Here is a 72,089-nt window from a genome sequence, read left to right as displayed (position 1 = left end):
TGCATATGGTAATACATATGTTCCAGTGCCACTCCCCCCAAGTCTTGCCACCTGTCTTTCTCCTTCACTGTGTCCAAATTTATGTTCTGTAGATCTGCATCTCCATTGCTGCTCCAGATAGGTTTATCAATAGTATCATCTTTCTAGATTCCATATGCATGCATTCATATTCCATGTATGTCTTTCTCTTTCTGACTTACTCCACTTTGTATAATAAGCTCTAGGTTTATCCACCTCATTAGAACTGACTCAAATACAGTAGTTTTTATAGCTGAGTAATATTTGACTGTGTATCTATTCATCTTTCGATGGACATCTAGGTTGCTTGCATGTCCTAGCTATTGTAAATATTGCTGCAATGAACTTGAGGTACTTGTGTCCTTTCCAATTATGATTTCCTCAGGATAGTGGGATTCCTGGGTCATATGGTAGTTTTATTCCTAGTTTTTTAAGGAATCTCCATACTTTTTTCCATAGTGGTTGTATCAATTTACATTCCTACCAACAGTGCAAGAGGATTCCCTTTTCTCCACATCCTCTCCAGTATTCATTGTTTATAGACATTTTAATAATGATCATTCTGACTGGTGTGAGATGAAAGCTTATTGCAGTTTTGATTTGCATCACTCTAATAATGAGCAATGTTCAGCATCTTTTCAGGTGCTTATTAGCCATCTGCATGTCTTCTTTGGAGAGATGTCTGTTTAGGTCTTCTGCCCACCTTTTGATTGGGTTGTGGTCCCAAAATCATTTTATGAGGCCACCATTACCCTGATACCAAAACCTGGCAAGGATACCACAAAAAAGAAAATTGCATGGTAATGTCACTGATGAATATAGATGCAAAAATCCTCAATAAAATTGTAGCAAGCAGAATCCAGCAACACATTAAAAAGACCATATGTCATGACCAAGTGGTCTTTATCCCAGGGATGCAAATATTCTTTAATACAGGAAATTTAAAAGAGAAATAAAAATAATCCTAGTTAGAAAGAAGACTTAAACCTATCACTGTTTTCAGATGACTTGAATCTTATTTAGAAAACCCTAAAGTAGCCATCAGAATATTACTGTGGCTAATCAATGATTTTAGTAAATTTTCAGGTTATAAAATTAAGTCACAGAAGTCCTTCACACTTCTGTAAATTAACAATGAGAAATCATAAAGAGAAATTAAATAAACAATCAAATTCACCAATGCAACAAAATCAATAATATACCAATGAATAAAATCACCTAAAGAGACAAAAGAGCTGTATGTAGAAAACTGCAAGATGCTGATGAAAGATGTCAAAGATGACACAAACAGATGGAGAGATAAACCATTTTTTTGGATTGAAGAATCAATATTGTAAAAATGACTATACTCACCAAAGTAATCTATAGATACAGTACAATCCTTGTCAAATTACCAATTGTATTATTCACAGAACTACAACAAGTAATTTCATGATTTGTACAAAAACATGAAAGAACCTGAATAGCTGAAGCAATCTTGAGAACAAAAAAAGGAGTTGGAAGAATCCACCTTCCTGACTTCAGACTTTACTACAAAGTTACATTCATCAAGACAGTATTGTACTGGCACAAAAACAGAAATATATACCAATGGAACAAGATAGAAAGCCCAGAGATAAACCCATGCACCTATAGCACCTTATCTTTGGTAAAGGAGGTGAGAATATACAGTACAGAAAAGACAGTCTCTTCAACAAGTGGTGCTGGGTAAACTGGACAGCTATGGGTAAAAGAACGAGATTGGAACACTTCCTAACACAATACAGAAAGATAAATTCAAAACGGATTAATGACTTAAATGTAAGATAAGAAAGTATAAAATTCTTAAAGGAAAAGTTAGGCTGAACACTGACATTAAAGATCCTCTGTGATCTAGAGTAATGGAAATAAAACAAAAAAAATAAAAATAAAACAAACAAAAAAAAGGAATGGGACCCAATTAAACTAAAAAAGCTTTGGCACAGCAAAGGAAACCATTACAGGATGAAAGGACAACGCTGAGAATGAAAGAAACTAATTGCAAATGAAGCAACTGACAAAGAATCATACTCCAAAATATACAAGCATCTCATACAGCTCAATATTAGAAAAACAAACAACCCAATAAAAAAGTGGACAGAAGACTGAAATACATTTTTCCAAAGAAGACATACAGATGATTAGCACATGAAAAAATGTTCAACATCGCTTATCATTAGACAAATGCAAATCAAAACCACAATGAGATATCACCTCACACTGGTAAGAATGACCACTATCAAAATATCTACAAACAATAAATAATGGAGAGGATGTGGAGAGAGGGAAGCCTCTTGGATTGTTGGTGGGGATGTAAATTCATACAGCCACTATGGGGAACTATATGGAGATTTCTTAAAACAAACAAACTAGGATTAAAACTATCATATGACCCAGGAATTCCACTACACGGCATATCCCCTGAAGAAACCATAATTGAAAAAAACATATGTACCCAAATGTTCATTGCAGCAATACTGAATATAGCCAGGACATGGAAGCAAGCTAGATGTCAATTTACAGATAAATGGGTGAATAAGTTGTGGTACATATACACAATGAAATGTTATTCAGACAAAAAAAGGAATAAATGTGAGTTAGTTCTGGTGAGTTGGATGAACCTACAGTCTGTTGTACAGAGTGAAGTAAGTCAGAAAGAGAGAAACAAATAGCATATTAATGCATATATAGGGTGTCTAGAAAAATGGCACTGATGAACCTATTTGCATGGCAAAAACTGAGATGCAGACATAGAGGACAGATTTGTGGACAGTGCAAGAAGGAGAGGGCAGGACGGATTGAGAAAGTAACACAGAAACATACACATCACCATATGTAAAACAGAAAGGCAGTTGGACTTCACTGCTTGATGGCAGGGAGCTCAATCCAATGCTCTGTGACCATCTAGTGGGTGAGATGGGGTGGAGATTGGGAGAGAGGCTCAAGAGGGAGGGAACATATGTATGCCTACATCTGATTCATGTTGATATATGGCAGAAAACAACACAACAATGTTAAGCAATTATCCTTCAATTAAAAATAAGAAAAATATTTAAAAGTGAAAGTGAAAGTTGCTCAGTTGTGTCTGACTCTTTGTGATCCCCATGAACTAACTACATAGTCCATGGAATTCTCTAGGCCAGAATACTGGAGTGGGTAGCTGTCCCTTCTCCAGGGGATCTTCCCAACCCAGGAATCTAACACAGGTTTCCCACATTGCAGGTGGATTATTTACCAGCTGACCCATAAGGGAAGCCTAAGAATACTGGAGTGGGTAGCCTATCCCTTCTCCAGGGGATCTTCCTGACTCAGGAATTGAACTGGGGTCTTCGGCTTTGCGGGCAGATTCTTTACCAACTGAACTATCAGTTCAGTTCAGTTCAGTCACTCAGTCTGTCTGACTCTTTGCGACCCCATGATTCGCAGCACGCCAGGCCTCCCTGTCCATCACCAACTCCCGGAGTTCACTCAGACTCACGTCCATTGAGTCGGTGATGCCATCCAGCCATCTCATCCTCTGTCGTCCCCTTCTCCTCCTGCCCCTAATCCCTCCCAGCATCAGAGTCTTTTCCAATGAGTCAACTCTTCGCATGAGGTGGCCAAAGAACTGGAGTTTCAGCTTCAGCATCATTCCCTCCAAAGAAAACTATCAGGGAAGCCCAAACAGGTGTCACCCTAGGGCTCTCATTCTCTTAATTACTCTCAATTATTTCTGTAATTTTTTGCTTTTTGGGTCTTTCTCATTTTGAGTTTTTACCTTTGTTTTGTGGTAGCAAAACCTCAGGAAGCTACATCAGAAAGATAAACTTAGAATTTTGATTTTGTGGGAATTATTCATATTTGATGAATAGTTTGTCTCCATGTAAAATTGTAGATTCAAAAAAATTTCACTTGGAATTTTAAAGGCATTGTACTTTACTCTTCAAGCATGTATATTTGCTGGTGATTTCTCCTTTGCCTACTGGCTTACTTAGTCTCTCTCCTACTCATCCCCCAGACAAGTCAGTTTCTCTCCTAGTTAACCACTATTTCCAGTTTCTAATAAAATCTAGAAAATTCTCAAGTAGATATTACATGTTTATCATGGATTCAATTTGCTACAATGCTTCAGTTATCCATTATTTGAAAAATGTGAGGACCACCTATCCTTTAATCATTTTCCCTGTTTTTCAGGAAGTAATTATCCCTCTTTCTATGTCAACAACCTCATTAGAACTCTCTTCTTAAGAAAGCCTGGAGAGGGTGTGGAGAAAAGGGAACCCTCTTACACTGTTGGTGGGAATGCAAACTAGTACAGCCACTATGGAGAACAGTGTGGAGATTCCTTAAAAAAACTGGAAATAGAACTGCCTTATGATCCAGCAATCCCACTGCTGGGCATACACACTGAGGAAACCAGAAGGGAAAGAGACACGAGTACCCCAATGTTCATCACAGCACTGTTTATAATAGCCAGGACATGGAAGCAACCTAGATGTCCATCAGCAGATGAATGGATAAGAAAGCTGTGGTACATATACACAATGGAGTATTACTCAGCCATTAAAAAGAATACATTTGAATCAGTTCTAATGAGGTGGATGAAACTGGAGCCTATTATACAGAGTGAAGTAAGCCAGAAAGAAAAACACCAATACAGTATACTAACGCATATATATGGAATTTAGAAAGATGGTAACAATAACCCTGTGTACGAGACAGCAAAAGAGACACTGATGTATAGAACAGTCTTATGGACTCTGTGGGAGAGGGAGAGGGTGGGAAGATTTGGGAGAATGGCATTGAAACATGTAAAATATCATGTATGAAATGAGCTGCCAGTCCAGGTTCGATGCACGATACTTGATGCTTGGGGCTGGTGCACTGGGATGACCCAGAGGGATGGAATGGGGAGGGAGGAGGGAGGAGGGTTCAGGATGGGGAACACATGTATACCTGTGGCGGATTCATTTTGATATTTGGCAAAACTAATACAGTTATGTAAATTCTAAAAATAAAGTAAAATTAAAAAAAAAAAAAAGAAAGCCCGATCCTCCTTTAATTTGTCAAATGTAAGTGACAACCCACAGCTGCCCTCATTTTGGTTCTCTGAGATACTGAGAAAGAGATCAGGACCAGGGCTCAATCTACAGAATTTCCAACCACTTTACACCCCCAGGTTATGCCTCTGATTCTTTTCTGTACCTTAACAAACCAATGAAGATAAAAAGACTAAAGACGCTACACAGCTTTCTTCCAAGAAAGAGCACAAGTCGTGAACTCCTCCCTCAGGCAGTGTGGAGGGCCTTTCTTACTGGTAAAATGATGTGAACTCTGATGCCTTCAGATGACACATTCTAATTAACAGTGACGCCAGCTAGAAGAAAGTGGAGCAGGGCAAGGATCTTAGCGAAGGAGTCCTTACTCCACATAATGATATTCTTTATCACATTTTGGGGCACATTTCACAGTATTGACTAGCAATTGTGAGTACTTATTCATAATTCTTATTTCTTCACCTTTTAGAGCTCACATTTCTTTACTTTTTAAAGAATTTATTTATAATTGGAGGATAATTGCTTCACAACATTCTGTTGGTCTCTGCCCTACAACAACATGGATCAGCCTTAAGTGTACATTTGAGCCTTCTTCCTAGAGGCCCCCCCCTTGCCACTCCCATCTTCCACTGCACCACCCTAGGTCATCACAGAGCACCAGCCTGAGCTCCCTGTGCTATACAGGAGCTCCCAATCAGCCTTCCATACAGGGCAAGGCATATATGTTAACATGCCACTCTCAATTCATCCCAGCGTCTCCTTCCCCTTCTCGTTCACATAATTTTTCTATGTCTTAGTTTCTATTCTTGCCATGCAAATACTGTTCACTGGTACTACTTTTTCTAGATTCCATATATATGTGTTAATACGTGGTACTTGTTTTTTTCTGTCTTACTTCACTCTGTGTAATAAGCTCTAGGGTTGTCCATTTCAGTTCCAGTGACTCAGATTTGCTTCTTTTACGGCTGAGTAATATTCCACTACATACATGTACCACTAGTTTTTATTCCTTCCTCTGTCAATGGACATTTAGGTAGCTTCCATGTCTTGGCTATTGTAAGTAGTGCTGCAATGAACACTGGAGTACATGTGTTTTTTGAATTATGGTTTTCTCAGGGCATATGCCCGGTAGTGGGATTGCTGTGTCATATGGTAGTTTTATTCTTAGTTTTTTAAGGAACCTCCATACTGTTCTCCATAGTGGCTATATCAGTTTCTCTTTTAAAAATTTTTATTGTATTAAGAACACTTAACATGAGGTGTATTTTCGTAACAGTATTTTAAGTATATAATGCAGTGTTGTTATATACAGGCATGACTTTGGAAGCAGATCTGTAGGATTGATCAAAATACAGGGAGGAGATCTTATACCTATTGATTAGCAACATCCTGTTTTCCTTTCCTCCTAGTTACTGGCAACTACTATTCTATTCTTTACTTCCATGAGCTTGTTTTTGACACCTCATATAAGGGGATTCTTGCAGTATTTATCAGTCTGTGTGGCTTATTTCTCTTGGCATAACATCTTTCAGATTGTCCCATGTTTTCTCATATGGCAGAATTTCCTTCTTTTTAATGTGGAATAATTATCCAGTGATCATATATACTGCATTTATTTATCTGTTCATCTCTAATGAACATTGAGGTTGTTTCCATATTTTTGAATACTGAGTACTGCTGAAGTGAACTTGAAAATGCTAATATCTCTTTCAGATCTTAAGTTTTCTTAGGAAACTGTGTTGCAAATGTGGAATGGTTGAAATATATGCGAGTTCTACTATTTAATTTTTGAGTAACTTTCACATTTTTATGATTCATGCAATTTTAAAGATAGTGAAAAGAGAAGAATTTGAGTTTCTAGTAGACCACTGTGACTCATGGTCATAGGGCTATAGAGACTAGATCAGTGTGTAAATCTGAAAACTTAGAGCTTCACGAAGGGGCCAGAGCCTGTGATTTATGACCTAGAAAACTGAAGGAGCATGTTGTCTGGCTCAAGTCCATGTATGGATCTATGTCGAAACACACTCAGCATGGGTTTGGTTGCACTGGAAAATCAAGATAGACTTTATGGCCATGTTTGAGTCATTTAATTTTCAAGAAAAGCCAGACACAAGTAGGACTTGTGAAACTGTATTAAGAAACTATGTTAAGATATGTGTGGTTAGTAAATCCTAGTCTATCATCAGCGGAAAGAAGCTGGGTCCTGGCAGGTGAAACAGAATGGTGCAGTATAACTTACATACCAGATGCTCCGGGAGCTGGGCAGTGAGGGAAGCACTGCCTCTCATTATAGAGGAGCAACACCATTGTCAAAGAACTCCTCAATTTCCTAACTGGTGCATGACACTGGCAGGGGAGTATGAGACAAAGTATTGTGTGAAAAACTATACTTCCTCAGTGAAGGGTGAGGAAGGTTGTGGACAAGGGAGCTATGTGATACCAGCATGAGTGCGGCCAGTTACTTTTGAGTTGGAAGCACATATTTGGGGCGGGGGAAAAGTGCACCATGCCTGTCCTGGGCTGTTCCCCTAGGTGGAGCTGCTTGGTCCTTCTAAAAGGAATCTCCATCACAGTGCTGTCGGCTTCGTGACACTCAGTCACAGGTCTTCTTTGGAGCCTCTGGTGAGTACAACACTTAGAGGTCTTTTAGGCACTTGGCTGGCAGAGTTTCATCTGAGGGTAGAAGTGGCTGTATTTTAACCAATTAGTGCTCTCTATGGGGAAGAGAAGGCAATGAGATTTAGGGGTAAATTTGGACACTTGGTCTTGAAGTCCTGATTGTGACTTTAATGTGATGAGAGGATTCAGGGAGAGTAAGGGAGAGGAGGCGCTGCGCATGCCCCACAGTGGTTGCCGACGCGCCCTCCTCCGCAGTCAGCCCTGCTGAGTGCTGAGTGTGCACCTTTGCGTTTCTCCTCACCAGCCAGCAGTTATTAGTTAGGCCAGAAACTAGGAACCCACGGGAGAAACAAGTAGAGATTTGTTTTGGGATTTTCTATAATCTTATTATCTAGATTCTTCTTCTTCAGAGTATGTTTGCATTCACACAACAACTGTGTAAGTAATTTTGTCTTTAGAAAGTGGTAGCATGAGAGATTAACAAGAAAAGCTTGAAGGTCTGAGAGTAAGAGATGCTAAAGAAAAAGGTGAAGTACCTACAAAAATCATAAAGACTGTATTAGGGATCAATAAGAGTCCTTAGAGATGGGACAATTGTTGGCACGACTATTTATTCTAACAATAGGAGTCTCTGTTATGAAGAATGTTGTCTGTTTGTATTTCAGATTCCTTGAGACTCAGGAAGGATGTCTTACCATCTGCATCCTCATCCCCCATCAGCATCCTCATCCACATTATATCAACATAACCATAAGTGAAAGCCCTGCCATCCACCTGCAATAGTGTGCCCACCGAAGTGCCATGAGCCTTGCCCACCTCCAAAATGTGTGGAGCCATGTCCACCTCATCCATGCCCACCTGTGTATGCCCCACCTCCAGTGAGCCAGCAGAAATGCCCCCCGGGCCACCATGCCCACCCAGCGATCATAAGAGTCCACCCAAGTGCAAGTAACAGACCAGATTTCATCTGGACTTTGGAATAAGAAGATCCAGCTCTTCCATTGTCCTCGCTTCAAACCATGTGATGGATTGCATCCTCCTTAACCTCCCTCCTGGACTGATAGCTGACAGAAAAAAGGCTTGGTTGCTGAACCTGACACCATGCTGTTGGAAGAAGGGCAGCAGGATCATCACCTGATCACTCTACATGTGCCTGTCTGTAATCCGCGTTGCTGTCTCCACCCTGTGAGCAATTAGTGTGTCTGTTCCTTTGCTTCACCAATAAAGCACGTTCATACTTGAACCCATACTTCTTTCTTTTTGCATATAGTGTTTTTAATCTCTTCTGTCAACTACAAGTGTTCTTCTGAGTGTTCCTTTTTATTCACATCGGATTATCAGAGTTAGACTTTTCCATCACTGAGTTCAGTTTTGCCTGAAATATGTATTTGGGATTGGGTTCATCAAAGAATTCTTTTATTTATTTCAAACTCATTTCTATCTTTGTTTACCTTGAAGACTCTGAAAAGAATTGAATTGGCTCAGCCTCAGTTTCCTTATCTGTAAAAGTTAGAACGAATATATTCAACTCAGTTTATTCATAGAAATTAATTTATTCATGAATGTTTCCTAATTATGAACATGTACCAGGCAGTCTCTTGTGTGCTAGGGGCATGAGAGGGGTGACCAAATCCTTTTTCATCTAAATACTTCAGGGGATTTTTCACACACAGACTTACACATAAGACAAATAATAGTCAAGCATGGCTATATGTTAGAGACAACTGTGTAGAAAAGCTCTTTTGAAGTGGCTTTTGAGGCAAAGATCTCGGTGAAGAGAAGAGTGAGCTTTGAGTGTGTCTGTGGTGCATTGATGATGAGAGGGGATGGCGAGTTCTAAGGCAGAGGAAAGAAACCACAGAGAGAACAGTGATCAAGGAGACACTGTCTCCAATGGGGTCAGAGAAGTTAGATCTCAAAGGTTTGGTAAAAATTTTGATAATTTATACAGTTTGACAGTCATACTGTGCTGGAGATCAAAGGCTTCAAATTTTATATCTATGTAATTCTCAACTATCGCATATAATTTCTTTTAACTTGGAGTACATATGTCTTCTATAAAGATATTCAAAAAAGTTGAAAAGAACTGAGGAATAAATTAAAACTCCTTTGCATAATGAAAATTTATTTTGTGGGAGTGACTATATGAAAATCGGGCCTATTACTAACAGTTTCCCACCTTCAGGGAAGTCATCTACATTAATTTCCATCACCTGTTGTTACTGTTGTTTTGTCGTTCAGTCATGTCTGACTCTTTGACCCCATGACCTGTAGCACGCCAGGCTTCCCTGTCCTTTACCATCTACCTAAGTTTGTTCAAATTCACGTCCATTGAGCCAGTGATGTCATCCATCTATCTCATCCTCTATTGCCACTTCTCCTGCCTTCAATCTTTCCCAACATCAGGATATTTTCCAATGAGTCGACAATTCACATTAGGCAGCCAAAGGATTGGAGCTTCAACCTTAGCATCAGTCCTTCCAATGAATATTCAGGGTTGATTTCCTTTAGGATTGATTGGTTTGATCTCCTTGTTGTCCAAGGGATTCTCAAGAGTCTTCTCCCAACACCACAATTCTTTGATTGAAAGCTTCTTTTCATCAGCACTCAGCCTTCTTTATGGTCCAACTCTCACATCTATACATAACTATTGGAAAAACTATAGCTTTGACTAGATGGCCCATTGTTGGCAAAGTGATGTCTCTGCTTTTCAATATACTCTCTGGGTTTGTCGTAGCTTTTCTTCCAAGAAGTAAGGGTCTTTTAATTTTGTGGCTGCAGTTACTGTCTGCAGTGATTTTGGAGCTCAAAAAAATGAAATCTGACACTGTTTTCATTTTTTTCTCTATCTATATGCCATGAAGTGATGGGGCCATATGCCATGATTTTTCCTTTTTGAATGTTGAGTTTCAAGCCAGCTTTTCCACTCTCCTCTTTCACCTTCATCAAGAGGCTCTTTAGTTCCTCCTCACTTTCTGCCTTTAAAGTGGTAATATTTGTATATCTGCGGTTGTTGATATTCTCCCGGCCATCTTGATTCCAGCGTGCAAGTCATCCAGGCCAGCATTTCACATGATGTATTCTGCATATACGTTAAATAAGCAGAGTGACAATATACAGCCTTTGCCGGGGACCAGCCCCGGCTGATCCAGGGTATTCGAAGCGGGGACGGCGTCGGCGACCTATTTATATTTATTTATTCATCAAAGATTCAAAGAGTAATAGAATGAGGATAGCTCAGTGAGGAAATTCAGTGGAGAAAAGCGGCTGAAATAAGGATAGCTCAGTAAGAAAATTCAGTGGAGAAAAGAAGCTGAGTGGCTTGGTTTACGCGGAAAATCAATATAACCCGTGACACCAGGTTAGCTCTGACCACGGAGGCCGCAGGCGCCCTCTCGAATAGCGGAAGGTGCCCCACCTTAGACACCTTCTCGAGTGGGTCTTAGAAGCCCAGGCAAATAAATGGTCGCAGAGGACATCCACGCTCCAGATGGACGCTCAGCCGGAAGTTAAAGGGAAGAATGACATGGGGAGACCAAGTTTCAGTGAACAAGGCCCGCACTTTATTTTCCAAAGTAGTTTTTATACCTTAAGGTATGCATAGAGGATAATGGGGGAAGGGGTAGAGTCATGCAGCAAGCCAGGCTTTCTTCCTGCAAACTTATCATATGCAAAAGTTCAGGTGATTGACATCATCTTCTGGCCCGGAGGCCTGTTAACATTTTAAGAAACTTATCTTTCTCTAAAGGTGATTATTCCAAAGTCAGGCGCCAGCCTTCCAAAAAGCATTGGACAAAGCTGCATTTTACATTTCTATACACCCATTATATCAATCAATACACTGCCAAGAACACAGTAGGTAAGGAGTATGGAGACTTAGCAGCAAACATTGGCCCAACAAGTGAAAAACCCTTCACCAATACAATTTCTAATCAATCTCTTAACTACTCAAAGGAATCTGTGTTTAGGCAGTTTAGAACATCTCCTGCCTCTCACAGTTGGGAGGCTCTGAACAATCACATGTGGCCGGAAAAACCCATTCAGGCAGGCTAGAGGATTTCCAAAGGAGTTTGTAGGTTGAAACACTGTCACATCCAAGAATTATTAACTGGAGCCGTAAGCTAACTCTTTTTTCAGAGAGAGGTAGTGGGAGACAGCCCCCCGTAAAGTCAGAGGTGTAGGTGAAAGCACAAAGCAGAAAGTAGGCAGACTCTGGTTTTGGGGGTAGATGCTCGAGAATTTCCAGGGGGACTCCTGAGGCTCGATCCCGCCTTTGCGTATGCCGAGCCTCCTTCCTCATGACCTTTGTCATGGGCGGAGTTCCTCACGCTGGCTCCAGGCAGTGATAGAATTCCAGTTGAGCTATTACAGATCCTCACTCAATATGCAATATGCCGGCTCCCGGCAGCCTTGATGCACAATTTTGAACAAATCTGTTGTTCCATATGCTGTTCTAACTGTTGCTTCTTGTCCTGCACACAGGTTTCTCAGGAGGCAGGTAAGGTGCTCTGGTATTTCCATCTCTTCAAGAATAGTCCACAGTTTGTTGTGATCCACACAGTCTAAGCCTTTAGCATAGTCAATGAAGCAGAAATAGATGTTTTTCTGGAATTCTCTTGCTTTTTGATGATCCACTGGATGTTGGCAATTTGATCTCTGGTGTCTCTGCCCTTTCTAAATCCAGCTTGTACATCCGGAAGTTCTGAGTTCATGTACTGCTGAAGCCTGGCTTGAATGTATGTATGATGCTGCTAGCATGTGAAATGAGTGCAATTGTACAGTAATTTGACCATCCTTTGGCATTTCCTTTCTTTGAGATTGGAATCAAAACGGACTTTTTCCAGTCCTGTGGCCACTGCTGTATTTTCCAAATTTGCTGGGATATTGAGTGCAGTACTTTAACAGCATCATCTTTTAGGATTTGAAACAGCTCTGCTGGAATTCCATCACCGCCATTAGTTTTGTTCAGAGCAATGCTTCCTAAGGCCCACTTGACTACATGTTCCAGGATGTCCGGCTCCAGGTGTGTGATCACTCCATTGAAGTTATCTGGGTCCTTAAGGGCTTTACTGTACAGTTCTTCTGTGTATTTTTATCATCTCTTCTTAATCTCTTCTTCTTTCATTAGTTCCTTGTCATTTTTGCCCTTTATTGTGCCTATCTTGATGTAGTGTTCCCTTGGTATCTCCAATTTTCTTAAAGAGATCTCTAGTCTTTTCCATTCTATTGCTTTCCTCTATTTCTTTGCATTGTTCACATAAGAAGACTTTCTTATTTCTCCTTGCTATTCTCTGAATCCCTGCATTCAGTTTGGGGTATTGTTCCCTTTCTCCTTTGCTTTTCACTTATCTTTTCTCAGCTGTTTGTAAGGCACCCTCAGACAATCACTTTGCTTTCTTGCATTTCTTTTTCTTGGGTCTGGTTTTGCTCACCACCTACTGTTAAGAACCTGCTTCCATAGTACTTCAGGCACTCTGTCTACCAGATCTGATCCCTTGAATCTATTTGTCACCTTCACTGTATAATCAAGTGATTAGATTTGTCATACCTGAATGGCTTAGTGGTTTCCCTACTTTCTTCAATTTAATTCTGAATTTTGCAATAAGGAGTTGATAATCCAAGATTGCTGGGAGAAATATCAATAACCTCAGATATGCAGATGACACCACCCTTATGGCAGAAAGTGAAGAACTAACTAGAGCTTCTTAATGAAGGTGAAAGAGGAGAGTGAAAAAGCTGGCTTAAAGCTCAACATTAAGAAAATGAAGATCATGGCATCTGGTCCCATCACTTCATGGCAAATAGATGGGGAAACAGTGGAAACAGTGACAGACTTTATTTGGGGGTGGCTCCAAAATCACTGCAGATGGTGATTGCAGCCATGAAATTAAAAGACGCTTATTCCTTGGAAGAAAAGTTATGACCAACCTAGACAGCATATTCAAAAACACAGACATTACTTTGTCAACAAAGGTCCATGTAGTCAAGGCTATGGTTTTTCCAGTAGTCATATATGGATGTGAGAGTTGGACTATAAAGAAAGCTGAGCTCTGGAGAATTGATGCTTTTGAACTGTGATGTTGGAGAAGACTCTTGAGAGTCCTTGGACTGCAAGGAGATCCAACCAGTCCATCCTAAAGGAGATAAGTCCTAAATGTTCATTGGAAGACTGATATTGAAGCTGAAACTCCAATAATTTGGCCACCTGACATGAAGAGCTGACTCATTGTAAAGGACCCTGATTCTGGGAAAGATTGAAGGCAGGAGGAGAAGGGGATTACAGAGGATGAGATGGTTGGATGTCATCACCAACTCAATGGACATGAGTTTGAGTAAACTCCAGGAGTTGGTGATGGACAGGGAAGCCTGGGGTGCTGTGATTCATGGGGTCGCATAGAGTCAGACATGACTGAGCAACTGAACTGAACTGAACTGAAATATACTATATGTCAAAACTAAAGAGACCTTGATTTTCCAATAATAGAAACAATTTTCCATCCCTTCTTTCCCCCATATCTGCACTATCCCTTTCAGATGTGGTCCATGAATGTGACTAAAGGATAACCACTGTGAAATGGATACAAGGCCCACAGAGAATAACTGATGAGGGAAGCTCTCTCAGAGAATAGTATCAGAGCCTAAAAAGGCAAACAGGAGAAGGAACACAGAGATTCTCAAATTTTGTTACTCTTTTGTGTGATGGTTATTCTTTCATCTTTCCCCCTACAGCCTTAGTGAGGTATAACTGATGAATTAAAATGTATATATTTATGGTGTATAATGAAATGATTTGGTGTATAATGTATACATTATACATGATTTGATGTATAATTGTATAATGTGATGACCTATGCATATTTTGTGCAATGAGTACCACCATCAGCTACTTAACATGTTAGTCATCACAACAAGAATCATTTAAATGTGTGTGTGAGTGCCAATGGGTGGTTGTTTGATGATAATATTTCAGATTTACTCTCTCAGCAAGTCTCAAGTGTACAACAGTGTTATTAACTAGACTCACCATCATTTACATTGTCTCCCAGAGCTTATTCATCTTATAACCGAAGGCTTGGGCCCTTTTTCCAGCATCTCCATTTTTGCCTCACCCCTCAGCCTCTCCTAACCACCATTCTACTCTCTGCTTCTGTGATATATATGAGTTTGGCAACACATTCCTAAATAACTGATGGCTCAAAGAAGAAATAATAAATAAAATTGCCAAGTACTTTGGGAGGAATGAAAATGAAGGAGCAGTATACAAGAACTTCAGTGATACATGTAATGCAGTGCATAGAGAGAAATTAGTGGCTGGAAACATCTATATTAAAAAAGATCAAAGATCTAAAATCCATTTATCAATATCCTTATAGGCATGTATACACACATGTGGGTTTATGGAAAATAAAAAATCTTAACACCAAATATAGCAAAGTATTATCAATGCTTATTTCTGGCAGTTTGATATTGGTGGTGATATGATGATGATGTATAAGACATATGATGTAATTTTATTTTTATAACTTCATGATAATAATTTTAAAAATACTTAGTAACGAGGATGTTGCTAAGCTAGAGGAAAATGATATATATTGGCCTTCTGGGATATTTCTGATGCTCTCTATCCAATGCCATATGAGCAGTCCAAAGCAGTCCAAGCAGTCCAAGTTCCTCCGACTTTCTTATTGGAGCATCCCCTGTGTGTCTTCCCCATACATTCTCATCTCAATTCTCAACCTTCTGTTAGGGACCATGCATTTTACCTCTTCACTCCTCTCACACTCACAACTCAATTCTGATCACTGGACTGACAGTTGATGCCAGTTAAGGTTTAAAGGAAGACTTGTTTCTTCTTGTCTCATCTCCTTCTCTTCCCTCAGCTCTTCTCCTCTCCTGTGATGTGGCAAAATTATCCTCAACTGCACAGAAAACTTAGAGAATTGTACTGGTTTTCAGGAGGAACTTGGAGTTCAAACTACACACCAAATGGAAGACTTCAAATCCACAGCCTGGTAGCTGATATAACAAATAGAGAAATGTATATTTTGTTCAGTTTCATGGTTCTTCCCTTCTTCTGCATTGTCATTTTTTTTTTTCCTTTGTACCAGGACAATGACCTCCATGATTCCTGGAAAAATCATTCCTTCTGGTTCAGATAGTGATTGAGGGAGTTCTCTGAAGGTTCACATTTCTGACTCAGAAAAGTGTCATGGTGGGTTTAGGGCAGCCACATCCCACATTCTTTTCCAGCCTCCAACTTAATTTTCTTAAGTTTTTCCCCTTTCTTCTGCCTGTTCTCTTTTGTGCTCTATATTCAACACTCCCACCCTATACCCTTCCACAGAACCTGGTGGCTTTTTCCCAGGCTTTGGGGTCTTGTTAGCCCCCTCTGACCCTCACACATTTGCCGGCACAGCCACTGGATGTGCTGCGTTGATGCCAAATGACCCTTCACTTCCTACACCCCTGGTTCTCTTCACATCCATGCTTGTCAGATCAGCTCTGACTTCACACTGTAAGCATCATGAGGGCTGGAATCTTCTCTGCATTGCTCAAGGCTGCAACCTTCTCTCTCTTGTTCAAGGCTGTAAGCTCAGATCCCAGCCTGCTCCCTATCAAATAGTAAGAGCTTATCTAATGTCTGTTGAGTTGCTGAACGATTCATACCTTTACTGAATGATGCTATGGGCTTCTCCTTTCCAGGCAGAAACCTTTCTCGTGGTCCAGCAAAGTAGGAAACACAAAGTTCAGTCCTATCCACCCCCACCACAATCCGATTTTCAATAGTGGAGCAGGGATTGGATAGCCTCAGTAGGAACTTCCATGGGGTAAAAAGAGAGGAAGGGAGATAGATAATCAGTATCTAATCCACAGTAACTCTGAAATATCTCTTAACAAACATGATGAAGTCCACCCTCTCATTAGGAATAATGATATTTTTTTTTCTTTTATTTTTATTTATTTTTTTAATTCTATTTTATTTTTAAACTTTACATAATTGTATTAGTTTTGCCAAATATCAAAATGAATCCGCCACAGGTATACATGTGTTCCCTAGTATAGTTGATTTACAATGTTGTGTTAGTTATAGGTATTCAGCAAAGTGATACATATATACCTATCTATTCTTTTCCAACTATTTTCCCATTTAGGTTATTACAGAATCCTGAGCAGAGTCCACTGTGCTATACAGTAAGTCCTTGTTGGTTATCTATTTTAAATATACTAATATGTACATGTCAGCCTCAGGTTCACAATCTATCATTTCCCATAACCCACCCTTTCCCCCTGGTAACCATAAGTTTGTTCTCTAAGTCTGTGAATGTTTCTGTTTTGTAAATAAGTTCATTTGTATAATTAGATTCTACATATAAGTGATATCATAGGATTTTTTTTCTCTGACTTTCTTCAGTTAGTATGATAATCTCCCAGTCTATGTTGCTGCAAATGGCATTATTTCCTTCTTTCTAATGGCCAAGTAATTTTCCATTGTATATGTGTATCACATCTTCTTTGTCCATTTATCTGTCAATAGATATTTAGATTATTTCCACATCCTAGCTAATGTGAACAGTGCTGCAATGAATGATGAAGTGCATATATCCTTTCTAACCATGTTTTTCTCCAGATATATGCCCATGAGTGGGACTGCTGCATCATACATTAGCTCTATTTTTAGTTTTTAAAGAACCTCCATACTGTTCTCCATAGTGGCTGAACCAATTAACATTCCCATCAAAAGTGTGGGAGGGTTCCCTTTTCATCACACCCTCTCCAGCATTTATTGTTTGTAGACTTTTTGACGGTGGCCATCCTGATTGATGTGATATCACATCGTAGTTTTGATTTGCATTTCTCTAATAGTTAGCAATGTCGAGCACCTTTCCATGTGCCTCTTGGCCACCTGTATAACTTCTTTGGAGAAATATCTCTTTAGGTCTTCTGCCCATCTTTTGATTTGGTTGTTTGTTTTTTCAATATTGAGCTGCATGAGCTGCTTGTAAATTTTGGAAATTAATAATCCCTAGTAAATTGCATAGTTTTCAAATAGTTTCTCTCATTCTGTGATTTGTCTTTTTGTTTTGTTTATGATTTTCTTTGCTGTGTGAAAATGTTTGAGTTTAATTAGAAACCATTTGTTTATTTTTTATTTTTATTTCCATTACTCTAGGAGACAGATCAGAAATAAAAATTTACTGTGATTTATGTCAGAGTGTTCTGCCTATGTTTTCCTCTCAGAATTTTATAGTGTCCAGTCTTACATTTAGGTTTTTAATCCATTTTGAGATATTTTTCTGTATGGTGTTAAAGAATGTTAAATTTTCTTTTCTTTTCTTTTTTTTAACATGTGGCTGTCCAGTTCTCCCAGTGCCATTTATTGAAGAGAGTGTCTTTTTTCCCTTTATATCAGCTTGCCTCTTCTATTGCAGAGTAATTGACCATCAGTATGTGATGTTATTTCTGGACTTTTTATCCTGTTCCATTGATCTAAATTTCTGTTTTTGTGCCAGTAACATACTACTTTGATGACCATAACCTTGTAGTATAGTCTGAAGTCAGGGAACCTGATTCCTCCAGCTCCATTTTTCTTTCTCAAGATTGCTTTGTTTATTTGGGGTCTCTTGTGTTTCCATATAAATTTAGGATTATTTGTTTTAGTTCTTGAGAAATGTGTTAGGTATTTTGATAAGGGTTGCATTGGATCTGTAAATTACTTTGGGCAGTTTGAACATTTTTAACAACATAAATCTTTCCATTCAATTACCCTGAATGAAAATTCTTTGATAGGACATGGGCTCCACTCTCGAAAAGGTACTCTTGTCTTCCATGGCTTCTTCCTTCATTACCTTTTCCTGAAGTGGTTTGTATATTCTTCTCTGGGGTAGTGCAGCTTAGGCTGCTCTTTCTGCTTTGATATTGTTTTGTGTTTGTGCTCAATCATTCAGTCATGCCCAACTCGTTGTGACCCCATGGACTGTAGCCCACCAGGCCCCTCTGTCAATGGGATTTGTCTGTCAAGAATACTTGAGGGGAATCATTAGTATCATCTTTATAGATTCTATATATATGTATAAATGTAAAGTATCTTTCTCTTTCTGACTTACTTCACTCTGTGTAATAGGTTCTAGGTTCATCCACCTCATTAGAACTGACTCAAATACATTCCTTTTTATAGCTGAGTAATATGGATGTGAGAGTTGGACTGTGAAGAAAGCTGAGTACCGAAGAATTGATGCTTTTGAATTGTGGTGTTGGAGAAGACTCTTGAGAATCCCTTGGACTGCAGGTAGATCCAAACAGTCCATTCTAAAGGAGATCAGCCCTGGGTGTTCTTTGGAAGGTCTGATGCTAAAGCTGAAACTCCAGTACTTTGGCCACCTCATGCAAAGAGTTGACTCACTGGAAAAAACTCTGATGTTGGGAGGGACTGGGGGCAGGAGGAAAAGGGGACGACAGAGGATGAGATGGCTCGATGGCATCACCGACTCGATGGACGTGAGTTTGAGTGAACTCTGGGAGTTGGTGATGGACAGGGAGGCTTGGCATGCTGCAATTCATGGGGTTGCAAAGAGTAGGACATGACTGAGTGACTGAACTGAACTGAATATTCCATTGTGTATATGTACTGCAACATTGTGTTGTTCAGTCATGTTAGACTCTTTATGACCTGATGGACTGTAGACCACTAGGCTCCTCTGTCCATTGGATTCTCCAGACAAGAATACTGGAGTGGGTTGCCATGCCCTCCTCCAGGGACCACAACATTACCATATGTAAAATAGATAACCAGTGTGAGTTCAATGCATGAAACAGGGAACCCAAAGCCAGTGCTCTATGACAACCTAGAGGAATAGGATGGTTGGGGGGGGGGGGGGCGGGGGAGGTGGTGGGTGGGTGGCTTCAGGATGGAGGGGACATGTGTATGCCTATGGCCAATTCACATTGATGTATAGCAAATTCACTACAATATCGTAAAGTAATTATCCTCCAATTAAAATAAATAAATAAATCAAGAATACTGAGGCTTCTGATTTTTTTCCAGTCATCTCCCCTGACTGTAACTCTATTCAAAGTTTTTTTCCCTGACCTAATACTTAAGCCAGACTCATTTCTTTGCTTCCTTGGCCTCTTTTACTTAAATGTGCTTCTACTGCCCTGATGCCCTCTGGAACATGGTGGATAAGAATATTACACCTTTAAACTCACCTTAGCTTCAAAGACTGGTCTTAAAGTCTTTGTTTCTTTGATCTTATCTCTTTGTGTTGAGATTTAGAAGTAGTCAACTTTTCCTATGGGATTGCTATACTGTTTCACTTGCAAATTGGCCACTTCTTTAATCAATTTGTTAATATTTTACCACCAGAAGCAGCCAATACTAACCAAATCTCTACATCTTTCCAGTCAGGTTTCTTTCTTGTCTGTAACTACAAGCTCATTGGGCAAACTGTTTTTCAAGTTATAGGTAACAATTTTACTGATTCGATGATTTAACACATTGTAACATTTAGGAAGTGCTTTGGAAAGGTGGGGCAGGAGGCATCCTGCTGCTGCTGCTAAGTTGCTTCAGTCCTGTCCGACTCTGTGTGACCCCATAGACGGCAGCCCACCAGGCTCCCCCGTCCCTGGGATTCTCCAGGCAAGAACACTGGAGTGGGTTGCCATTTCCTTCTCCAATGCATGAAAGGGTGTCTGGTAATTCAGGGAGCCCTATTCTGAATACATATAAAACCAATATTACTGATACATTAAAAAGAAAAAGAAAAAAAAAACTTCAGAGTGTGGAGATGGAGAGAGGGCAGATAGAGGGATAATTATACCATTGGCTGAAATGAAAGAAAGGGACTATGATGGTCCTGAGCCAGGATTAAAGGTAGGAAGCCACGGTGGGGCTTTTATTGTTCCCTGTATAACAAAGAAGATAAGATAGGTGCCATTTGGCTAGTAAAGGTATAGTAGAGTAGTTTTTCCCAATAATCAATTATTCTCATACCAGCACCCCTATATGATCACAGAATCATATCCTTGTGTTCTAATATTTGCTTAATATATGCTTAACATTTATTCATAGCAAAAGACTTTTTTTTTTTTTAGATTTTTACTTATTGACTGGTTTTGAGCTACATTGGGTCTTTGCTGCTGTGCATAGGCTTTTCTCCAGTTGCAGAGAGTGGGGTCTACTCTCTAGTTGTGGTGTGTGGGCTTGTCGTTGTGGTGGCTTCTCTTGTTGTGGAACAGGCTCTAGACTGACAGGTTTCAGTGGTTCCAGTGTGCAGGCTTAGTTGACATGCAGCATGCATGCAGCATGCAGTCCCAGACCAGGGACTGAACCCATCCCCCCTGCACTGGCAGGCAGATTATTAACCACTGAGCACCAGAGAAGTCCCAAACAATATTTTTTTCAAAAGGCACAATTATATACTTCAGTTCAGTTCAGTCGCTCAGTCGTGTCTGACTCTTTGCGACCCCATGAATCGCAGCACGCCAGGCCTCCCTGTCCATCACCAACTCCCAGAGTTCACCCAAACTCATGTGCATTGAGTTGGTGATGCCATCCAGTCATCTCATCCTCTGTCGTCCCCTTCTCCTCCTGCCCCCAATCCCTTAGTTACTCAGTTAAAATAATTCAGTGATATTCTTATCACACATGGCAAACTAAAGTCTACTAAAAGTACATATCCTTGGTAAGTCAACTTCCTATTTTTGAGAGGTATTTATATGTGGCTTTAACCCACTTTTATAGGTAACCCTACCTTAGAGTGGAAACTTTCCCAAAAAAGTCCAAAAGATATGAGACATTTGGGAGCCTGAAGAAACAGTTCTCAATGCATTTTACTCTGAGTTAATTTCTTCTGAGGATGTGCCACAGAAGAGGAAAGATTTGTCATGCCCTGATGATGGCTGATGGCAGAGACTAAAAGCAGGGGACAAACTTACTTTATTTTGGCCCTGGTCTTTCTTCCAGTTACCATTTCCAGTCCAGCCACAGTGCCCCCAGAACTCCAGGCAGGCACTCTAACTTGGAGCATTTTCTTTGGATATTCTCTTGACCTGAAATTCTTTCAACAGATATCTTAATATCTAGCTTCTTCACCTCCCTCAAGTCTGTTCAAACATCATCTTCTCAAAGAGGATACACAGTCCCCATCCTTACCTCTTTTATGCTGCCAATTGCTTACACTATTATTCCGTTTTTTCATAGCATTTAATACATAATTTACTTAACTATCATGTTTCTTTACTGTTTATCTCCACCTTCCTCTCTAGCATGTGAACTCCACAAGGTCAGAGATCTGTGTTATTGTTCACTGACTCATCCCAAGTGTCTGGAACACAGCCTGACATACTGAAACACTCAAGAATCAGTTGAATGAATGAATTGGAGGGGTTCTCCTTGGGTTTATACCTAACAGAAAAAGGCTTCTCTCCTGAACTTACTACCATGCAATATTCTAGAGGTAAGCTGAGGAAGTGATAGCTTACAGTGAACGATGTTGGATTGCTGATCTCCAAAGAAGAAAATTTAGCTTATGGACCAGGAACCAGCCTTGATCACTCAAGAGCTTTTGTGTAGCAGGGTTTTATTAAAGTGAAAAAGGGTCAGAGAAAGCTTCTGACATAGACATCAGAAGGGGGATGGAGAGTGCCCCCCCTTTCTAGTCTTAGCAAGGGAGTTATATAATTTTTCAGTTGGTTATTACAGTAAATCAAAAGAGTCTCCAGTTTCATCCACCTCATTAGAGTGAAGTCAGCCAGAAAGAAAAACACCAATACAGTATACTAACACATATATATGGAATTTAGAAAGATGGTAACAATAACCCTGTGTACGAGACAGCAAAAGAGACAACTGATGTATAGAACAGTCTTATGGACTCTGTGAGAGAGGGAGAGGGTGGGAAGATTTGGGAGAATGGCATTGAAACATGTAAAATATCATGTATGAAACGAGTTGCCAGGTCAGGTTCGATGCACGATACTGGATGCTTGGGGCTGGAGCACTGGGATGACCCAGAGGGATGGAATGGGGAGGGAGGAGGGAGGAGGGTTCAGGATGGGGAACACATGTATACCTGTGGCAGATTCATTTTGATATTTGGCAAAACTAATACAATTATGTAAAGTTTAAAAATAAAATTAAAAAAAATTAAAATTAAAATTAAAAAAAAAAAAAGAATGTCTCAAGGTTGTAAAGGTCTTACTAGACCCACTCCCACAATTTACATTTTAAGATGACAGGATTAGAACTGACAATAGAAAGATTTTACCAGACTCACTTTCATAATATACATTTTAAGATAACAGGATTAGTTGGAAGGTTCTCAAGGAGAAACAGGTCCTCAAGCAGGATACATTGTTGTTATATTATCATTGGTACAGAGTTTAAGCTGACTTGTTTTGTTGTGCAATCATCAGCTCTGTCTGGGCTTAAGGGTAAAAAAATGTTTGTCCTTTTCTCCTTCTTCAGAACCCTAGACCTCTCTCTCCTCCTCGAGGACCCAGGACTTCTTATCAACCTACCTAAGAATCGACTCTCTCAGAAGTACTGTCCTCAGCCACACCAACATTTCCAAAGTCTCAGAAGGCACCTGGGTGAAACCTAACTTTCTTACAATGATCTATCTGTCTTTATGTGCTCTGAGCATTGATTTCCATTTTCTGAATGATTGTACACCTATATATATATCTGCTTTGTGAATTACAGGCCTGTTCCATAATTGTCCTAACCTGGCTTCTCCAGAAAGCTGTACCTGGTACTAAGCCTCATGGGCGGGGGTTTATTGGAAATGTGATCTCAGAGGAAAGAAATGATGGATATAGGGATAACTGAGAAAGAAGAAATTCAAGGAGACATTATGAATAGCGGAGCCTGGTGTGCTACAGTCCATTGGGTCACAAAGAATCAGACACAACTGAGCCACTAACACTTCTGTTTCTTATTATCTTTTTGCATATCAACAGGAATAACTGGTGTTCAAGCCCCTGGGACCTTTTGAGGATCTTTAGGAAATGATCTCAGAACTCTTTGATGATCTCACCTGGGGATGAAGGCAAGAAGTATTTATCCATAGCCTTCACTACCACCATTTGTCCAATTTGGTTTCATGTGCATTAACTGCCCCCACACTTCTGGACACAAGGGTGCATTGTGTTCCACAGGTTCCCTGAATGGTAGTATAATAGAAGCCCTGGTTCAGGAAGTGACAGGAAGTTCTATACAAAGCCCATCCAAATCTATACAGAAAGGACCATATGATAGTGTGTGGATAACCAGTAAAACAGAGAGAATTTGTAGGGATGCCCAAGAGGTATCTAGCACAGGTAACCAGCAAAACCAAGACATTAGAAAATTAGCAGCATCCTATTATCCTGAGAAATGCATCAGTGTCAGAGTCAAGGGCATATGGGGAGAGGTTAGTTGCACTCAGAAGCCATATGGTTTCCCAGAAAATACACTGCCTAATCCAGCATTGCTAGTGAATAAAATGAGCTTCCATGTATAGTAGAAATGACCTTAATACTCAACTATTCAGTACATTTTTGACAAAAAGCAGAAGAATAAAGAGGAAATTCCAGGAAACTGGAAAGGGGAAAGTGTTGCTGAGGGAAAGGAGGCACAAGTCAGTCAGGTTCATCAGGTCAAAGCTTAGAGAATATTGAATGACAGTTCCCCTTTGCTCCCAGGGATGTGGGTCCAGGAGAGACACAAGAGGCAGCGGTTCAGCCTCTGAGCTGAGGTTCAGGTCAGCCAGGCCCACGAGCAGTATCTTGGAGGACCAACGAGCAGGAAGAAGTTCACCCTAGGTCTGAGAATCCCACCAGATCAGCAGCAAGGTGTGCTTGGAACTCCTTCCATAGGGTCCTTAAGAGATATGGTGTGGGTGAGAAAATGCTTGTACCCAAGTCTAAAGAAGAACTAAGTTAGTAGAAGAGTCCTGGAACTCAGGCATAGTGGTGGCATTGGCCCTTGCCCACAGGGAAGTAACTGCAGAAACTCTAGAGAAACAGGTGTTTCTAGTAGCAGAAACATCTGTGTCTTGATGAGCCCTTACCCCTCCTCTCAGCCCATATTGTGAGGTTTGTAACAAGGATGAAGTTCCTTTTACAAGAAATACCCTACCCATTCCCCAAGCAGCCTCTGGGTGTCTCATAGCAAATAGTGTCATTCATTCATGCATCCATTCTATGATCATCAATCCACTAAGCAGCTACCACACACGGTGCCAGATGGGGATGAAGGTAGACTAAGGGGACCCAGTGGGAGGAGCCTCTGGTGGTGCCTGTCTGGTCGGCTCAAGTTCAGGGGAAGTGACACAGCTGTGGAGCCAGCAGCTACTCCATAAACATGTAGGTAAGCAGTGCAAGAAGGAAGGGACCACCCAGACACTAGGGTTCAAAGAATAATCTGGATTTTCCAAATACAGCAGCTTGATACAGATTGTATGTTTGAGGTCAATCTGGGTTAGTAACCTCAGCTTCATTTCATCTTGAGCAGAATGAACTCCAGTATAAAGGCTAAGGAATCCTGTCTCTCTCCTCCCTATGTGGTCTCTGGGAAGTGGTAACCATGAAAGGCAGGGTCTTCATGGCCTGCTGTCACTTAAGACAGAACAAGTGGATGCACCAAAATTTCCAGGTTGTTCTGGGGCTGAAGAAATTGTCTTCACCAGTATTCACTCATCATGGTCCCTATGCCCTTCTGCTATTGACTCTAAAGCCTTTCTTGGAGTAAAGGCTTTTTAGGAACCAAAGAATCATTTTAGCATTTCCTTCCCTCTTTCAGGCTACACTGAATGATGGATAAACAAAATTATTACTTTTTTCCAACCTGGGTAAGTTCATACCACCATGACTTTGGCCTCCCAGAAGAACCAGAAACACCTGTGGTTCCTCTCCACATCCCACTTCAAATGTTAAGCAGTCCAAGTCCAGTCTATACTAAGGATTAGGGACTTCTAGAAAGCAGGCTCATTTTTAGTCAGCAGTCCTATAACTTCTTCCTTCTCTCTCCTTTCAGCCCATATCGCCCTCATCATAAACTCCAGATCAGATCAGTTACTCAGTCATGTCTGACTCTTTGCTACCCCATGAATCGCAGCATGCCAGGCCTCCCTGTCCATCACCAACTCCCGGAGTTCACTGAGACTCACGTCCATCGAGTCAGTGATGCCATCCAGCCATCTCATCCTCTGTTGTCCCCTTCTCCTCTTGCCCCCAATCCCTTCCAGCTATGACCAACCTAGATAGCATATTCAGAAGCAGAGACATTACTTTGCCAACAAACGTTCGTCTAGTCAAGGCTATGGTTTTTCCTGTGGTCATGTATGGATGTGAGAGTTGGACTGTGAAGAAGGCTGAGCGCCAAAGAATTGAAGCTTTTGAACTGTGGTGTTGGAGAAGACTCTTGAGAGTCCCTTGGACTGCAAGGAGATCCAACCAGTCCATTCTGAAGATCAGCCCTGGGATTTCTCTGGAAGGAATGATGCTAAAGCTGAAACTCCAGTACTTTGGCCACCCCATGAGAAGAGTTGACTCATAAACTCCAGACCGGGGTACAAAGTGTGCTCAGTAGAGGTAAGGCCTACGTGACATTGTTGTCAGACAGCAAATGCGAAAATAAGTTGGTGATTTCATCACAAAAGCTGAGCCAACAGTTAAATGAGGGGGTGTAGGATGAATCATGTTTGGCAGACAAAAAATGAAAACACAGCAACCTGGAAATATTCTGTTCCTCAAGACAGGTCTCATTCCCTATAAAAAAGCCAGTTTGTTGGGGACACCACACCAGATCTGAGTAACCACGCAGCTTGCCCTTCTCCATGTAGCAGGTGAGTCCTTTTTCTTGCAATGTTTCATCATTCCCTCAATGTATTTGACTTCTGTTGGAATCTCCTTGGTATTCTTGGTGTCTTTTCCCCCACTATTAAAGTCCAGCCATTAGAATGTTAACCTCCAGGAATATCTTTATTTTAAAAGCAATCATAGCTCAGGCTTGAAGGGACTTAAGACTTTATCTTAAGTTTGGGTAAACTCTGGGAGTTGTTGATGAACAGGAGGCCTGGCGTGCTGCGGTCCATGGGGTGGCAAAGAGTCGGACACAACTGAGCGACTGAACTGAACTGAAGACTTTATCAGTTCTGCTCCATCACTTCTTGTTGTGTCAGTGAGAAGGGGACTGGCTTACGCAAGGACCCACAGTTGGCAGGATAAGGAATAATACTCAGAGCTACAGCACTCTTGATAACATTTAAATTATTTCTTTATTCATAATTTCAATACACAGAATTTTGTTCTTCAACAAATTGTTTTGTGAATATTCACTGTGTTTGGCCCTTTAGTGCTAAAAATATATATATAGGCAACAGGAAACTCATTCCATGAGACTACAATTTATTCAGAAAAATAAGACATGGACATGAAGAGCTAAATTACAGTGTACAACAGAAAGTCACCCTCATGAGGTGATGAGGACAAGTAACACGCTAAGGTGGTTCAGGAAGACAGGTAATTTCTGGACGTCTTGCTGTAGTAAAGCCTCCCAAAACACCATCCCAGGCCATCTGTGATCCATGGTGGCTGGATACTACTTGAACAAGCAGGAATAAGGAAAACCTTTGAGGGTGTAAGTGAAGCCAGAAGTGGATTTGTGCAGGTTCTTTAGAAGTCAGTAGTTATTTATATGCTTTCAAACTGTCATGCTGGAGAAGAGTCTTGAGAGTCCCTTGGACTGCAAGGAGATCAAATCAGTCAGTCCTAAAGGAAATCAACCCTGAACATGCATTGGAAGGACTGATGCTGAAGCTGAAACTCCAATACTTTGGCCACCTGATGTGAAGAGTTGACTCATTGGAAAAGACCCTGATGCTGGGAAAGATCAAGGGCAGGAGGAGAAAGGGGTGACAGAGTATGAGATGGTTGGATGGCACCACCGATTCAATAGACATGAGTCTGAGAAAACTCCAAGAGATAGTGAAGGACAAGGAAGCCTAGAACACTGCAGTCTTGACTCTGGGGTCACAAAGAGTCAGACATGGCTTAGCAACTGAACAACAAAACAGCCATTCTGTGTGTGCACAGGCTGAAGTTACTGGGTTTTGTTTTTTGTTTTTCTAAATAATATCGCATTTCCATATGATCCAACACTGTGATCTCACATGCCTGCCGGGAGCCTGCAAATGTGTTGTGTTGCTTATTGGGTTTTAAGATGTGCCAGGAAGAAGAAGAGCACTGGGAGAAGCTATGTTCAAGTGAAGCAGAATGATCACCATTACAAGCCTCCTTTTCAAAGGTTCAGAAATCATTAAAGCATTCTTTGTGGTAGAGAGGGGGAAGAAGAACATTTGCTTTTGAAGAGATGTAAAATGGCATTGAATGTGGCTTCTTCCCTAGTTAATCCCTGTTTAAACCATCTGTTCTGTCTCTAGGTCCAGCTGCCTATGAGGCATGAGTTCCCACGAGCAGAAGAAGCCCTGAATCCCACTTCCCCAGCCTCAGCAGCAGCAAGTGAAATGTCCCTGCTCCTCAACAGTCGACTCCAGCACCAGCTCAACAGAAAACTAAGCAGAAGTTAGGTGGGCTACAGCCTAGCCCTAGAGGAACCAGCCATCAGAAGTTGACCTTCCCTACTCTAATTAGGAGTCCCATTTACCTTACTGTCACCCTGAGTCACAGACCTTCTTAATTTACACCCTAAATATGTGTGCCATGAAACTTTCCTTCCTAAACACACAGGGCCTCTAACCTCTGAGTTAGGCTGAAGGTCTGGGTACCTTAGAACCTTAGCCATCAGGTGCTCTGGATTCACCTGAAAGAGGGGCTTAAGGTGAATACAAGTGGATCAGCTTTGTTCTTCCACTATTAAATGCATTTTCAATTCCACTCCTGACTGCGTGTATGGTGGTCTGACTCAACTCCTTCATTCCTTTCCTTTGTAAAGTAAGACCTATATCTAGACAGGTTGGTGAGGAAGGGGTTCATTCAGAAGCATCTAGTCCTGGTAATAGTTGGGTGGGGAGTTGCCCTCGATGAATATTCCTGGTATCAAGTAATCCTGAGTATTAAGGGCTGAAAATGGGAGGTTATACAATGCTACCCAGAGGCTGTTGCTTTGGGCAGCCAGGGCTGGAGCAGCGCTCTCCTCTTACAACTCTGTGAGTCACACTGGAGTCTAGTCTGTGCTTGTCTGAACTAATTACGAACTCCTCCTCTCTACCCTATTCCCCAAATCCAGCTTTCAAATTGCTGACTTATCCATCCATTTCTTGTTTATTTCAGGGGATGCTATTCCAATCTATGTGAATCTGCTCCTCCTCACACCTTTCTTTCTGATACCCATAATTCAGATTCCCAAACATACCCAAAGATGCCTCCACTTTTGTCATCTCCATCAACCCTCTTCCATTCTCTGAGTGTCCACTCTGTGCCAGAAAGCAGATGAGGAGGACTCAAAATGTTTGCCTTGGGCATTTACAGTCTTTGAGAAGGGTGTACTTCACTCCCTACTCCATCCCTCATGCAAGCATACATACACACCCATGCATACTAGATCTGCAATCTTGGAATCTCCCAGAGTGACACACAAAAGCTCATCCCCTGTATCCCCAGGTATGAAATGGTTTACTTCACACATAGTACAGCAGGAACCACAGAAAGCGAGAACTGGAAAGTCCACCCCATCTCCCTAGAGCATAAAAATGTTTACAGTGAAATGAAATGCAATAGAATTACCAATTGTGCATTCACATACACGTGTGTGTGTTTATACTTATATAAAAAGTATGTTTCTTTTTTATATTACTGAGAAACAAAGCAAATTTTCCTTTGGCAGTATAGAAAGAGACTTTATTTTTTTTAATTTTTAAAGTTTTTATTTATTTATTTTATTTTTGGCTGCACTGGGTCTCCGTTGCTGCACGTGGGCTTTCTCTAGTTGTGGTGAGCAGGTCTACTCTAGTCACTGTTCATGCACTTCTATTTGTGGTGGCTTCTCTTGCTGAGGGGCAAGGGCTCTAGGGTGTGTGGGCTTCAGTGGCTGTGGCACATAGGCTTAGTTACCCCCATGGCATGTGGAATCTTCCCAGATCAGGAACAAAACTTGTGTTCTGCACTGCAAGGCAGATTCTTAACCAGTGGACCACAAGCTAAATCCAAAAACAGGACATATTTTCAACTGTGAAATAAAATAATATAAGAAAGAATATTAAAAGGTATAATTCAAGCTATAGTGATTCTCTTGATGGTAACGTTTTTATCTGGTGGCATTCTTTCAATTTATTAAGTCTACTTTTAAAATGTTTACCCTCAACATCTTATTATCCTAAATACCTTTTTGTTTAATTGGTAAATAAGGTCTACCAAGTAAACAGTACCTCCTAGAACAAAAGTCAACTAGCCAAACAAACAGAGAAAAAAATGTGTTCTAACCATGCTACCTTTTAAAAAATTTTTATAAATGTTTAGTTTTATATTGGAGTATAACTAATTAACAGTGCTGTGATAGATTCAGGTGGACAGCAAAGGGACTCCACCATACATATACATGTATCCAGGATGCACATAACTATCTTCATTAGTCTTCATGGCAGCATGGGTAAGCAGCTACAATGAACACCCTCTAAGCTATGGGCTTCCCTGGTGGCTCAGATGGTAAAGAATCTGCCTCCAATGCTAGAGACCTGGGTTCAATCCCTGGGTTCGATACTGAGTCAGAAAGATCTCCTGGAGAAGAAAATGGCTACCTACCCCAATATTCTTGCCTGGAGAATTCCATAGACAGAGGAGCCTGGTGGGCTAAGTTCATGGGGTCACAAAGAGTCGAACACGACTGAGTGACTAACATTTTCAAGTTGTTATTGCGGCTCTATCCAGTAGAATTTATTTCTTTTCCTTTTTTTTTCTTTTCTTTTTTCCTTATCTTTCTTCCATTTTTTTTTTTTTTTTTTTTCCTTCTGGCCATACTGTGAGGGTTGCAGGACTATAGTTCCTGACCAAGATTTAAATCTGGGCCACAGCAGTGAAAGCATGAAATACTAACCAATGGGCAGCAAGGGAATTCCCAGAAGTTATTTCTTCAGATCAGATCAGATCAGTCGCTCAATCGTGTCCGACTCTTTGCGACCCCATGAATCGCAACATGCCAGGCCTCCCTGTCCATCACCAACTCCCGGAGTTCACTCAAACTCACGTCCATCGAGTCAGTGATGCCATCCAGCCATCTCATCCTCTGTCGTCCCCTTCTCCTCTTGCCCCCAATCCCTCCCAGCATCAGAGTCTTTTCCAATGAGTCAACTCTTTGCATGAGGTGGCCAAAGTACTGGAGTTTCAGCTTTAGCATCATTCCTTCCAAAGAAATCCCAAGGCTGATCTCCTTCAGAATGGACTGGTTGGATCTCCTTGCAGTCCAAGGGACTCTCAAGAGTCTTCTCCAACACCACAGTTTGAAAGCATCAATTCTTTGGCGCTCAGCCTGCTTCACAGTCCAACTCTCACATCCATATATGACCACAGGAAAAACCATAGCCTTGACTAGACGGACCTTTGTTGACAAAGTAATGTCTCTGCTTTTCAATATGCTATCTAGGTTGGTCATAACTTTCCTTCCAAGGAGTAAGCATCTTTTAATTTCATGGCTGCAGTCACCATCTGCAGTGATTTTGGAGCCCAGAAAAATAAAGTCTGACACTGTTTCCACTGTTTCCCCATCTATTTCCCATGAAGTGATGGGACCGGATGCCATGATCTTCGTTTTCTGAATGTTGAGCTTTAAGCCAACTTTTTCACTCTCCACTTTCACCTTCATCAAGAGGCTTTTGAGTTCCTCTTCACTTTCTGCCATAAGGGTGGTGTCATCTGCATATCTAAGGTTATTGACATTTCTCCCAGCAATCTTGATTCCAGCTTGTGTTTCTTCCAGTCCAGCATTTCTCATGATGTACTCTGCATATAAGTTAAATAAACAGGGTGACAATATACAGCCTTGACGAACTCTTTTTCATATTTGGAACCAGTCTGTTGTTCCATGTCCAGTTCTAACTGTTGCTTCCTGACCTGCATACAGATTTCTCAAGAGGCAGGTCAGGTGGTCTGGTATTCCCATCTCTTTCAGAATTTTCCAGTTTATGTGATCCACACAGTCAAAGGCTTTGGCATAGTCAAGAAAGCAGAAATAGATGCTTTTCTGGAATTCTCTTGCTTTTTCCATGATCCAGCGGATGTTGGCAATTTGATCTCTGGTTCCTCTGCCTTTTCTAAAACCAGCTTGAACATCAGGAAGTTCACGGTTCACATATTGCTGAAGCCTGGTTTGGAGAATTTTGAGCATTACTTTACTAGCGTGTGAGATGAGTGCAGTTGTGCAGTAGTTTGAGCATTCTTTGGCATTGCCTTTCTTTGGGATTGGAATGAAAACTGACCTTTTCCAGTCCTGTGGCCACTGCTGAGTTTTCCAAATTTGCTGACATATTGAGTGCAGCACTTTCACAGCATCATCTTTCAGGATTTGAAATAGCTCAACTGGAATTCCATCACCTCCACTAGCTTTGTTTGTAGTGATGCTTTCTAAGGCCCACTTGACTTCACATTCCAGGATGTCTGGCTCTAGGTGAGTGATCACACCATCCTGATTATCTGGGTCATGAAGATCTCTTTTGTACAGTTCTTCTGTTTATTCTTGCCATCTCTTCTTAATATCTTCTGCTTCTGCTAGGTCCATAGTTATTTCTTACTCATTTCCAATTCCAGTGTGAGTTTGCAAGGTCTTTGCTCTATTCGGTCATAAAGGGAACCAGGGTCCTTCCATTGTATGATTTTACCATCACTGAGGGCCTTGTTCTCCTCTGAATTCCAGATATAAGAAAAGGGCAATAGACTGAGTCAAGAAGAGATAGCCCTGTTTTTATTCATTGGCTTCACTCAAAATTAGTCACATGGTCCTATCTACCTTAGAAAATCAAGAAACTTAATTTATCAGTGTGCCCAGAAAAAAGAGGAAAGTAGATACTGGTGAGCTCTTCAAGCTACTGTCACAGTTTACACTTGTGGTGTTCAAAGATCTGTTTACTTCTTTTGGTTCCTATGCAGAAAACAGTCCCCAAGGAAGAAACATCATAGTTTCAGTTAATTCAAAATATAAAGCCTCTGGATGGCATGTAATTGTCTCTATCATATCTTCCTATGGCTTCTATTGGTTCATCATACTATGAAGTAAGCAGATGAACCATTTCTTCCTATTACCCAGGAACCAAGGGTGAAACAGATACAGGAAAACTAAATAGAAACTACCATTATGTCAATGGGAAGACACATAGCAGTCAGGCTTTAGTTTCCTGAAATTCAGTTCTGTGAATATTGTGAAGCCATATGACACCACCCTTGTAGCAAAAAGTGAAGAAGAACTAAAGAGCCTCTTGATGATAGTGAAGAAGAAGAGTGAAAAAGTTGGCTTAAAACTCAACATTCAGAAAACTAAGATCATGGTATGCTCCCATCACTTCAAGGCAAATAGATGGAAAAACAATGGAAACAGTAAGAGACTTTATTTTGAGGGGCTCCAAGATCACTGCAGATGGTGACCACAGCCATTAAATTGAAAGGTGCTTGCTCCTTGGAAGAAAAACTATGACCAACCTAGATAGCATGTTAAAAAGCAGAGACATCACTTTGGCAACAAAGGTCCGTCTAGTCAAAGCTATGGTTTTTCCAGTAGCCGTGTATGGAGGTGAGAGTTAGACTATAAAAAAAAGCTGAGCACCAAAGAATTGATGCTTTTGAACTGTGGTGTTGGAGAAGACTCTTGAGAGTCCCTTGGACTGCAAGGAGATCTAGCCAGTCAATCCTAAAGGAAATCAGTCCTGAATAGTCATTGGAAGGACTGATGCTGAAGCTGAAACTCCAATCCTTTGACCACCTGATGCAAAGAATTGACTCAATGGAAAAGACCCTGATCCTGGGAAAGACTGAAGGCAGGAGAAGAAGGGGATGACTGAGGATGAGATGGTTGTATGGCATCACTGACTCGATGGACATGAGTTTGAGCAAGCACCGGGAGTTGGTGATGGACAGGGAAGCCTGGTGTGCTGCAGTCATGGGGTTGCAAAGAGTCGGACACGAGCGACGGAACTGAACTGAGTCCCAACATGCAGAAGTGATAAAAGCTCTGTGTTAAGGTCTTGATTCTGCTCTCTGTAAGGAACGCCTTTTCCTTTGTTCTGCCATTGATAGGATTATTACTTTTGTATGATCAAATCTGAAGCATGCATTGTGGATTGTACAATCCTTATTAGGTAAATTTTGCAGCTCACTTTCTAGCCAAGTGTGATTTTAAGGACCTTGGAGGCATGTTTTGTTCTGTTTGAGCCTGTGGTTGCTTTGGTGATATGATTCCTGGCAAGTTTCCTAGGCTTCTATGTGCTTCCAGTCAGTTCTACATGTCAATAATGATAACCAAATTTATTTCCTTAAAAACATTCTTATGTTATTTATTTGCTTCCTTTTCAAATGCCTTTGTCAACTTACCTTGTTTGACACTATTGGAAAAATTAACTTCAGTGGGATGGCCTTAAGCTTCAATCTTGGCTGAAAATCTGAGCTTTAATTCTCTCAAAACCATTCTGTTTTATCTCTTTATATTAATATTAAGACACTTAATATATTAATTAACTCTTTATTAATAAAAAGAGATAAAACAGAATGGTCTATAAGTGTATAAGGGACTTCCCTGATAGCTCAGTTGGTAAAGAATCTGCTTGCAGTGCAGGAGACCCCGGTTCATTTCCTGGGTCGGGAAGATCCCCTGGAGAAGGGTTAGGCTGCCCACTCCAGTATTCTTGGACTTCCCTTGTGGCTCAGCTGGTAAAGAATCCATCCATATGGGAGACCTGGGTTCAGTCCCTGGTTTGGAAAGATCCCATGGAGAAGGGAAAGGCTACCCACTCCAGTATTCTGGCCTGGAGTGGACTACATTCCATGGGCTTGCAAAGAATCAGACACGACTGAGCGACTTTCACAGAAGCACGTAACTTTCCAAACCTCTAGGTTTCTAGATTTCTGGTTTCTGTCTATTCTCGTGTGTGCTTTATTGTCAGTTTATTCAAATCCTTTGTCCATTTAGAATAGTTTTTTTTTTTTCATTTTATTGTTGTTTTAAGTGTTCTTATATACTCTAGATAAAAGTCCTTAATCAGATATATGACTTACAAATAAATATTCTCTTTCATTCTTTGGGTTATCTACTCATTCTCTCAAGTGTAAGTGAAAGTGAAAGTCGTTCAGTCATGTTCAACTCTTTGCGACCTCATGGACTATACAGTCCATTGAATTCTCCAGACCAGAATACTGGAGTGAACACTTTCCCTTCTCCAGGGGATCTTCCCAACCCAGGGATCAAACACAGGTCTCCCACATTGCAGGCAGATTCTTTACCAGCTGAACCACAAGGGAAACCCTAGTACTGGAGTGGGTAGCCTATCCCTTCTCCAGTGGATCTTCCCAACCCAGAAATCAAACTGGGGTCTCCTACATTGCAGATGGATTCTTTACCAACCTTGAAAATGCAAAGGAATTTTTAAATTTTGATAAACTCAATCTATCTTTTCTTTTTTTCTTTCTAATATTGAACTTTTGGTATCATAGCTAAGAAACCATTGCCTAATTCATGGCCATGAAGATTTACATTTACATTTTTGCTAAATTTTACAGTTTTCCTACTTACATTTAGTTCTACGATCCATTTTGAATTTTTATATATATTATGAGGTAATGGTCCAACTTTATCCTTTGTTTATCCAACTTGACCTTTAACCTATAGATACTGAGTTGTCCCAGTACCATTTGTTGAAAAGACTGTTCTTTCCCCAATTGAACTGTCTTGCCAGTCTCGTCAAAATCAATCGATCATAAATGTAACAATTTGTTTCTGAACTTCTTATACTAGTGTCACAAGCCTGCACAACTGTATCTTCGTGGAAAGTTTTGAAATTGAGATGTGGGAATCCTCTTTGTGGGGGGTTCTGAGATTATTTTGCCTGTTTGGGGCCCCTTGCATTTCCATTTGAATTTTTGGATCTGCTTGTCAATTTCTGCAAAAGAGGGAGCAAGGATTCTCGTAGAAATTTTGTGAATTTGCAGATCAATTTAGGGGGTGTTACCATCTTAACAATATTAAATCTTCAAATTCATGAATGCAAAGTATCTTTTCATTTATCTTCTTGAATGTCTTTCAATCATCTTTTGTAGTTTTCAGTGTATAAGTGTTGCATGTGTTTATTTTATTCCTGTTGTTTTTTAATGCTATTGTGAAAGAAATCATTCTACTTTCACATTCAGATTATTCGTTACTTATGTAAAGACATATAACTGATTTATGCATACTGATATTGTATCCTGAAATCTCACTGAACTTGTTTATTCATTCTAATACTATTTCATGTGTGAATTCCTTAAGATTATCTACATACAGAAAACATTTTATATCTTCCTCTCCAATCTGGGCATCTTTTTATCTTACCTAATTGCCCTAGCAAGAACTTCCTCTACAATATGTAATAATTTAATAGACGTGGCAAGAATATACAACCTTGTACTATTCCCGACGTTGGTGAGAATGCATCTAGTCTTCCATCATTAAGTATGATGTTGCCTGTGGGTTTTTCATAGATGATCTTTATGAAGTTAAGAACTTATCTTTCTTTTTCAACTTGATTGAGTGTTTTTTTTTTCTTATCATGAAAGGACATTACATTTTGTCAAATGCCTACTGAAATGGTCGTGTGTTTTTTTGTCTTTATTTTATGAATATGCTGCATTGCATTGATTGATAGTATATGTTCAAACAACCTTGCATTCCAGGAATAAATTCCTCTTGCTCATGGTGTATAATCTTTCATACAGGGTAACGGATTTAGTTTGCTAGTATTTTATGGAGAATTTTTTAACCTATATCCTTAAAGAATATTTTTTTAATTTTATTTTATTTTTAAACTTTACAATATTGTATTGGTTTTGCCAAATATCGAAATGAATCCACCACAGGTATACATGTGTTCCCCATTCTGAACCCTCCTCCCTCCTCCCTCCCCATACCTTCCCTCTGGGTCGTCCCAGTGCACCAGCCCCAAGCATCCAGTATCGTGCATCAAACCTGGACTGGCGACTCGTTTCATATATGATATTATACATGTTTCAATGCCATTCTCCCAAATCATCACACCCTCTCCCTCTCCCACAGAGTCCATAAGACACTTCTATACATCAGTGTCTCTTTTGCTGTCTTGTATACAGGGTTATTGTTGCCATCTTTCTAAATTCCATATATATGCGTTAGTATACTGTATTGGTGTTTTTCTTTCTGGCTTACTTCACTCTGTATAATAGGCTCCAGTTTCATCCACCTCATTAGAACTGATTCAAATGTATTTTTTTTAATGGCTGAGTAATACTCCATTGTGTATATGTACCACAGCTTTCTTATCCATTCATCTGCTGATAGACATCTAGGTTACTTCCGTGTCCTGGCTATTATAAACAATGCTGCGATGAACATTGGGGTACACGTGTCTCTTTCCCTTCTGGTTTCCTCAGTGTGTATGCCCAGCAGTGGGATTGCTGGATCATAAGGCAGTTCTATTTCCAGTTTTTTAAGGAATCTCCACACTGTTCTCTATAGTGGCTGTACTAGTTTGCATTCCCACCAAAAGTGTAAGAGGGTTCCCTTTTCTCCACACCCTCTCCAGCATCTATTGCTTGTAGACTTTTGGATCGCAGCCATTCTGACTGGCGTGAAATGGTACCTCATAGTGGTTTTGATTTGCATTTCTCTGATAATGAGTGATGTTGAGCATCTTTTCATGTGTTTGTTAGCCATCTGTATGTCTTCTTTGGAGAAATGTCTATTTAGTTCTTTGGCCCATTTTTTGATTGGGTCATTTATTTTTCTGGAGTTGAGCTGTAGGAGTTGCTTGTATATTTTTGAGATTAGTTGTTTGTCAGTTGCTTCATTTGCTATTATTTTCTCCCATTCTGAAGGCTGTCTTTTCACCTTGCTTATAGTTTCCTTTGTTGTGCAGAAGCTTTTAAGTTTAATTAGGTCCCATTCATTTATTTTTGCTTTTATTTCCAATATTCTGGAAGGTGGGTCATAGAGGATCCTGCTGTGATGTATGTCGGAGAGTGTTTTGCCTATGTTCTCCTCTAGGAGTTTTATAGTTTCTGGTCTTACGTTTAGATCTTTAATCCATTTTGAGTTTATTTTTGTGTATGGTGTTAGAAAGTGCTCTAGTTTCATTCTTTTACAAGTGGTTGACCAGTTTTCCCAGCACCACTTGTTAAAGAGATTGTTTTTAATCCATTGTATATTCTTGCCTCCTTTGTCAAAGATAAGGTGTCCATATGTGTGTGGATTTATCTCTGGGCTTTCTATTTTTTCCATTGATCCATACTTCTGTCTTTGTGCCAGTACCATACTGTCTTGATGCCTGTGGCTTTGTAGTAGAGCCTGAAGTCAGGTAGGTTGATTCCTCCAGTTCCATTCTTCTTTCTCAAGATCGCTTTGGCTATTCGAGGTTTTTTGTATTTCCATACAAATTGTGAAATTATTTGTTCTAGCTCTGTGAAGAATGCTGTTGGTAGCTTGATAGGGATTGCATTAAGGCCACCATCACCCTTATACCAAAACCTGACAAAGATCCCACAAAAAAAGAAAACTACAGGCCAATACCACTGATGAACATAGATGCAAAAATCCTTAACAAAATTCTAGCAATCAGAATCCAACAACACATTAAAAAGATCATACACCATGACCAAGTGGGCTTTATCCCAGGGATGCAAGGATTCTTCAATATCCACAAATCAATCAATGTAATATACCACATTAGCAAATTGAAAAATAAAAATCATATGATTATCTCAATAGATGCAGAGAAAGCCTTGACAAAATTCAACATCCGTTTATGATAAAAACTCTCCAGAAAGCAGGAATAGAAGGAACTTACCTCAACATAAGAAAAGCTATATATGACAAACCCACAACAAACATTATCCTCAATGGTGAAAAATTGAAAGCATTTCCTCTAAAGTCAGGAACAAGACAAGGGTGCCCACTTTCACCATTACTATTCAACATAGTTTTGGAAGTTTTGGCCACAGCAATCAGAGCAGAAAAAGAAATAAAAGCAATCCAAGTTGGAAAAGAAGAAGTAAAACTCTCATTGTTTGCAGATGACATGATCCTCTACATAGAAAACCCTAAAGACTCCACCAGAAAATTACTAGAACTAATCAATGATAATAGTAAATTTGCAGGATATAAAATCAACACACAGAAATCCCTTGCATTCCTATACACTAATAATGAGAAAATAGAGAAATTAAGGAAACAATTCCATTCACCATTGCAATGAAAAGAATAAAATACTTAGGAATATATCTACCTAAAGAAACTAAAGACCTATATATAGAAAACTATAAAACGCTGGTGAAAGAAATCAAAGAGGACACTAATAGATGGAGAAATATACCATGTTCATGGATTGGAAGAATCAATATAGTGAAAATGAGTATATTATCCAAAGCAATTTATAGATTCAATGCAATCCCTATGAAGAAATATTTATTTCTTCCCTTGTGATGTCATTTCTGGTAATAAGCTTTGTATAATGAGCTGGCAAATGACCATTTATTTTCTACATTTTAAAATTATTTTTAATTATGATAAAATACACATAATATTGGAGAAGGCAATGGCACCCCACTCCAGTGTTCTTGCCTGGAAAATCCTATGGATGGAGGAGCCTGGTAGGCTGAAATCCATGGGGTCACGAAGAGTCAGACACGACTGAGTAACTTCCCTTTCACTTTTCACATTCATACATTGGAGAAGGAAATGGCAACCCGCTCCAGTGTTCTTGCCTGGAGAATCCCAGGGACGAGGGAACCTGGTGGGCTGCCGTCTATGGGGTCACACAGAGTCGGACATGACTGAAGTGACTTAGCAGCAGCAGCACATATAACATTAAATATTTCCTCTTAAACAATTTTAAAGGTGCAATTATATGGTATTAAGTCCTTCTATTCTGTTTTCTACAAAAGTTCATGAAAGAGTTATGCTAATTGTAATATAAATATTAGGTAGACTTTGACAGTGCAGCTATCTGGACCAAGGTTTTCCTCTTTGGACATTTTTTTCCCATTATTAATGTTATCCCTTTATTTGCTACAGATATTCAGATTTTCTACACTTTCATGAATGTATTTCCATACTTTGCATCTTACTTGGAATTTATCCATTTCATCTATGTTTTCTAATTTGTAAGTGTTCATGGTCAGTGCTCAGAGTATTCTCTTATAGTCCTTATATTTCTTTAAGATCAGCAGTGTTGTCTCCTCCTTTTTGCTGATTTCAAAAACCTGATCCTTCTATCTTTGTGTCTTGACCAGTATCCCCATGGGTTGTCAATTTTTTTGATTCTTTCAAAGAACCAATGTATTATTTTTATTTCTTCTTTTGTTTTTCTATTTTTAAATTCATTTATTTCTGTTCTAGTGTATATTATTTTGACTTTTCTCTTTGTTGTTCTTTGCCTTAAAGTTCTATAAGGTTTGAGATTTTTCATCACTTTTAATATAGATATTTCCAGCCATAAATATCTCTTTATGTACAACATTATGTGTATCGCACAAGATTTTGTATGTTGTATTTTCCTTTTCATTCCCGCCAAATCATTTTCTAATTTTACTTGTTATTTCTTCTTTGAGCAATTGATTGTTTGGAATGTGTTGCTGAACCTATGGAACTCATAGAAGCAGAGTAGAACCATGGTTAACAGGGACTGAGGGATGCGACAAAAGTGGAGATGTTTGGCAAAGAGAGTAAATCTTCAGTTATAAGATGAAGAAGCCCTGAGAGTCTAACATACAGTGTTGTGCACTTGAAACTTGCTGACAAAGAAGACCTTAAGCATTCTGACCATACACATAAGCACACACGTACACACAAACACACACACACTCTTAAATGGTTATTATTGAGGTGACTTATAAGTAAATTGATAGTGGTAATCATTGCACAAAATATGTATAGGTCAAATCATCACATTATACACTGTAAATATATACAATTTTTTTCCATTTTTTAATTTTTTATTTTAATTGGAGGCTAATTACTTTACAATATTGTGGTGGTTTTTGCCATACATTGACATGAATCAGCCACGTGTGTACATGTGTTCCCCATCCTGAACCCCCCTCCCTCCTCCGTCCCCATCCCATCCCTCAGGGTCATGCCACTGCACCAGGCCTGAGAACCCTGACTCATGCATCAAACCTGGACTGGCAATCTATTTCACATGTGATAATACACATGTTTCAATGCTATTCTCTCAAATCATCCCACCCTCGCCTTCTCCCAGAGTCCAACAGTCTGTGTCTCTTTTGCTGTCTCGCATATAGGGTCATTGTTACCATCTTTCTAAATTCCATATATATGTGTTAGTATACTGTATTGGTGTTTTTCTTTCTGACTTACTTCACTCTGTATAATAGGCTTCAATTTCATCCACCTCATTAGGACTGATTCAAATGCATTCTTTTTAATAGCTGAGTAATACTCCATTGTGTATATGTACCACAGAGTTCTTATCCATTTGTCTGCTGATGGACAACTAGGTTGCTTCCATATCCTGGCTATTATAAACAGTGTTGTGATGAACATTGGGGTGCACACGTCTCTTTCCCTTCTGGTTTCCTCAGTGTGTATGCCCAGCAGTGGGATTGCTGGATCATAAGGCAGTTCTATTTCCAGTTTTTTAAGGAATCTCCACACTGTTCTCTATAGTGGCTGTACTAGTTTGCATTCCCACCAAAAGTGTAAGAGGGCTCCCTTTTCTCCACACCCTCTCCAGCATCTATTGCTTGTAGACTTTTGGATCGCAGCCATTCTGACTGGCGTGAAATGGTACCTCACTGTGGTTTTGATTTGCATTTCTCTGATAATGAGTGATGTTGAGCATCTTTTCATGTGTTTGTTAGCCATCTGTATGTCTTCTTTGGAGAAATGTCTGTTTAGTTCTTTGGCCCATTTTTTTTTTATTGGGTTGCGTATTTTTCTGGAATTGAGCTGCAGGAGTTGCTTATATATTTTTGAGATTAATTATTTCTCAATCGCTTCATTTGCTATTATTTTCTCCCATTCTGAAGGCTGTCTTTTCACCTTGCTTATAGTTTCCTTTGTTGTGCAAAAGCTTTTAAGTTTAATTACGTCCCATTTGTTTATTTTTACTTTTATTTCCATTACTCTGGGAGGTGGGTCATAGTGAATCCTGCTATGATTTATGTCAGAGAGAGTTTTCCTCTAGGAGTTGTATATTTTATGCTCTTACATTTATATCTTTAATCCATTTTGAGTTTATTTTTATGTATGGTGTTAGAAAGTGTTCTAGTTTCATTCTTTTACAAGCAGTTGACCAGTTTTCCCAGCACCACTTGTTAAAGAGATTGTCTTTTCTCCATTGTATATTCTTGCCTCCTTTGTCAAAGATAAGGTGTCCATAGGTGCATGGATTTACCTCTGGGCTTTCTATTTTGTTCCATTGATCTATGTTTCTGTCTTTATGCCAGTACCATACTGTCTTGATGACTGTGGCTTTCTAGTGTAGCCTGACATCAATAAATATATACAATTTAAACTGTCAATTATATCTCAACTAAGTTAGAGGGGGAAAAATGAAAGAATAACCACCATAGAGTAACAAAGTTTGAAAATTTCTGTGTTCCTTCTCCTCTTTACCTCTGTTAGGCTCTGATACTATTCTCTGAGAGAGCTTCACTCATCCATTATTCTCTGTGGGCCTGGTGTCCATCTCATAGCAGTTGTATCCTTTTATTTATCTGTACTGACCACATCTGGAATGGGTAGTGTGGAAGGTGGGGAAAGGAGTCCTGGAAAGTTATTTTTATTCTTGAAAAGTCAAAGTCATTTTAGTTTTGGTACATAGTATATTTAGCTATCAATTCCCTCAAAAACATATTAGACACCCAATAGGTTTCACTCCTTCAATCATTTCTATGTTTTAGGGACCACACTTAGGTCCTTTCCTAGAAGTAATTTTGTGGCTTGATTTATTTTGCATTCTTTCCTTCTGAACATAATAGAGCTACCACGAGGCTCCCTGCACACAGATGGAAAGACTACAACTTATTTATCTTTTCTCTCTTGTTACAGTCAACTGAAAGTGGATCTAAAGTTCACAACCACTTCTAATCTCATCTCTTCTTTGGAGCTTACAAGTGGTGCATTTTTCTAATTCAACAAAGTTTTGAATTTCTGTGCTATGTTTTTTTTCTTTTCATTTCTGACCTGCAAGCTAAACAATTATTTTCTGAACATAAGTTCACTGAAATACCCTGGTGAACACAACAAGCTAACAACATTCAGTTTGCCTCCCAAGTTACCTATATAGCAAAGATTCTTCCATTGACTCTCATGTGTCACCACATTTATATTTTTGAGTGTCAGTTTTCTTGCCAACCTATTCCAGACTCTTAAGCCATGGCCACATATTTAAGATTTGTTACAATAACACCTTACCTCTAGGAACTAATTTCTGTGTCAGGTCAAATAACACTAGCTACAGAAGAGACAACTCCCAGATATTGGTGCTTCCCCCACCACACACACACAAGTCATAGTCTGATGAGGGTTGAGCAGTCACGGACTCTTTCTCCATCTTCAGTTCTATTATCATAGAATCCTTTAATTCTAGCTTTATGAGTGAAGAATGTAGATAAAGAAACGTCCTTTTAATCTTAAGTATATTTAGGCATAGTATGATTTAACACAAAGCCTTTATCACTTTTAAAAATAGTATCCTATTCATCAGTGTGTGTGTGAGTGTGTGGTCTGACTTAACTATTCTCTAAGTGGAAGCTTAGAGCCACAAAAAAGATACGCTTAAAGAAAATAACCCTCATTTCCCAGCTTACTTGATACTAGGCTAAGCACTTAGAAAAGAAAGGTACAGAGAAACAGTAATTTTACAAATCTAAACATTGAAAAACCAGTGTATTCTTCAATAAAAAAGTAATCTCAGAGGTGAAAAAGTATAGACAGACCATGGATTAGTTGTTGGAGAAAGAAGAGCAGGTGGTACACATGGAGAGGAGACAGCACTTTGTCTGGTAAAGATCTTTTTTTTTTAATTTCTCTTTCTTCTCTACTACTTATGTTTTTAAAACCACTATAATCTTATGCAAAAATATTCCAGTAATTAGCCCAAATTCTATATTTGCAATATCACATTAAAAATAAGGTTAATGAAGAAGAAAAAGAACAACAAATTAGGAAAGAGTAACAGAGTTTGAGAATTTCTTTCTGTTTGCTATACTAATTATGTTTGAGCCAGTGTCCTGCTGGAACAGGTATGGTGTGATGCTGATGATAGTAGTGATGCTGGTAATGACTAAGACAATGATGATTTACTGCCTCGCTAAGTGCTAACTCTGCGTCTAGCAATGTGCCAACTAAACTAAACACATTCATTTAATTTGTATGCCCCAGATGAGTGAGCAATATATCTAAGATTTTCCCCACTTTTTAGTAAAGAAGCAAAAATCTTGAGGAGTTTAAAATTTCTCAAATCAATCAATCTTCAATTAAGTAATATGGATTAGAAATTATATAAATATAACCTATTATGTCACTCAAAATTCAGGCAACAATGATTGTGAGATCCTGAACCTTGATATCAAAGAAGAATACAAATAAACCACAACAATTATATAGTATTGTTAAAAGCAACTTTTAAAATAAAGAAAGCATTTTAACATCACACAAAGGAATTCTACTTTATTCAGGACGTAGAGGATAAGTAACAATTTCCCAGCCTGTAGAAACCCCTGCCCAGATGACAGACACAGAAGACAGTGAGAGAATCCTCTGATGGGACCCAGGAGAAGAGCTGCTGTTCTTCCTTCTGAAGCTTTGTGATGCTTTCTTGGGCACTTCCAAGAGCAAAGCAGTATAGCAACCTCAGAAAGGAAACCTCTAGCTGTCTGAAATCGCCACAGGCATATTGCTGGCTGAAGGATGGAGAAGCTCCTTCTGTATCCATGATGGGATTTGAAGAGAAGGCAAAGGTAGAGCTGTGGAGCTAGGTGAGTCAACTGTCCTTATCCTTTCCTGATCCAGATAAAAGCTGATGTTGTTACTTGCACTTGGGTGGGCACTTCTCTTGGCATTGTTGGGGAGGTGGCACAGGAGGGCATTTCTGCTGGCACTGAGGAGGTGGGCATGGCTCAGGGCACTTTGGAGGTGGGCATGGCTCAGGGCACTTTGGAGGTGGGCAAGGCTCAGGGCATTTCGGTGGGCACACTACTGGAGGTGGCTGGCAGGGCTGCTTGCACTGCTGCTGCTGCTGAGACATCTTTCTGGAATCTTAGAATCTGAAAGAAATTACATGACAGTGTTCACAAGAAGGAATTCATAAAGAAGGACATGGCAAAAATTATGTAATACCATCAGCTAGGAGCCAATCTCTAAGAATGTGCTTTAATTTCTTTAATCCCGTTTAATGAATTTCTGGCTTCTCTTGCTCTCTTAGGAAATTGTTTCATCAGCCTAGAGAAAACCTTCTCTTTGCTCATACAAATTTTCTAAAGAAAATATGTTTGTTTGAAAGAAAACAGCAGTAGTTGTTTTGTTTATTTTTTTAATTAAAACATCTTTAAAAAAAAGTTCATCACAAGTTCTAAAATCTGGGGCAAGCTCATAAGCAATTCCTATCTTCATGATCTCTCATAAGGTCCCAGCAGTATGACTTGTGTACAGAGCAAAGGGCCACCAGGAAGGATACAAGGGCCTCATACTTTCTAGGATAAATGCCTCTGAAATCACCACCACAGAAGGACACCAAAATGATATCAAAAAAGGAAAAAATACTTTCTTCTTTACCTCTTAATGTCAACGATTTCCTATTAACTTCTTTTTCAATAGGGAAATTCAAACTGTCTACCAGAAACCTAATAAATATAGCATACAAATTCCAAGTTCCCATCCACTAAGGAGCATTAAACACTTGATCATAACTTTGGACCCACCAAATTTGCTGCCTCCAGAATAAATTCAATATTCGGGAGCCCAAGAACAAAGTAGAACTGAAGAATCAGACTCACCAGGTTCTCCAAAGTCTATCAGGACTTGAGTAGCAGGAGGATGGCAGTGATGCAGCAGAGGGCCTTTTTATTGGGGCTTGCTGCCCCACCCAGGGGGAAGTTGAGCTGCCAAAATGGGCCTGGTTCAGTCATTTCCCAACCAAAATGCAAATCCATCCATAACTGGCTTGACAGGGACTCCGAAAAGAGGATATGCCCTCCTCCAGGATCTCCTCACTGGACTATGTTCTTATGACTCACAGTCTCTGCTTAGCTCTTAATTTCAGGAATTTATGACAGAAGGATTTGCAGGGATTGTCGGGGGTTGTTTTCTAACTTGTCATCAAGGGATCCTTTTCTTGATCAGAGGATATGCTCTTCTCTCTCTTTCACCTTCCTTGAATTATAAAACTGTTTGTTTTGTCCACTTGAACTGGTTGCCATTCTATCTACATATTGGGTTGCAAAGGGCCTGGTTACCTGGGACACTTTTCTCTCTACCTCAGACTCTTCTTATGATGCATTTCCCTTTGATCCCTGGCCTGCTAATCTAAAGTCTTCTTGCTTCTAAAATAAACTGAGGGCAGGTTGCAGGTCATCTCACCAGCCTTCCCATCATGATAGATAGACACCTTCAGTAAAGTGGTAACCCTCTAGGGTCCTCCTTTCACTGCTTTGCTACATGGAATATAGGACATCAAGATTCTTGTGACCTTTATAAATCTGTCTCACCTTGAATCACAGGAAATTCACTACAAGTGTAGCATCACCTACTGTAATTCAGATATTGTGGCAGCTCAGACCTTAGACCTATGATAGAAAGCAAGCTTTTTGCTCATAACTCCCCAACATGACCCATCACCTGCTCCTACATAACTTCTCCAACTGATCTCTTTTTATTTCTTCAACTTTTGAGAAATTTCCAAGGATTGTTCAAATTTTCCTGCCTCTTTGAAATTATTGAAAAACCCAATCTAAAATGCAATGCTATTCAAATGGCTACTTTTTAATATATTTACTATTTATTAATTATTGAAACACATGTTTCTCCATCAAATCTAGTGGTAGATTTGAGAAAAAAATTTGAAATCACTTTATTAATAATTCAGTGATTGAAGTTCATTGTCATTCATATAAAATTTTTAGTTATTAATAATAATTTTATGATAATTTTAACCTTTACATTTTCCATATTGGTCACAGTGGAATATATGTGAAATAAACTTATTTTCACTCTTTCTTTTTTTGCCTGTTTATTTTTAAATTTTTTCTATTTTTTTCAATTTTTATTTTATACTAGAGTATAACCAATTAACAAGTGTTGTGACAGTTTCAGGTGGACAGCAAAGAGACCCAGCCATATATATACATGTATCCATTCTCCCCCAAACTCACCCTTCCAGGCTGCCACATAACATTGATCTGCTCTACTTTTTTTTGTACAATTTGCCAGTTTGCTGGGAAGAAAGTTTGATGGTTAATTTATAGATCGACTTGATTGGCACAGGATATCCAGATATTTGGTCAAACATTATTCTGGATTTTTCTCAAAGGATGCTTTTTGTTGGGGATAAGATTTATCAGTGGCCTGAGTAAAGGAAGTTGCCTTCTAAAATGTGGGTAGTCCTCATTGAAAGCCTGAATAGAACAAGGCTGACCCTCCTTCAGGTAGGAGATGCAGCAATGGACTTCCAGCAAGTTTTCAGCTCTACAAACTTCAAATTCTCCAGAATTCATAATCCCTCTCTCTACTATATCTGTGTGTGTGTGTGTGTGTGTGTATATATATATATATATACATAATTTGAATATTTCATCTGCCATTTTATGTAGATGACTGACTATGGAAAATTAAATTAAAAATTCCAAAAGTTAGCATAAAGAAAATTTAAAATATTAATATTATATGATACTTGTGATGTGTAATTAGGACAAATAAAATGAACTTTTAAGGAATGACTGAAGTTGAGAAAACAATGCCCTAGTATGTTCTCCAACCCTGGAAAAGATTTTATTTGTGCTTTTCACAGATTTAGCAGTCAACAGTTCTTCTATAGTTCCTATCTTCTATCCTGGACGTGAGTTATACTCTTTTCTGTGCTGTCCCCTTGGGCACTGAAGCTGTGTCTTGTGAGCCGTGGCTGGTGAAGGGGCCCTGTCTGATTTAGGAATAAATTTACAATGCTAGCTTTATGTTACTGTAGAATGTGCAAATATATTCTTAATGAATCAGGATGTCCCATCTCATCTGAACCAAACACTTCCTTAGACTGCTATCATGTTCTTAAAATTCTTTTGTCAGGATTTAAAACTCTTTTATTCCATAAGTATCAGATTTGAATTCTGTGAGAGGAAAAATAAATATAAAATACCATTTAAGATATAAATAATAGAGAGTTAGGTTTGGGAGAGATAAGAGGGTCAGAGCACTAAAGTTCTGAAATCTAGGTGAAATATGAACTTAGGACTGATCTGATACATTTGCTTTCGTCAACTCTTTCCAAACATGCTTTTGATCTTTAAAAGACAGTGATTTTAAAATTCTGTTTCAATTTGCTTATTCTCTGTCTTCTCCTTCAACCCTCTAGACCCCTTATCTGGCTATATTACCCTTCACTCCCAATGTATACCTCTTAACTGTCCAACACGGTACATTGACAGGTTGTCAATGCTTTTAAAAATAACTTTTAATGTTCTTTTTAAAAAACTTTTAAATTCTTCCTGCAGTCAGTAGGAAAAATTTGTCAACTAACTTGTCTTGGTCAAATAATCAGGAAGCTTTACAAGAACGTGACTTTGTAATGTGAAAGGAGGAAGAAGTGGAGAATGAGAAAGAAGAGGAAAGACACTTGAAACATCTGAAACAGTCACCAGAAATTATGTTCCAGAAGCTGGGACATAGCATATTCCTCTAGCTCAGCAACATCTTCACTGTAGTTTTTAAATATAATGATGAATAGTTGTAAAAATGAAACTACATCACAATATATATAATCAGGAAAGCATAAATCTGTTCAAAAAAAAGAGTACTATTTAAACTCCAAGAAATAACAACTGCTTATATTTTTGCTGTATTTAGTGTTAGAGTTTTTTATTTTTCATAAACCCACACACATGCATGTATGTCTATAAAGGTTATTGATTTGAGATCTTTCCTCTTTTGTAATATGGATGTTTCCAGCCATAAATTTCTCTGTTTTTATTTTGCACTACATGTATCATTAAAGTTATTGTATGCTGTTTTAATTTCTCCTAAAGTATGTTCTAATTTTATTTATTATTTCTCGTTCAACCCATTGGTTATTTAGAAATGTGTTGCCAAACTCAAAGAACTCACAGAAACAGAGGGCAAAATGGTGGTTAGCAGGCACTGAGGGGTGGGGCAAAAGTGGAGATCCTAGGGAACGGCAACACCCCTTCAGTCATAGGATGAATAAGCTCTGGAAGTCTGATGTACAGCACAGTGACTCTAGTTAATAACACTGTTTTGTACTTGCAACTTGCTAAAACAGTAAACCCTAAGCATTCTCGCCACACACCCACACACCCACACGCTTAATGGTTATTATTGAGGTGATTAATGTATTAAGTAACCCAATGGTGGTAAACGCACAAAATGCACATATGTCAAATCACCACATTATACACAGTGAAGTGAAGTGAAAGTCACTCAGTTGTGTCCGACTCTTTGCGACCCCAAGGACTGTGGCCCACCAGGCTCCTCTGTCCTTGGAATTCTCCAGGCAAGAATACTGGCGTGAGCTGCCATGGTCTCCATACATGGTGAAGATATACAATGTAATATCTTAGTTATGCCTTAATAAAACTGGGGCCAGGGGAGGTGAAAGAATAATGACCAGACAACAGAATAACAAAGCTTGGGAATCTCTGTGTTCCTTTTCCTCCTTGCTCTATTAGGCTCTGATACTAGTCTCTGAGAGAACTTCCCTCATCCGTTCTTCTCTATGGACCTTGTAACTATCTCAGCAGTTATTTCCTTTCAGTTGCTGTACTGACCACATCCGAAATGGGTAGTGTGGCAAGTGGGGAAAGGAGAGCTAGAAAGTGGTTTCTGTTCCTGAAAAGTCAGTCTTTTTAGTTTTGGGGCATAGTTTATTTACTCATCAATTTCCTCAAAAAGTTATTAAACATCTGATATATTTCATTTCTCCAATCATTCTATGTTCTAGGGACCACACTCAGCTCCCTTTCTAGAAGTAACTTTGTGGCTTCATTTATTTTGCTGCCTTTTCACCTGAACATAATAGAGCTGTTAGGCAGGAAGTTAGGCATGAACAACTAGGGGTGGCCTAGGGTAAAAGGAGGAAAGCTGATCTCTAAACCCCATCCCTGCTGCTGCTGCTGCTAGGTCGCTTCAGTCGTGTCCAACTCTGTGCAACCCCATAGACGGCAGCCCACCAGACTCCCCCGTCCCTGGGATTCTCCAGGCAAGAACGCTGGAGTGGGTTGCCATTTCCTTCTCTAATGCATGAAAATGAAAAGTGAAAGTGAAGTCGCTCAGTTGTATCCGACTGGTAGCGACCCCATTAACTGTAGCCCACCAGGCTCTTCCATCCATGGGATTTTCCAGGCAAGAGTATTGGAGTGGGGTGCCAAAACCCCATCCCAGACATGCCCAAAGGAGCTCACAGATATGCTACAAAATAACCACAGAGATTTTACCAACTCCTGCACATGCCCTAGGCACACAGTGGATACAAACTAACCACAGGGCCTTCCTCAAGTAACCTCAGGCAGCTAGGAGCCTATTAAGGATTCATATATATTCTATGGGGATATACACCTGACTATAACAGACTGACCAGACCATTCTGAAGGAGATCAGCCCTGGGATTTCTTTGGAAGGAATGATGCTAAAGCTGAAACTCCAGTACTTTGGCCACCTCATGCGAAGAGTTGACTCTTTGGAAACGACTCTGATGCTGGGAGGGATTGGGGGCAGGAGGAGAAGGGGACGACAGAGGATGAGATGGCTGGATGGCATCACCGACTCGATGGATGTGAGTCTGAGTGAACTCCGGGAGTTGGTGACGGACAGGGAGGCCTGGCGTGCTGCGATTCATGGGGTCGCAAATAGTCAGACACAACTGAGCAACTGAACTGAACTGAACTGACTGATAACAGACTGAATTATGGGAAGACATACACAACAGAGCCTGTTGTTATGTAACTTGAAACTGTCTCTAGACCTTGAGTGTATGTCCATTTACATTCCCTTTCTTGATTGGTAGCAGGTACAAGGCCCACTTAGCCCAGGGCACAACCAGAAAGGAAAATAGGGGAATTACAAAAAGGGGGAAGCCAAGAGGAATAGTTATGATAACTCTTTCAGAATGGGTCTGCTCGCATGTCTTGGGAGTGTCTGTTTAATAAAAGATTTGTTTGCATAAGCTATAACTGAACTGTAATTTGTCTGTTTTAACTCTTCAGTCTACTATTCCACAGTTCCCTGATACACAGGTAGAAAGACTACAACTTCTTTCTCTTTTTCTGTTATTATAGTCAACTGGAGGTGGATGTAAAATTCAAAACTGCTTCTAATCTCATCTCTTTGTCTTTGGGCTTTACAAGTGGTGAGTTTTCTAATTCAACAAGCTTTTGACTATCTAAGCTATAATTTTTTTCATTTTTTTTTATTCTGGCCTGCAAATCAGACAATTATTTCCTGAACATATGTCTATCAAAACACCCTGGTAAATTCAACAAGTAACCAACGTATGCTTAATCACCTAAGTTACCATGGACAATCATTATTTCAAGTGTTTTGCCATTGAATAACATGCATCACCATATTTGTGGGTTCCAATACCAGTTACCTTGCCAACCATCCCCTGTCTCTAAGTCAATGCCATAATTTTAAGATTTATTACAGGAGCATCCCACCTCAGAGAACGGATTTCTGTGTCAGGTCAAATTACACTAGCTACAGTAGAGACAGGTTCAGAATATCTGTGTTTATTTCTCACACATGTCATAGTCTGCTGAGGATTGAGCAGGAATCTGGGAATCTTTTTCCATCTGCAGCTCTATTATCTTAGAGTCATTTACTTCTAGATTTGTAAGTGAAGAATGTAGGAGACAAAGATCGTCTTGCTTTTGTATATATTTAGGCACAATATGATTTAATGTGAAAACTTTTAAAAATAACACTGTTTTTAAGAATAATACTGGTGCTTGCGTGTGCCTGTTGTATGTTTGTCTGTGTGCATATGATCTGAATTAACTCTTCTGTTGCTGGGCACTTATGACCAAAATGCTTAAAGAGCATATCCCTTTTCACAGCTTATTGACCAGTAAGCTAAGCACTTAGAAAACAAGGTACCTAGCAACAGTGACTTTGTAAATCTACGTAAACATTGCGACCTCAATGTTCTTTAAAGGTGGGGTCAAAACAATCAGGAAAGTAATTGCAGAGGTGAAAAAATATAAAACAACCTTGAGGTTGATAAGTTTTTCGATCAAGAGGAGCTGATTTTACACATGGAGATGACGTGCCACCTTGTCTGGTAAGGACTGTTTTAATTTCCCATTCTCCTGTACTACCCGTGTCTTCAGAACTACTTTAATTTTATGCAGAATATTTCACTAATTTGCAAAGGATGTTTGCCTGTATTATCACATTAAAATAAGGTTAAATTATAAAAGGAAAAGAACAGAATATGAAAGGGTAATAGAGTTTAAGAAGCTTCTTGCTTTCTAGCTACGTGTGCACCACTTCGCTGCTGTAGTCGCCCTGGTGGTGCTGGTGATGCTGATGGTGACAGGTGCTGATGCACAGTGCTGATCTGCTGCTTCACCAAGCTCTATTCATGTGTTTGTTTAGTTGGCATTGTGCCAAGTAAATTACAACGTTCATGTAAGTTTTATGCCTCAGACAAGTTTGCAATGCAATTTTGATTTTCCTCACATTTTAGCAAAGGGACTGAAATCCTGAGGAATTGCATAAATTGTTCCTCAAATCAATCAAGAAGTGATAATTAAGAAAATGGGGTGGGATTTTAAATTATATAGAAATAATCTTTTCTATGACTCAAAATTTAGACAACTCTGTTTATGAGAGCCTAAACCTTGGCATCAAAGAAAGATAGGAACAAACCAAGATGATGATATGGTATTACTAAAAGCAGGTTTTAAAAGAAAGAAAACATTTTTTTAACATCACACAAAGGAACTGTAGTTTATTCAGGAGTGGAGGATAAGTAACAATTGCCCAGCTGGTAGAAACCCCTGCCCAGGTGATGGAGAGACACAGAAGACAGTGAGTGAATTCCCTGATGACATCCGGGAGGAGAGCTGTTGCTCTTCCCTCTGAAGAGCTGTGATGCTTGCTCAGCTGTACTCCCAGAGGGAAGTGGTGTAGCAGCCTCAGGAAGGAAACCTCTGGCTGTCAGAAATCGCCACAGGCATATTGCTGGCTGAAGGGTGTAGAAGCTTCTTCTGTATTCATGATAGGCTTTGAAGAGAAGATGAAGGTGGACCTGTGGAGCTAGGTGAGTCTACTGTCTTTATCCTTTTCTGATCTGGATAAAAGCTGATGCTGTTACTTGCACTTGGGTGGGCACTTCTCTTGGCATTGTTGGGGAGGTGGCACAGGAGGGCATTTCTGCTGGCACTTTGGAGGTGGGCAAGGCTCAGGGCACTTTGGAGGTGGGCAGGGCTCAGGGCACTTGGGTGGGCACACTACTGGAGGTGGCTGGCAGGGCTGCTTGCACTGCTGCTGCTGCTGAGACATCTTTCTGGAGTCTTAGAATCTGAAAGAAATTACATGACAGTGTTCACAAGAAGGGACTGCTACAGAAGGACATGGCAAAAATTGTGTAATACCATCTGATAGTATCTGGACTCTAAGAATGTGCTTTAATCTCTTTAATGCCTTTTAATGAGTTTCTGGCTTCCCTCTCCCTTTTAGGAAATTGTATCATCAGCCCAGAGAAAACCTTCCCTTTTCTCATATAATTTTTCCAAAGGAAATATCTTGGTTTTTAAAGAACAAAGCAATGGCTTTTGGGTTCGTTTTATGAAAACAACATCTTCAAAAAAGGCTATCACGTGTTCTAAAATCCTAGGCAAGCTCACAAGCAATTCCTATCTTCATTATCTCTCATGAGGTCCCAGCAGTATGACTTGTATAACAGAGCAAAGGGCCACCAGGAAGGATACAAGGGCCTCATACTTTCTAGGATAAATGCCTCTGAAATCACAACAAAGGGACAGCAAAATGATATCAATAAAGGAAAAAATACTTTCTTCTTTACCTCTTAATGTCAAAGACTTCTTATTAATGTCTTTTTCAATAGAAGAATTCAATCTCTGTACCAGAAACCTAATAGATACAGCATACGATTTTGCCCAAATTCCAAGTTCCCATCCAGTAAGTACTATTAAACCCATGATTATAACTTTGAACCCATGAAATTTGCTGTCTCCAGCATAAGTTCAACATCCAGGAGCCCAAGAACAAAGCAGAACTGAAGAATCAGACTCACCAGGTTCTCCACAGTCTATCGGGAGTTGAGTAGCAGGAGAATGGTGGTGGTGTAGCAGAGGGCCTCTTTATTGGGGCTTGCTGCCCCTCCCAGGGGGGAGTGGAGCTGCCAAAACTTGCTGATCCAATCATTTCCCAACCAAAATGCAAATCCATCCATAACTGACTTGGTAGGGACTACAAAATCAGGAAATGTCCTACTCCACGATCTCTTCACTGGATTATGTTCTCATGACTCATAGTCCCTACCTTAGCGCTCAGTTACAGCAGTTTAGGGCAGTGGAAGGATTTGTGGAGTTCTCTAACTTGTAATCAAAGCCTCTCTTTCTTGTTCGGGGATGAAGACCCTTTGATATCTTTCATGTTCTGTGAATTATAAAACTGTTTGCCTTGTTCCACTTGAACTGGTTGCCATTTTGCAGTACATAGTGGGTTGCGAAGAGCCTAGCTACTTGGTGACACCTTTCTCTTTACTTCAAGTTCTTACAGTGCTTTTCCCCTTGATCCATGACCTGCTAATCTAAGTTTCCTTTCTTCTAAATTGACTGAGTGCAGGTTGAAGATCATCTCACCAACCTTCCCATCTTGATACTTAGACACATTCAGTAAAGTGGTGACATCTAGGGTCCTCCTTTCACTGCTTTGCTCCTTCAAATAATGAACATCAACCAAGCAGATTCCTATGCCCAGATATTTGGTCAAATATTATTCTGGGTGTTACTCTAAGAATGTTTTTGAATGAGATTAATATTCATCAGTGGACTGAGTAAAGGAGGTTGCCTCTGTAAGGTGGATAAGCCTCAAACAATCCACCGAAAGCCTAAATAGAACAACATCTGACCCTCCTGCAGGTAAGAGACAATTCCCCTGCTTGATGGACTTCCACCAGGGTTTTTGGATCTGCAGATTTTGAAGTTACCAGTCTTCATCATCTCTCTCCCCTTTTCACTCTCTCTCTCTAGGGAAGTATGGGCTTCCCTGGTAATACTAGTGGTAAAGAACCCATCTGCTAATGCAGGAAACATAAGAGACACGGGTTCAACCCCTGGGTCGGGAAGATCTCCTGGAGAAGGAAATGGTTATCACTGCAGTCTAGTATCCTTACCTGGAGAATCCCATGGAAAGAGGAGCCTGGCAGGCTACAGTCCATAGGGTCACAAAGAGTCAGACCAGACGGAAGCGACTTAGCCTGCATGCACGTGTGGGTATATACATGTATATATCTGCCATTTCATGCACAGTATTGCCTATGACCTATTAAATTAAAAAAATTTTAAAGTTAGTTTAAAGTGAATTTAAAATAACGTTTTAATATTATGATATATGTGGTGTGTAATTATGAGAAATATAATGAGCCTTTAGAAAGTGACTAATATTTGGGAAGCAATGCCTTATTATGTTCTTAAATTCTATCAAAAGATTTCATTTCTGCCCTTTTAGTCTTGGGTATAAACTATCCTCTGTCCCCTTGGGCTTGAAGCTTTTTGTTACGGGCCTTGGCTGCTGAGGGGCCCTGTCTGGTTTACAAAAAAAGTTACAGTGCTGGCTATGGTACTGTAGAATGTGGGAGCATATTTTTAATAGAATCAGGATGTTCCATCTCACCTGACCCCAACACTCCCCTCGACTGCTGTCATGTGCTGAGAATTCCTTTCTCAGGAAATAAGTCCTTTACATTCTATAAGCAGATAGCACGTTTAAATTGTATGAAGCCAAAAGTCAATGTCTAATATCATTTAAGGCTATGTCATCACAAATAAGTGACTGAGAGTAGGTTTGGGGAGGGGAGAGAGGGTCAGAGCACTAAAAGTCTGAAATCTAGGTAAAATATGAACTTAGGGCTGATCTGATATATTTACTTTATTCTACTCTTTCCACATATGTTTTAGGTCTTTAAAAGACAGTAATTTTTACGATGTATTTTCATGCTCATTCTGCCTTTTCCTTCAGCCCTCCAGTCCCCTCAATTTGCTGTATTACCTTTTGCTCTCCAATTCGGTACCTCGACATGTTGGCAATACATTTACTGATTAGTCCTTTCATATTTTAAAAAAATTCTGCCTGCAGTCAGTAGAGCTGACTAATTGCAAATTAAGCATTTAAAGTGATGTTGCTTAAATCTCCTTCCTCCTTTTGATCAAATAATCAAGAAGCTTTTCAAGAATGTGGTTTTATAAATGGGAAAGGAGGAAGAAGATGAGAATGAGAAGAAGAGGAAGAGAAAGAGGAAGCACTCAAAATCTCTGAAATAGTCACTAGCTAAGCTCCAGAAAGTAAAGAATCACTGAATCAACACAGCATCACATCCCATCTGTTGAACAGGTTGGGGCTCCTGAACTGTTTTCCTCCTATCAGTGAGGAAGAGCTTTTAACCATTGGCCATGACCATGCAGGAACAGAGGTATCAACCACAGCACCTGCAGAATAGATCTCTACAAGCAATGCCATCACTGAATGGATGTATAGAGTATTTCAGAGCACAAAGAGAAGGAACTTTACTCAACAGATCAGTTACTACTTCCCAGAGTTTCACATCACATCTAAGACATAAATCCTTAAAGAAATGTCTGATTTCTGTCATCAAAAATTTTGAGAATTAACGGGTCAAATGGGATTTCAGTGCCAGGTGCTCCAGCTTTGGTCACATCTGGAGACACTCCATTGAGGACACCTCTCTTAAAAAGAGAACAAATCATTACAAAGCACGAAAGTCACAACAGACATGGTGCCCCCAACATGTCAGCCACAGTCACATTATAGGTTACAGTGGTAAACTGGAATAGTCAAGAGTTCCTCAAGGTCAACCACATGAAGAGCTGCCACAAGACTACTGTCTCCATTCTCTAGCTTTCTGAGGGTTTCACTGTGAATCGTTATTATAAGAAAAATGAAAGGAAAGAACATTTTTAAAACTTTTTGTCCAATTTTTGCTTTAACATTTTATCCCACATCTTACTACTTTATGTTATTTACTAGTGAACAAAATAATTTCTGATAATTAAGATTCTACAATAAAATAGAGAAGTAAAAATAAGTAAATGAAAATTATGGTGAAATGTTCCAAATGCTTGTAGAGAAGTAACTACAAGTATCCTTGAATTTCTTCCTTTTTGCTTTTATTTCTGAAGGTAAGGCTCACTCTTCACCATCCTTCCATAATCTTGCTGAATTGGATAAGTTACAATACATGCATATATGTATTCTTAAGATCATTAAAGTTAATACTGTCAGAAATATTCAAATTATAATTTAAAAATAATTTGTAAAACATGATGAGATTTTGATTAACATATATTTAAGAAAAGACAGGAAGTACATATAATAATTTGCTAAGAGTGTTTACCTTTAGCTGATGTAGTTACAGATAATTTTTACTTTTGTGTTTTTATTTTCAAAAGATTCTCCAAAGAATATTTATTAGCAAGTAAAGGATCTTAAAATGTTACTTGAAAAGGTTACAAGAGTCAAGTTTTTCTATTCCCCAATTAGAGGTAAAATATTCTTTTTCCTTTCCAGATCTGAGGTTCTACACTAGCATTTCTGGCCAGTCATCAAAGTTGGGCCTCGAGGTGGTAGATGTTTTATTGTTATTCTCTCCATATTTGATCACATTTCAATATAATCTTTCCTAAAGAAAAGTCACAATGATAATTCACCATCTTCCCAGCATTGACATATACACAAAAAAGCCACAAGCCCCCAACAGTCATATGTGCCTATGAAACAGTTCAAATAAAAAACAGAGATCATACTTAGCTTAAAATATAGTCAGGAGGGAGTAGGTGGGGTGACTTGAGAGAGTAGCATGAAAACATACATTAGCATATGTAAAACAGATAGCCAGTGGAAATTTGCTTGACACAGGGAACTCAACCCAGTGCTCTGTGATAACCTAGAGGGTTGGGATGGGGTGGGAGATTCAGAGGAGCTTCAAGAGGGAAGGGATATATGTATACCTGTGGCTGATGCATGTTGATGTATGACAGAAGCCAGCACAATATTGTAAAGCAATGATATTCCAATAGAAAAAAAGAAAAAATATATAATGAGGAAAGAGTTTGTCCAGATTGCAAATGTCAGACAGATAGAAATCCTAAAATTGGTCAGACTATGATCAATTAGGTAAAAGTGGATGTTAGTAAAAGAGGTAGTAATGATAATAGCACAGCAATAATAACAGTACCTACTTTTAACTGTTATGAGAAATAAAATAATAAATTATATAAAGCATTTAACACAGTCTGTGGAAAGTATACAAGTAGTTAAATAATAAATTGTTAAATAAATAGAGACAAAACATCAAGTTAAAGTTGTGTCTGATGGTTGAGGAAGTTATTTGCCTCATTTTAAAAGAGTTTTTATATCATCTCAATTTTAGACAATTTAAGACAATAAGAAAATCTGTAGTTTTAAATATCACATTGCTCCTGGTGGCATTTTATCCAAATGCCAGGCTAAGTCCTTATAAGAAAATGCTAGCCATCAGCACTAACTTTTTAATTGCAAACAGACTTTATAAATTCTAATTTTGTATTCCCTAAATGTGGGATCAGAATATTTAAGGGAGTGATTTCAAGACCTACTAAAAATATGAACTGATCTTGTGTGATATGTGCTACTGAGATTAAGAAGAACAATGAGGTAAAAAACTGAATGAATCAGGCACTTCTTATAACAGTCTTCCAAGACATAGAAATTACATAGGCCATTAGGTCTCTCCACAAAAAGTCATAAAGGAAAATAAAGAAACTTAGGTTAAGATGTGGAAAATTCTGGGGAGAAAAACTCTTTAAACTTTAGCATGGAGAAGTAGATAACTGTTGCCTAGACAGAGGACCGACAGAGCTGCAAGAACTCTAAAAGGATAAGTTATAGAACAGTGACTCAAGAACTTATGGAGCTAAATATAATTTTATCATATGATTAGTAGTAGCCCTCCTAGAAATTTACCTGCTTTCAAAATGTGTCTACACAAAAATTGGCAAAGCAATGTTTATAGCAGCTTTATTTTGCCAAGAACTGGCAAAAACCAAGTTGTACCACAATAGATTTACAGATAAATAAATTGTAGCAGACCTAAAGAATGGAATACTATTCAGTGACAAAAAGGAAGGAACTATCAATCCACGCAAAGATATCACTGATTTAGTTCAGTTCAGTTCAGTTGCTCAGTCGTGTCCGACTCTTTGCGACCCCATAAATTGCAGCACGCCAGGCCTCCCTGTCCATCACCAACTCCCAGAGTTCACTCAAACTCATGTCCATCAAGTCGCTGATGCCATCCAGCCATCTCATCCTCTGTCATCCCTTTCTCCTCCTACCCCCAACCCCTCCCAGCATCATAGTCTTTTCCAATGAGTCAACTCTTCGCATGAGGTGGCCAAAGTACTGGAGTTTCAGCTTTAGTGATGCTTAAGTTTCAGCTTAAGTGAAGCTTTAGTGTTCCTTCCAAAGAACACCCAGGGCTGATCTCCTTGAGAATGGACTGGTTGGATCTCCTTTCAGTAGAAGAGACTCTCAAGAGTCTTCTCCACCAGTTCAAAAGCATCAGTTCTTCGGTGCTCATCTGTCTTCACAGTTCAACTCTCACATCCATACATGACCAATGGAAAAACCATAACCTCGAAAAGACAGACCTTTGTTGGCAAAGTAATGTCTCTGCTTTTGAATATGCTATCTAGGTTGGTCATGACTTTCCTTCCAAGGAGTAAGAGTCTTTTAATTTCATGGCTGAAGTCACCGTCTGCAGTGATTTTGGAGCCCCCAAAATAAAGTCTGACACTGTTTCCATTGTTTCCCCATCTATTTCCCATGAAGTGATGGGACCAGATGCCATGATCTTCGTTTTCTGAATGTTGAGCTTTAAGCCAACTTTTTCACTCTCCTGTTTCACTTTCAAGAGGCTTTTTAGTTCCTCTTCACTTTCTGCCATAAGGGTGGTGTCATCTGTATATCTGAGGTTATTGATATTTCTCCCGGCAATCTTGATTCCAGCTTGTGTTTCTTCCAGCCCAGTGAAAATCACTAGACCATTCAGGTATGACCTAAATCAAATCCCTTATGATTTACAGTGGAAGTGAGAAATAGATTTAAGGGCCTAGATCTGATAGATAGAGTGCCTGATGAACTACAGACTGAGGTTTGTGACATTGTACAGGAGACAGGAATCAAGACCATTCCCATGGAAAAGAAATGCAAAAAAAGCAAAATGGCTATCTGGGAATGCCTTACAAATAGCTGTGAAAAGAAGAGAAGAGAAAAGCAAAGGAGAAAAGAAAAGATATAAACATCTGAATGCAGAGTTCCAAAGAATAGCAAGGAGAGATAAGAAAGCCTTCCTCAGCAATCAATGCAAAGAAATAGAGGAAAACAACAGAATGGGAAAGACTAGAGATCTCTTCAAGAAAATTAGAGATACCAAGGGAACATTTCACGCAAAGATGGGCTCAATAAAGGACAGAAATGGTATGGACCTAACAGAAGCAGAAGATATTAAGAAGGGATGGCAAGAATACACAGAAGAACTGTACAAAAAGATCTTCATGACCAAGATAATCACGATGGTGTGATCACTGATCTAGAGCCAGACATCCTGGAATGTGAAGTCAAGTGGGCCTTAGAAAGCATCACTACGAACGAAGCTAGTGGAGGTGATGGAATTTCAGGTGAACTATTTCAAATCCTGAAAGATGATGCTGTGAAAGTGCTGCACTCAATATGTCAGCAAATTTGGAAAACTCAGCAGTGGCCACAGGACTGGAAAAGGTCAGTTTTCACTCCAATCCCAAAGAAAGGCAATGCTAAAGAATGCTCAAACTACTGCACAATTGCACTCATCTCACACGCTAGTAAAGTAATGCTCAAAATCCTCCAAGCCAGGCTTCAGCAATATGTGAACAGTGAACTTTCAGAGGTTCAAGCTGGTTTTAGAAAAGGCAGAGGAACCAGAGATCAAACCAGAGATCAAATTGCCAACATCCGCTGGATCATGGAAAAAGGAAAAAAGTTCCAGAAAAACATCATTGATTACTAAATGCAAATTCCTAAATAAAAGAAGTCAGTCTGAAAGGTTATATTGTATATGATTATATTTATATGACTTCTGGAAAAAAGCAAAATTACACATTAAAGAAGCTCAAAAAATCCAAGTAGGTTAACTCCAAAGAAAATCACATTATAATTAAACAGTAAAACTATAGAAACTTGAAAGCAGCAAGAAATGAAGACTCTAATGTATAAAGGAGCCTCAGTAATACTGTCAACAAATTTCTCATCAGAAGTTTAGAGGCTAGAAGGAAGTGGGGCATAATATATTTAAAACACTGAAAGAAAAACTCCATCAACCTAGAATTCTAAATCTGACAAAACTGTCCTTTAAAAATGAGGGGGAAATTACAATATTCTAGATAAACAAAACCTGAGATAATTCATTACCACCTGATTTACCCTATAGAAATGTTCAAGGGAGCCTTTCAGATTGATAATGAATGGATGTTAAAAAGAAACTTGAAATCATTTGAATATATAAAAATTTCCAGTAAAGGTGGGAAAATATTTGTTGTTCTTCAATCTCTAAGTCGTGTCCAACTCTTTGCAACCCCATGGACTATAGCACACCAGGCTTCCCTGTCCTTCACTATATCCCAGATCAGATCAGATCAGATCAGTTGCTCAGTCGTGTCCGACTCTTTGCGACCCCATGAATCGCAGCATGCCAGGCCTCCCTGTTCATCATCAACTCCCAGAGTACACTGAGACTCACGTCCATCAAGTCAGTGATGCCATCCAGCCATCTCATCCTCTCTCATCCCCTTCTCCTCTTGCCCCGAACCCCTGCCAGCATCAGAGTCTTTTCCAATGAGTCAACTCTTCGCATGAGGTGGCCAAAGTACTGGAATTTCAGCTTTAGCATCATTCCTTCCAAAGAAATCCCAGGGCTGATCTCCTTCAGAATGGACAGGTTGGATCTCCTTGTGGTCCAACGGACTCTCAAGAGTCTTCTCCAACACCACAGTTCAAAAGCATCAATTCTTCAGTGCTCAGCCTTCTTCACAGTCCAACTCTCACATCCATACATGACCACAGGAAAAACCATAGCCTTGACTAGCCAGACCTTTGTTGGCAAAGTAATATCTCTGCTTTTGAATATGCTATCTAGGTTGGTCATAACTTTCCTTCCAAGGAGTAAGAGTCTTTTAATTTCATGGCTGCAGTCACCATCTGCAGTGATTTTGGAGCCCAGAAAAATAAAGTCTGACACTGTTTCCACTGTTTCCCCATCTATTTCCCATGAAGTGATGGGACCGGATGCCATGATCTTCGTTTTCTGAATGTTGAGCTTTAAGCCAACTTTTTCACTCTCCTCTTTCACTTTCATCAAGAGGCTTTTGAATTCCTCTTCACTTTCTGCCATAAGGGTGGTGGCATCTGCATATCTGAGGTTATTGATATTTCTCCCAGCAATCTTGATTCCAGCTTGTGTTTCTTCCAGTCCAGCGTTTCTCATGATGTACTCTGCATATAAGTTAAATAAACAGGGTGACAATATACAGCCTTGATGTACTCCTTTTCATATTTGGAACCAGTCTGTTGTTCCATGTCCAGTTCTAACTGTTGCTTCCTGACCTGCATACAGATTTCTCAAGAGGCAGGTCAGGTGGTCTGGTATTCCCATCTCTTTCAGAATTTTCCACAGTTTATTGTGATCCACACAGTCAAAGGATTTGGCATAGTGAAGAAAGCAGAAATAGATGCTTTTCTGGAATTCTCTTGCTTTTTCCATGATCCAGCGGATGTTGGCAATTTGATCTCTGGTTCCTCTGCCTTTTCTAAAACCAGCTTGAACATCAGGAAGTTCACGGTTCACATATTGCTGAAGCCTGGCTTGGAGGATTTTGAGCATTACTTTACTAGCGTGTGAGATGAGTGCAATTTTGCGGTAGTTTGAGCATTCTTTGGCATTGCCTTTCTTTGGGATTGTAGTGAAAACTGACCTTTTCCAGTCCTGTGGCCACTGCTGAGTTTTCCAAATTTGCTGACATATTGAGTGCAGCACTTTCACAGCATCATCTTTCAGGATTTGGAATAGCTCAACTGGAATTCCATCACCTCCACTAGCTTTGTTTGTAGTGATGCTTTCTAAGGCCCACTTGACTTCACATTCCAGGATGTCTGGCTCTAGATCAGTGATCACACCATCGTGATTATCTGGGTCATGAAGATCTTTTTATACAGTTCTTCTGTGTATTCTTGCCATCCCTTCTTAATATCTTCTGCTTCTGTTAGGTCCATACCATTTCTGTCCTTTATCGAGCCCATCTTTGCGTGAAATGTTGCCTTGGTATCTCTAATTTTCTTGAAGAGATCTCTAGTCTTTCTCATTCTGTTGTTTTCCTCTATTTCTTTGCATTGATCGCTGAAGAAGGCTTTCTTATCTCTCCTTGCTATTCTTTGGAACTCTGCATTCAGATGTTTATATCTTTCCTTTTCTCCTTTGCTTTTCTCTTCTCTTCTTCTCACAGCTATTTGTAAGGCCTCCCCAGACAGCCATTTTGCTTTTTTGCATTTCTTTTCCATGGGGATGGTCTTGATCCCTGTCTCGTGTACAATGTCACAAACCTCAGTCCATAGTTCATCAGGCATTCTATCTATCAGATCTAGGCCCTTAAATCTATTTCTCACTTTCACTGTATAATCATAAGGGATTTGATTTAGGTCATACCTGAATGCTGTAGTGGTTTTCCCTACTTTCTTTAATTTAAGTCTGAATTTGGCAACAAGGAGTTCATAGTCTGAGCCACAGTCAGCTCCTGGTTTTGTTTTTGCTGACTGTATAGAGCTTCTCCATCTTTGGCTGCAAAGAATATAATCAATCTGATTTCGGTGTTGACCATCTGGTGATGTTCATGTATAGAGTCTTCTCTTGTGTTGTTGGAAGATGGTGTTTGTTATGACCAGTGCATTTTCTTGGCAAAACTCTATTAGCCTTTGCCCTGCTTCATTCCGTATTCCAAGGCCAAATTTGCCTGTTACTCCAGGTGTTTCTTGACTTCCTACTTTTGCATTCCAGTCCCCTATAATGAAAAGGACATCTTTTTTGGGTGTTAGTTCTAAAAGGTCTTGTAGGTCTTCATAGAACCGTTCAATTTCAGCTTCTTTAGCGTTACTGGTTGGGACATAGACTTGGATTACTGTGATATTGAATGGTTTGCCTTGGAAACGAACAGAGATCATTCTGTCATTTTTGAGATTGCATCCAAGTACTGCATTTCAGACTCTTTTGTTGACCATGATGGCCACTCCATTTCTTCTGAGGGATTCCTGCCCGCAGTAGTAGATATAATGGTCATCTGAGTTAAATTCACCCATTCCAGTCCATTTCAGTTTGCTGATTCCTAGAATGTCGACACTCACTCTTGCCATCTCTTGTTTGACCACTTCCAATTTGCCTTGATTCATGGACCTGACATTCCAGGTTCCTATGCAATATTGCTCTTTACAGCATCGGACCTTGCTTCTATCACCAGTCACATCCACAGCTGGGTATTGTTTTTGCTTTGGCTCCATCTCTTCATTCTTTTTGGAGTTATTTCTCCACTGATCTCCAGTAGCATATTGGGCACCTACTGACCTGGGGAGTTCCTCTTTCAGTATCCTATCATTTTGCCTTTTCATACTGTTCATGGGGTTCTCAAGGCAAGAATACTGAAGTGGTTTGCCATTCCCTTCTCCAGTGGACCACATGCTGTCAGATCTCTCCACCATGACCTATATCCCAGAGTGTGCTTAAATTCATGTCCATTGAGTTGGTGATGCTATCCAACCGTCTCAACCTCTGTCCACTCCTCTGCTCCTGCCTTTAGTCTTTCCCAGTATCAGGGTCTTTTCCAGTGAGTTGGTTCTCAGATGTCCAAAGTTTAGACCTTCAGCATCAGTTTTTCCAATGAATATTCAAGGTTGACTTCCTTTAGGATTAACTGGTTTGATCTCCTTGCTGTCCAAGGGTCTCTCAAGTGTGTTCTCCACCACCACAGTCGAAAGCATCAGTTCTTTGGTGCTCAGCCTTCTTTATTGTCCAGCTCTCATAACTACTGGAAAAATCAAAGCTTTGACTATAGGAACCTTTGTCAGCAAAGATGTCTCTGATTTTTCATTTGCTAACTAGGTTTGATGTAGCTTTCCTTCTAAGGAACAAGCATCTTTTAATTTCATATTTGTAGTCAGCGTCCACAGTGATTTTGGAAACCAAGAAAATAAATCTGTGACTACTTTCACCTTTTCCCCTTCTATTTGCCATGAAGTGATGGGATTGGATGCCATGATCTTAGTTTTTTAAATGTTGAATTTTAAGCCAGCTTTCTCACTCTCCTCTTTCATCCTCATTAAGAGGTTCTTTAGTTCCTCTTCACTTTCTGCCATTAGAATGGTATTATCTGTATATCTGAGGTTGTTGATATTTCTCTTGGCAATCTTAATTCCATATTGTGAGTTATCCAGCCTGGCATTTCACATAATGTGCTCTGCATATAAGTTAAATATTCAGTGTGACAATACACAGCCTTGATGCACTTCTTCCCCAATTTTGAACCAGTTCGTTATTCCATGTCTGATTCTAACTAATGCTTCTTTACCTGCATACAAGCTTCTTAGGAGACAGGTAAAGTGATTTGGTATTCCCATCTCTTTAAGAATTTTTCCATAGTTTGTTGTGATCCACAGTGTCAAAGGCTTTATCATACTCAATGAAGCAAAAGTAGATGTTATTCTGGAATTCATTTGCTTTCTCTATATTCCAATGAATGTTGGCATTTTTACCTCTGGTTTCTCTGCCTTTTCTAAACATAGATTATACACCTGGAAGTTCTTGGTTCGTGTACTGCTGAAGCCTAGCTTGAAGGATTTTGAGCATTACTTTGCTAGCATATGAAAGGGGTGCAATTGTCAGTAGTCAGAACATTCTTTGACATTGTCCTTCTTTGGGATTGGAATGGAAACTGACATTTTCCAGTCCTGTGGCCTCTGCTGAGTTTTCCAAATTTGCTGATATACTGAGTGCAGCACTTGAACAGCACTGTATTTTAGGATTTTAAATAGCTCAGCTGGAATTTCATCACCTCCATTGGCTTTATGTGTAGCAATGTTTCCTAAGACCCACTTGACTTCACAGTCCAGTGTCTGTCTCTAGGCAAGTGACCATTGTGATTATCTGCATCAAGACATTTTCGGTACAGTTCTTCTGTCTATTCTTGCTATCTCTTCTTAATCGCATATGCATTTGTTAGATCCTTACCATTTTTGTCCTTTATCATGCCCATCCTTGCATGAAATTTTCCCTTGATATCTCCAATTTTCTTGAAGATATCTCTGGTCTTTCCCATCTTATTGCTTCCCTCTCTTTCTTTGCATTGTTCATTTAAGAAGGCTTTTTTTTTAATCACTCCTTGATATTCTCTGGAACTGTGCATTCAGTTGGGTATATCTTTCCCTTCCTCCCTTGCCTTTTTTTTTTCTCTTCTTTCCATAGCTATTTGTAAAGCCTTCTCAAACAATCACTTTGCCTTCTTGCATTTCTTTTCCTTTGGGATGGTTTTGGTCACTGCCTCTTGTACAATGTTATGAATGTCTAGAACAGCCAGTAATTTGGTAATTTTATTTTGCAACTTCACTTTATAATTTCTACTATATTTAAAATACAAATTTATTTAAAAATAATTTCAAAACTATATTTGTGACAACAAAAATATAAATACATAATTTGTGATATCAGTGGCATAAAAATGGGATAGAGCTTTATAGTAGTAATCTTTTAAAATGCAGTTGGATTTAAGTTGGCATCAGTCCAAACTAGGTTGTTTTAGCTTTAGGATGTAATCACCATTGTAACCATAAGGTAAATACATATGGAATATGCAGCAATCCTCAAAATCTTCAAAAAATTGAAAAGTGGGGAACACTTCCTAGCTTGTTTTATGAGGCTAGCATTACTCTTTTTTAATATAAATTTATTTATTTTAATTGGAGGCTAATTACTTTACAATATTGTATTGGTTTTGTCATACATTAAAAGCCAAACAAAGACACTATAAGAAATGAAAACCACAGGCTGAAAAAGATGCAGAGAAAGCATTTGACAAAATTCAAAACCCATTCATAATAAAGATGCTCTACAAAGTAGATATGGAGAGAACATATCTCAATATAATGACAAAATCACCATTAACATCATACTCAGTGTGAAAAACTAAAGCTTTTCCTCTAAAATTAGGAACAAGGCAAGGATAACCACTCACCATTTCTAATTAGGGTATTTGAAGTGGTTAGCCATAGCAACTGGAAAGGCAGTAGCAAAACTGTTACTACTTACAGATGTCATGACAGTATAAAATAATATGAAAACAAACTTAAAAACCTAATATCTCCACCAAAAACTATTGAAAATAATAAATGGGTTCAGTAGGGCTTCCCAGGCCACACACCTGCCAATGCAGGAGATGCACATTCAATCCCTGAGTCAGCAAGATCCCTTGCAGAATAAAATGGCAAGCCACTCCAGTATCTTATCTTGCTGGGATAATCCCATGGACAGAGGAGCCTGGGAGGCTATAATCCATGGGGTCACAAAGAGATGGACACAACTAAGCAACTAAGCACACATACACACAAGTTACAAGATTCAAGATTAATGTATAGAAATCTGCAGTTTTATATACACTGCTGCTGCTGCTAAGTCACTAATAATGGGCTATAAAAGATAAAACAAGCAAGCAATGCTGTTTAAAATCACATCAAAAAGAATAAAATGCCTCAGGATAAAACTAACCAAGGTGGTGAAACGCATATATATATATATATATATACTCTGAAAGCTATAATATGTTGATGAAGGAAATTGAAGTTGATACAAAGAAATGAAAAGATGTCCATGGATTAAAAGAATTCATTATCTTAAAATGTCCATACTACCCAAAGCAATCTTCAGATTTAATGATACCCCTATCAAAATACCATTGACATTTTTCACAGAACTACAACAAATGACCCTAAACTTTGTATCAAACCAGTTGTTGCTGTTCAGTCACTGAGTAATGTCCAACTTTTTGCAACCCCTTGGACTGCCTCATGCCAGACTTCCTAGTCCTTCACTATATCCCAGAGTTTGCACAAATTCGTGTCCACTGAGTTGGTGATACTACCTAACCATCTCATCCTCTCCTGCACTCTTCTTTTGCCTTCAGTCTTTCCCAGCATCAGGGTCTTTTCCAATGAGTTGGCTCTTCACCTCAAGTAGCCAAAGTATTGGAGTTTCAGTTTCAGCACCAGTCCTTCCAATGAATAGTCAGGGTTGATTTCCTTTAGGATTGACTGATTTGATCTGGTAGCCCAAGGGACTCTCAAGAGTCTTCTCCAGCATCATATTTCAAAATCATCAATTCTTTGGTGCCCAGTCTTCTTTATGGTCCAGCACTTACATTCATAAGTGACTACTGGCAAAACCATAGCTTTGACTATACGGACCTTTGTCAGCAAAGTGATGGCTTTGTTGCTGTATACACCGTCTACATTTGTCACAGCTTTCCTTCCAAGGAACAAGTGTCTTTTAATTTCATGGTTGCCATCACCGTCTGAAGTTATTTTGGAGCCCAAGAAAATAAAACCTGTCCCTGCTTCTACTTTGTCCCCTTATATTTTCCCACTTCTATGAAGTGATGGGACTGGCTGCCACAATCTTCATTCTTTGAATGTTGAATTTTTTTATTGAACCATAAAAAACATCAAATAGCCAAAGAAATCTGGAGAAAAGAAGGAAAGAAAAAAAAAAAAAAACCCTAGGAGTATCATACTCCCTTATTATAGACTATACTAAAAATCTACAGCTTGATACTGGGACAAAAACAGATACATAGATCAATGAACCAGAATAGAGGGCCCAGAATAAGTCTATGCATGCATACTAAGTTGCTCAGTGGTGTCCAGCTCTTTGCAACCCTATAGATAGTAACTCACCAGGCTCCTCTGTCCATGGGACTCTCAAGGCAAGAATACTGGAGTGGCGCCCTCCTCCAAGGGACCTTCCCAAAACAGGGATTGAACCTGAGTCCCTTAGGTTTCCTGCATTCTTAGCACTAGCACCACCTGGGAAGCCCCAAACCCATGTACATACAGTCTATTAATCTACAGCAACAACAACAAAAAATGAAAACTATACAATGGGTAAAAGACACTCCCTTCAACAAGTGGTGTTGAGGAAACTGGACTGCTGCTGCTGCTGCTAAGTCGCTTCAGTCGTGTCCGACTCTGTGCGACCCCACAGACGGCAGCCCAACAGGCTCCCCCATCCCTGGGATTCTCCAGGCAAGAACACCGGAGTGGGTTGCCATTTCCTTCTCCAGTGCATGAAAGTAAAAAGTGAAAGTGAAGTCACTCAGTCGTGTCTGACTCTTCGCAACCCCATGGACTGCAGCCCACCAGGCTCCTCCGTCCATGGGATTTTCCAGGCAAGAGTACTGGAGTGGTGTGCCATTGCCTTCTCCGGGACAACTACATGCAAAAGAATGAAATTAGAACATCTCACACCATACACAAAAATTCACTCAAATGATTTAAAGACCTAAATGTAAGACCGGAAACCACAAAACTCCTATAAGAAAACATACAAAAAGTAGTGCACTCTTTGACATAGTCTGACAACATCTTGGGGGATCTGTCTGTTCAGGCAAGAGAAACAAAAGCAAAAAATAAACAAATTTGACCTAGTCAAACTTAAAAGATTTTGCATAGTGAAAGAAACCATCAACAAAAGGAAAAGAAAAACCTACTGAATGGGACAAGATATTTGCAAATGATATGGCTGATAAGGAGTTAATATCCAAAATATATTTCAAGAGCTCATATAATTTAATATAAAAAATACAATGAAAAAAAAGTTATTTTATAGCCTAAGTAGAGGGGAAAGAAGACATCTAGAACATTAATAATTTCTTCACTAATGATTTTTATTCCAGAAGCTTACTCTGTTTTTATAGATTTTACTTAGGCTAGAATTTTTAAATAAAATTAGACTATATTGTAAAAAAAAAAAAAGTATTCTAGATGCAATAAGGCTTTATTATCTTTATAATTATTAAAGAAATCAATGCAGTAGTTTAAAAATATCCCAATAAGAATCATAATGGGATGTAGTAGGATATGAATTTGAAGCAATGAAGATATATTCTTTTAATCCATTGTATTAGATCCAGTTTAAACAGGATTCATAAAACTTTTATTGCAAGAGGCTAGAATTCTGGATCAATGGAAAAAAGATAAAAGATTTACACACACACAGAACACTACCATCTTCCCTACCATCACAATTAAAATACTTATCAAATATAGTTACCAAAAACAAGTTTTAAAAATGACCAAAAAGTAGAGAAACAGACTAAATTTACATTTGACTATGAACTGTATCCTTTATTCTTCATTCATGCTGAAATGACTGTGTGTTGTTGGAGGCATGGAGTCCCACTTTTATCATAGGCAGAAGGCACACAATAGGGTTTGATCTTGCTCTTCTTTCTGAGGTTTTTGACATCAAGGGCGGTCCTTGTTCAGAGAGAACATCCACTTCAGAAAAGACAGATGTTTGTCACATGTTTATTTCAGGCAGAGCAGAGGCAAAGGTGAGTAAGGATACAAAAAAAAAAAAAAAGGGCACCGTAGTTGGATTTAGAACCCATGGATTATAATGCCACATTTGCTTTTGTTTCATGGTTCTGAAAGTCTGACAGCTGCTAATGATCTTGGTACACCTTTCTTCTAGCAGGATGAGAGTTACTGCCTGGAAGGGCCCCTCTGCTGTTACTGCACCAGTGAACATTTGCAAGTAGACATGGTTCAGGACTCTTGAGGAGGAAACAGGAGGTGGTTCTCACGGCTGCTGTGTCTCAGGGAAAGGGTGTGGAATCCAGAGAGTCATCAGGAAGGTATTAAGAAATCAAAGCAGATCCTTGAAAACTAAAGGGATAATTATACAGTTCTTTACAGGAGCTTTGGCTTGTATACTTATAGGAGTGTCCCTTTAAGTCATCTTATTATTTGGCACTGTTGCCTCTTCCTCTCAACTGACGCAATCAGTTTTTCTTTAAGAGTTTCCATTGGGCATATATGAGAAGAAAAGTTCTACTGATTTGAGGGAGCTTGTCTTAAGAGAAGACAATGTCAGCTTCATGTGATTCCTTGATGCAAGAGCCATCCCAACTTGTTTTTTAAAATCATATCTCTAGATACTTTTAAAAGAATCAGGGAAAGGGGAGAGTTCTCTGCCTGTCATTCATTTTTATTTCCCATACTTTTATTTTCTCTTGTGATTTTTAATACAATTCTCATAAAAGACTTGGCAGAGGGGCAGGGGAGCAGGAGGAAGGCAGAAAAACCCATATCATCATTTGAAACTTCCAGTGACTAAATGAATGATGTTAAACACAATTTGGGCTTCCATATTAAATAAAACATTATGGTGCACCTGGAGCACATACGATCCCTCCACCGTACCCCACCAATCAGACTCTGTAGATTCCCCAAAGCTGGCGGGGACCTGAGATGCAGACTATATTGCAGAGAACCCTAATGAAAAATAGATCAGCCCAAGCCTGGGCAACTCTAAATACTGCACTGTCGTCATGCTCGGTTGCTTCAGTCCTGTCCGACCCTCTGCGACCCCATGAACTGTAGCCCACCCAGGCTCCTCAGTCCCTGGGATTTTCTAGGCA

The 72,089-nt window shown here is 39.4% G+C and overlaps 1 protein-coding gene and 2 long non-coding RNA genes across 3 annotated transcripts; 1 reads left to right on the top strand and 2 right to left on the bottom strand.

Annotated features, from left to right (window-relative positions):
- Positions 1-26,413: 26,413 nt before the first annotated feature.
- LOC112585462 lies at positions 26,414-28,571 on the top strand. The gene is made up of 2 exons (XR_003109849.2): positions 26,414-26,521; positions 28,118-28,571. It is a non-coding gene; the product is annotated as an uncharacterized LOC112585462 (long non-coding RNA).
- Positions 28,572-44,501: 15,930 nt separating this feature from the next.
- LOC102415099 (small proline-rich protein 2E-like) lies at positions 44,502-46,012 on the bottom strand. Its single transcript, XM_025287820.2, has 2 exons — positions 45,855-46,012; positions 44,502-45,125 (listed from the first exon to the last, which is right to left on the bottom strand). Exon 2 carries the CDS (start codon positions 45,104-45,106, stop codon positions 44,888-44,890), a length of 219 nt encoding a protein of 72 aa, XP_025143605.1. The 5' UTR covers positions 45,107-45,125; positions 45,855-46,012; the 3' UTR covers positions 44,502-44,887.
- Positions 46,013-53,001: 6,989 nt separating this feature from the next.
- On the bottom strand, positions 53,002-54,544 carry LOC102415331. Its single transcript, XR_328947.3, has 2 exons — positions 54,341-54,544; positions 53,002-53,605 (listed from the first exon to the last, which is right to left on the bottom strand). It is a non-coding gene; the product is annotated as an uncharacterized LOC102415331 (long non-coding RNA).
- Between the last annotated feature and the right edge of the window lie 17,545 nt (positions 54,545-72,089).

This window comes from Bubalus bubalis, chromosome 6, assembly GCF_019923935.1.
Source record: "Bubalus bubalis isolate 160015118507 breed Murrah chromosome 6, NDDB_SH_1, whole genome shotgun sequence".
Lineage (NCBI taxonomy): Eukaryota > Metazoa > Chordata > Mammalia > Artiodactyla > Bovidae > Bubalus > Bubalus bubalis.
Note: the sequence above shows the minus strand (reverse complement) of the source record. Positions and strands in the feature narration are given on the sequence as shown.

Bases quoted from the DNA above. Each gene is read 5' to 3' on its own strand.
- LOC102415099 (XM_025287820.2), bottom strand. From the start codon at position 45,106: ATGTCTCAGCAGCAGCAGCAGTGCAAGCAGCCCTGCCAGCCACCTCCA.